We start from the raw sequence: 72,089 nt of genomic DNA, 5'->3' as shown, positions 1-72,089 counted from the left end.
AAATGGAAGACGTTTTGCACAAACAGGACAGTTCCGAGAGCTGGTCACCTGGCCAAACTGAGCAATCCAGGGAGAAGGGCCTCAGTAAGAGAGGTGACCAAGAACCCAAGGGTCACTATGAGATATCCTCTGTGGAGATGGGACAAAGTTCCAGAAGGACAACCATCACTGCAGCTCTCTGCCGATTTAAGCTTTATTGTGGAGTGGCTAGACGGAAGCCTCTACTCAGTCCAAACACATGAAATCTGGCTTAGACTTTGCAAAAAAGCACCTGAAGGACTCTCAGAGTGTGGGGAACAAGATTTTCTGGTCTAACAAAACCAAGATTGAACTGTTTGGCCTCAATTCTAGATGTTATGTCTTAGAAAACCAGGCAGCCCGCTCATCACCTGTTAATTACCATCCCTACAATGAAACATGGTATTGGCAGTTTCATGCTGTAGGGGTTTATTTCAGCAGCGGGGATGGGGAAACTGGTTGAGGGAAAGCATAATGGAGTACAGAGATATCCTCAATCAAAACCTGTTCCCCAGCAATCAAGACCACAGACTGGGCTGAAGGTTCACCATCCAACATGGCACAATGCTAATCACACAGCCAAGACAACACAGGAGTTGCTTAGAGACAATTCTGTACACATTGTTTATTTGAGTTGTTCTGTGTTTTTTCACTTATTCTATAGTGAAGGTGAGTAACTTTTGGTGTGTTTTTGTATATATATTTGGGGCATATCACAGTGGCTCTTCTGTAAATAAAATACTCAATTTCATGACCAGATAAAGCTTCTTGAGTCTACCTCTTACTCATGAACTTGCCCCTTTGGTAAACAGTACTATAGCATTTAGTGGCAGTGGTGGTTCCCAGACCAGTAGGAGGCTGTGAAGAAAATGCCAACCCAGCAAATGAAAAATCCAGCAACTAAAAGTGTTTAACTGAAAAGATTGAAGATTTTTGTCAGCAGCAGGAGGAAGAAAGTGTTGCTGAACTGTCAAATCTTCTTGTCTGTCATAGACTGTTGCAAGAGCAGGTGGACTCTTTACCTATCTCTATTGCTTACCTTTAAAGCCCATTCATATGTTTGTATGGACACTGATGATACAATGGACTATTTAAAAGTTAAGTTGGCTGTTTTGCAAATATTTTAAATCAGTGCAGACATGTATTGTGTGAGGTTACATGCAACTGTGCTGGGCTGAAGAGGAAACCAAAGATACCTGCAGTACTGCCTCAAGGATCTGTATGACAAGTGGATTGTGCCCAAGGAAAAAACAAGAGCAAATTGGTGCAGTTCATGGAGCAAAGTCATGAACGCTGAGCCTCGCACCTGGATCAAAGACGGAACCCCAAGCAGTAGATCTGGCTGAAGTATTCCTGTCTGCCGGCTGCCCATCAAAATGGCACTTTCCAGCTAACCCGCACCCAACCATAAATCCTGGTAAGCAAGCATATGGAAATGAGCTTAGACCCAGGAAGACAAAACAAAATTTCTCAACTTTAAATTGAACTAAACCTGAGCATATAAACAAAACTCTCTTAGCATGTCGTTTACTGTATGTGGCCAGACAGGTCATGGTAAAGCAGCACAGGTTAGCAGCACAGGTTAGCAAGATCTATACGTATTTTGCTCCCCAGTTACCTGCCATTGACCTAGAAAAGAATGAAGCCTCAGAGCAACAATGTAAGGAACACATGTGTTTATTGAAGACAGACCCTGTGTCACCCCCCTGGACTCAAGAAAGTATCTCAAGTCTCTCAAAGAATGTTACTTTTTTGTGGAGGAACATAGTGTGTGTGCCAATGATGCTCATATCCCATAGTTGAGGTAGCTATTCAGGTTGAAGGTAAATTACTTTCAGTAGATATTTGGGCAGCTACCCTATAAGGTTGTGCTAAGCAGTCATCAGTAGTCATTGTAGGTGAGCTTATAGCCAAGCAGACTTCTGAGTTTAAGGTTAGCTGCACCAGTGAGATCCTGTTAGCTATCACTAGGTCCCATAACAAATAGAGACAGGATAGTAGCCAGTAGCCAGATGGATGATCAGTTAATCATTCCCCAGAGTTTGAGAACCATACTCCTTAACCTGTGTCCATCTATCCCTTGCGGAGGACACTCAGGTAAAGCAAAAGAATTTGCTAGAATGGTTCCTGCAGACCACTATATCTTCTCCAGCGAATCCCCTTCCACCATTTCCAACCTACTCATCAAACCTCATCATCCTCGCCTCGTCTAAGGATCTACCTCTGCCGCCAGGACCATACTCCAATCTTCCCTATTAACCCCTGCCTCTCCTCCAGACTCCGATCTCAGGAGCCGAGCAAGTAGGGTGTCTGGAGCTGGACGTGTTCTAGTCATCTCCGGGGCAGAGCCAGAGGCAAGCCCTGGAGGGTTGTTGTCAGTCTTGGTTCAGAGACTGGAATGGGAAATGGACAGGTGCCAGCCAACTCAAGTGTCGGAACAAGTTTCAAAGTTGGCGAGATATCAGTTGACCCCGAGGCAGGCAAGAAACCAGCCCTGATGCCATCCAACTCTGAATAAGGTGCAGGACCTGAATGGGACCGGTGCAACAATACAAGCAAAGACTAAGAGAATCTCACTCCAATGAGGAGGAAAACAAATTGGCAAGACGTAAAAGGCTAGGACACAAGTCAGGGGAAAGAATTTAACAAACTAAGGGACTAAACATGGGTGCAGCTGGGACCCTAAAGAATCTAATTTGAAAACAAACATGAACCATAATGGTGAAACAAAGACAATGGATCTTCTTTCTTCTTTTCCTTTCGGCTGTTCCCGTTTAGGGGTCACTACAGTGAATCACGTGCCTCCCTCAAACCCTGTCCTCTGCATCCTCCTCTCTCAAACCAACTAACTTCATGTTCTCTCTCACTACATCCATAAATCTCCTGTTTGGTCTTCCTCTAGACCTCCTGTCTTGCAACTCCAACCTCAGCATCCTTCTACTGATATATTTACAGTCTCTCCTCTGAACATGTCCAAACCACCTCAATCTGGCCTCTCTGACTTTATCTCCAAAACATCTAACATGAGCTGTCCCTCTGATGTCCTCATTCCTGATCCTGTCCATCCTCGTCCCTCCCAAAGAGAAACCTCAACATCTTAAGCTCTGCTACCTCCAGCTCTGCCTCCTATCTTTTCTTCAGTGCCACTGTCTCTAAGCCAAACAACATTGCTTGTCTCACCACCGTCTTGAACACCTTTCCTTTCATTCTCGCTGATACTCTATCACACAACACACCTGACACTTTTCTCCACCCGTTCCAACCTGCTTGCACTCGCCTCTTCACCTCTTTTCCACACTCTCCGTTGCTCTGAACCGTTGACCCTAAGTACGTAAAGTCCTGCATCTTCTTCACCTCTGCTCCCTGTAACCTCACCATTCCACCTGGGTTCCTCTCATTCACACACATGTATTCTGTCTTGCTGTGGCTAAGCTTCATTCCTCTGTTTTCCAGAGCAGACCTCCACCTCTCTAGATTTTCCTCCACCTGCTCCCTGCTCTCACTACAAATCACAATGTCATCTGCAAACATGATAGTCCATGGAGATTCCTGTCTAACCTCATCTGTCAGCCTGTGAATATACAATAGACATGAATATACAAGGGGAATCGGGAAACAAAATACACCCCCCAAGAAGCAACTAAGGCTAGACACAATCTATAAACCTAAAGATGCATGCAAGAAAGAAAGTGTACATAAAAAACAGGCCAAACCTCAGGCCAAAGTAATCAGGTAACCAAGTCCTCAAAAAACAATCAGGCAGAATCAAGAACTGGGCATAGGAGCAAGGAGAAACAATGATGATCTAACAGGGAACTGAGGAGAGAGCTGAGGTCAGCTATATGGTTGACTGCCCACATGAAGTCATCTCGAGGTTGCACCAAATTCCTATGTGCTTAACGTATGTTGTAAAAGTTACCATAAAAGGGGTAAGTTGGAGATAACAGCCTTGGGGGGTAAAGAGTATTCTGCCCAGCAACAGGAGGATATAAATTCATGTTAGACATGTTAAGAATTTAGAACTGCATGGACGGAGACTTGAGAGTCTGTTGATGCACTTCTCTCTTGCAAGAAAATAAAACCCCAAAGACATCTTGGATGTGGACGCATCTTTAGGGATTACACTTGACGTGTCTGTTACCAGTAATTGTCGAATTTTGCCAAACACAGGATGTGGGGAAAAGGGCTACAAAATAAAAGTCCAGAACAGGAAGTGGAGCTAAGGGATCGGATCATAACATTGATATGTGATAAATTACTGGCTAATCAATGATTAATTGGTTTTAACAGAATCATCATCCCTTATAAATGATCTGGTGCCCTATGATGAGGATCAGTAAATTATTACTAATATGCAAGTTTATTATATGAGCAGCACAGTGGTGGAGTGGTTAGCAGTGTCACCTCACAGCTAGAAGATCCCAAGCTGAATCCACCTGCCAGCTAAGGACTTTGCGTGTTCTTTTCATGTGTCACAGCATGCTCTTTGGTCAGCATTTGAACAAGCATACTCAGTGCATAGCCTGACACTCTGGACCTGCTGCTTTGGTGATGTCAGTGTTCTTCATGACAGAAGACTTAAATGCGAACAAACTAAAGACATTTTAGCCATATCATTAATCTTAATCCACCTTTCATGGTTTAAAGCTACAGTGTATTTAGAAATCCCTCTTTTTGTCTATAAAATAATAAAACTACTTATTAACTACTTAATTACAAAAAAAGAAAATGTATGGTCAGACATTTATAAGATAGAAAAATTGTTGTGTGCAGCAGAGTAAATGACAGGCAACAGTGTCTGCACTTTTAGGGCAGACCATATTGATTATGTAATATACAACCAGTGGTGCTCCTTCTTAATTCTCTTAGAGCTATTTGCCATTATGCTGAGACAGACACTGTAATGGAGAGACTGGGGTGGGGTGGGCAGCAAAGAAGATAGGTGGACAGAATGAGATTAATTCTATTGGAGAGAAGAAACTCATATGTGTGTTCATACAAGTGCACAATATCAGATCTTTCTGCTGTTTGCTCAGAGAATTTAAGCACAATTATTAACAAAAAATACTAAGCACACTGGATGAAAGCCAAAAGTTATCAAAATGATGCACTTTTAATAGTTTGTAGTGCATTTTAGTGTGGTCTGATTAACATAAACTTACAGTATTTGCTCCTTTGCTCCTCTAAAAGTAGAGGAGAAAAATCTCACAACAAGCTTTAAGCAATCAGGTGAGGTCAATCATGTGTGTCCATTGCTGGCAATATTTGTGCACTGATGACATCATGGTATTAAAAATCAGTTGTGTTAGAAAGGTGTTAGAAGTTAGGATTTTATTTACGGTATATACCATCATTATGAGGACATTTTCGCCCAAACTAAGACCAAGATGATGTCACAAGCACTAGTAAACTGGTGAAACTGCATTTATTTTGCTCTGTGCCTGCACTCCTGCCAAAGACAGCATTATTGAATCTAGTGAAAAAGGAGTTGGGGTTAGGCATTTGCAGAAGTTATGATGGTTATGGTTAGTGTAAGGAGCAAGGGAATGCATTATGTCAATAAGTGACCACACAACTAAATAAAGTGTGAGTGTCTGTGTGTTACTGAGGAGAGGAAAGAGGTGAATGAGTCAGATTCAAGGCACTTAAGTTGATTAAAATCTCTAGCTATTGCAGTAGCTCCTTTATGCCTTCTCTCTCCCTCACTTGCACTTTCCTCCCCTTTTCTTCAGGGAATGCAGCAATGCATCACCTATGTTAAAAAAATGCAGGAGAATAGAAGAAAACTAAGCACAGCACAATAGAGTAAACAATGCAGACAATATAGTGAAAATAAATATAACAGACAAAAAAATAACAATAGCACAGGTTTCAACAGCTAACACGAGGGTGGAAGCAATAATGAGGGAGGCAGTATTGGTAGAGGTCTTTTTTAGTCTGGTTTGGAAGGATATTATGCTACAAGATGTTTCAAAGCCTCACTTCACCATGTCAAAAATCACTAAATTAAGCTTCATTACATCACACTTGAATCAGGAGTGTCACACATATTTTGAACATCAGATATACTTCTGGTTCTGCTTATTCAAAGTTGCAGAGTCTGTTTTGAAGTCACCAGATTTCAGAATACATAATAATAATTTGCAGTTTTTCTAAGCTTGCATTACAAAGTGCTTCATCCAAGCATAGAATAAAATTTCTATGTTCAAGAGTCAAAAGAACACTGAAAAGTCAAAAAGAGTTGGAAATAAAAGCTATAACATAACAATAAGATACAGAAAAAGATAATTAAAAACAAGTGAAGTGAAGGACAGCAAAAGGCAGACTGAAATAGAACTAATTAAAAACCTAATCAATGACATTTTAATAAAATATAGCAACATAACTAAATCAAATAAAGTCAGTAAAGGCTCTTTAACAAAAGTATGTTTTGAGAAAGGATTTAAAAGAGCCCTTTATGATAGTTAATTCCTGAGCTTTGAGGCTCCAATGCGGCCAGGATCCATACCCTGGACTCTGGTTTCTCACCCATTTTTTATGTGAGCAAAAGTATTGGAACAGATAGACTTAGATTGATTGAAGTGAATTAGACTTGAGATTTAGTTGCAAATCCTTTGTTTGGAATAACTGCATCAAGTGACCCACTGACATCACCAAACTTTTGCATTCTTGTTTTTGATGCGTTTCCAGGCTTTCACTGCAGCTTGTTTCAGTTATTTGTTTTAGGGGGTTATTTCCTTCACTCTCCTCTTTATCAGGTCAAATGCATGCTTTATAGCATTTAAGTTGGGAGATTGACTCGGCCAGTCTAAAACCTTCCACTTCTTGCCCCTGATGAACTCCTTTGATGTTTTGGCAGTGTGTTTTTGGTCATTATCTTGCTGCATGAGTAAGTAATGTTCATTTCTGTCCACAATTGTGGTTCAAGTCTTATTATTATCCTGCTTGAATTTATGTGCCAAGTTAGGCCCTGTGTTGATAAGATAATGATTACCTTTTTCAGCTATATTGATTATTTATAGCATTACTTGTGGTTTCTTGGTCAATCGTAAAATAATGTTGTTAACCTTTATGGCCTTGTTTCCTTATAATGTCCCTCACCCTCCATACAGCCTCCATCATCATCTTCTCTTCGTTTCCCACCCCCATAAATCCCTCCATAACTGATCCAAAACTTAGCTACTTGCATCATCACCAAAACATCCTCATTTTTTCCCATCACCCCATCCCAAAGCAACTCCAATGACTCCCAGTTAAAAACCTCCTGTACACCTTCAAGGCTGGGGGCCTGGCGGCTCAGTGGTAGAGCATAGAGCTGGGATGCAGAGGGCAGAAGGCTCGAATCGCACCCCCCCAGGTGTGGCCCCATCCAGCCAGCAAGGGCAACCCTGGCTCTGGCCCTGAGCCCAGATAAAAAATGGGATCGTTTCTAGCTAATGGCCAACAAAGCAAGCAAGGATTCTATATCATGGTGTGTTGAGGAATTCTGCCTATAAGTCCTTTATTCCTGCTATTGTTTGACTTTGGTGTCAATCACTCCCAGCAAACTCAAATGATCTGAATAACTGCAGAATGAGCTACCTAATTGCACACATGTGGCACATGTCTGCAACTTTTTTGGTTTCATTTCCAGCTCCTCTTATCACATATCAAAGTGTCCTTGAGTAAACGGCCAATCTATTATTTACTTTGTTTATGTTACTTTATTTTAGGGTAAATTATTATTTACCTCATCTAGCTTATTTTGTGTCTAGTTGTATTTCATTAGTTTGTATTTGTTATAGTCAATGTGGTCTATATGGCAGTAATGCTGAAAAACGATTCCATTCATTTGTTAATTCTAGATTGGATTACTGTAATTCACTATTGTTGCAATGCTCCAGTAACTCTCTAAATATCAATATAATATTTTTATATTAATATAATATAAAATATATTAATATTAATTTAATAATTTTATATTAATACAATTAACAATGTAGACTGCTGCAACAAGAGTACTGACTACAATTTGCATGAGAGATCATATTTCACCTTCACTAGCTTCTCTACATTAGCTTCCCATAAAATCTAGAATAAATTTTAAAAACCTGCTTCTTAAATATAAAGCTCTAAATGGTCAAGCTCTATCATATATAAAAAGACCTCAAAGTACCATATCAACCCAATAGACCACTTCAATCTCAGAATGCAGGCGTGATCCAGGTTTCTGTAAGTGCAAGCAGCTGAACAGCTGACTCGGTAGCAAAAGCTGGAATAAAGTCAGCCTTTTAGATAGATAGATTTTGTCATCCACATGTCTTTTAGACCCTCTCGTCCCTCAGCTTCTAATCCATGGCTCACCGACTGGATCCGCACAAATCCAAAACTCCATCTGCTCTTGCAGAGTATCAGGGTCTGCTTGTATCTTTTTCTCACAGTGTCACCAGGGCAAAAACTGAAAACTTCAAGGAGAAGCTCAGCAACACCATAGACACACAAGAAAGCTTTCCTCCACTTTCAAATCACTCATCTACCCACATCCACGTCCTCCATCCACCTCTCTCACTGCTGACAACTTTGCTGGCTTCTCACTAATAAGTTGGAGCGATCAGCTAAGAGATCTTTTCTCCAGATGATGACATCCTGCTAACTTCGTCCAACACTGCATCGCTCTCCTTATTTTCAACTCTGACTGAGGACATTGTATCCAACCTCCTTCTTTCTAACCATCCGGCCTCCTCTGGATCTGATCCCTTCCACAGCTCTTCCTGTGCTTTCCACCGAACGACTCTACTGTCTCAGCACGCATTTCTGCCTGTCTCTCCGACATTGACATCTACCCTCAACTTCTCAAAGACCAACATTGAATCTACAGTGATTGTCCGCCAGAAGTCGGCCAGAAATCTGGGGGTCACGATTGACAACCAATTGAGCTTTAAGGAGCACATCTCCTCAGTCTCTAGACCTTGCAGATTTTCACTCTTGCAGATCAGAAAGATCACACTCTGACAGATCCTACCTCACAGAATATACAACCCAACACATTGTACAGATGCTGGTCATATCTCGTCTAGATTACTTCACAACCCTGTTAATGGGGTTACCGGTATGCAGAATCAAAAATGCGGCAGCATGCCTTATTTTTTATTAGTCAAAAAGGATTCATGTCACAACACTCTTCAGATCTCTACACTGGCTTCCTGTAGCTGCCCACATCAGGTTCAAAGCTCTGTCTCTTGCCTACACGGTGATCAACTCAACAGCTCCTGCTTACCTCAACTCCCTCATTCAGGTCTACAATCCCTCCCGTCTGCTGTGCTCTGATAATAAAGGATCTCTGGTGGTCCCAGAACAGAACTCATCCTACCAATCTGCCCGATGTTTTGTTGTTGCTTTTTGTTGCTCTTTTCTTTTCTCTCTCTACTTTCCACTCACCCCAACCGGTCGAGGCAGATGGCCGTCCACCCGGAGCCTGGTTCTGCTGGAGGTTTCTTCCGTTAAAGGGAGTTTTTCCTCTCCACTGTTGCCTATGGCTTGCTCCAGGGGGAATTGTTGAGTTCTCTTTATACATCTTTATAATCTTGACTTTATTCTGTAAAGTGGCCTGAGATGACTTTGTTGTGAATTGGCGCTATATAAATAAAGTTGAATTGAATTGAATTGAATTACGCATTATCCAATGCACTTAAATCTATTTTTGTTTTTTAAACTTCCTTTCAGCTCTTTCTTGCACTTGCATCTCATGAAATGTAAACACTTTTCTGATAGGACTTTGCTTTGATGTTTTTTCCTTGACTTAGAATTATGCTTGCTTTGTACCTCACTTGTAACTTGCTTTGGATCAAGGCGTCTGCTAAATGACTAACTGTAAATGTAAATACATATGAAACACAAGTAAATAAAATTTGTTTCAAACTACAAGCATATTGGCATTGTGTTAAACTTTAGGCTTAAATGGCACCTGTGGACTGACATTATTAGCACCATGTCACAATAAAGCCTGTTCTTTATAAAGAAACTGCTATTCTTTAATGTCCACAACTAATAGTTAAAAGAATTAGTTTGGTAATGTCACTGAAGAGTAGAGAAAATGGTAACCACCACTAAGCTGTTTGTAACAATTTAGTTTTTAGGTCTCACATGCATAGACCCAAGGAGACGTAGGCTCAGCACAATACTAGATATTACTCCAAGAAAGCAACAAGATAATACAGCACTGCTCAGGTAGTGAGAAAAAGTAAAAAAAAAAAACAGGAAATCCAGATAAGTAGCCTTAGGTTGGGGCCAGACTATAGCATAATGAGATCAATTTTGGTCTTGGTTTATTCCTTCTGAGAACTAGAGACAATTCTAGACAACTGTTCCTGACAAGGCTATCGGCCTCAAATTATCCTGTAGTGTGAGTGGATTTCTGACATGACCTTAGTAAATCCCACAGGGTCAGCCTGTCCCCAGTTGTAAAAATGTAAACATATTTGATACTAACAGAGCCCTAAACTCCTTCACACTGTGGGAATAGATAGATAGATTTTGTCATATGGTAAGATTATTAACAAATAGACAAACAAGTTGGGCTTTTCAAAGAAGCCACAGAAAAGAAAAGAAGTCAAAGGCACTTTGTTGTTATAAGGCCAAGAAGAATGTAGTATATTGTGGGCTCGGTACAAATGGTCTACAGGAAGGTACAATAAAATTATTTTATGAACAGATAACCTAAAAGAGAAAAAGAATGATGACTGCACTTGCTTTTTTCATTCAAGTTTTGTGAGGGTGGTTTCTTTGTTGAGTTTAAGTGTAAATAAAAGGGGTTTGAGAGATATAAGTCAGAAGATGCTGACATGCTGTAGTGTTCTTCTCCAAGCCGGCATGAATTATAGTGAGATGGTTAATCATGAGTCCTGTCTTCGATTCTTGAAAGATCTTCCAACACTTGACTAAGGAAGAGGGAAAATCTGCTTCGGAGCAGCAAGAAGTGCAAGGTGACAAAAGGTAGAATAGTAGGACATTGTTCTCAAACACCTTCCCCTGAAAGGTGAAACGTGCACCAAATGTGGAGCTGTTGGGTATAGCCCAAGATCCCCGCAGGTGTTTAATAAAGTTCATGTATATCTGCAGAGGGGACTGCCTCTTGCTTTCGGCATCCCCATCCAATGCCTAAGCTTTTAATCTTTTAATCTTTTAATTTATTCTTACTTCTTCATATTTTTAATGTAGTACATTAGTATAGTAAAGTATCCAGTTCGTTCGCGGGACTTTTTCGGCTTTAAGACAGATCCTGTCTCCCAGTGTCCATTAAACTGTTCAAATCATCCACCGGTTTCATTTCATTTATTATTTTTATGTAATTTATGTTTACTCCTCTAGCTGGGTTTTTTCTTACATATTAATCAGTAGTTTGTATTTGTTTATTGTCTGGTTTGGTGGATGTTCTTTTCCTTTCTTTCATCCTTCACGGAGAGAGCAGCTGTAACAAGGCAAATCAAATAAAATTTTATAATTTTCATTAAGAACATTGAATAATCTTATTTTGACCTATTTCTGAGCCTTAGTATTCAGTTAGAATGAATGCAAACTAAGAAATTTCATCCTCCTGATTGGACTCATGTCATACCCTATCCTCTACATACTTTGCTGGGGTTTTTTCTTTGCCCCTGTATGTTTTCCACTTGCCAGGGTGTGTCCTATACAATGAGCAGCAGGATCTTAGTTGAGTGTGTTGGACAGACAACTGTAGTGTTGATTAAGTAGGTTAATCTCCATTACAGGATCTTATACTGTGACAGTACAACTCAGGGAAATGACTTATGCGAATAGAATTGTGAAACTTGTCATGGATAAACTCAGACTAGAACAAGTCCATATATTAAGAAAATAAGTTTATTGTACAATAATACATAGAGGTTCCAATTTGTTTTAGACAGTATCAAAACATCTGTCAGAAAGGCTGCTCTGATCTGCCTGTGTACCAAACCTGCTGTAATTAATAGCAATAGGATGCCCTAGTGTAACAAATGGAAGAAAACTGTTTCCTAGCTGTATAGGCATTAAGGCCTAAGTCATTTATTATCGTATTACATAAGCATCCATACAGACATATTGTTTATCTGACCATAAAATATGTTTATATAGCTACATCCTAAAGCTAATTATTTAGCTTTTTAGCCCCATTTCATATATATATATATATATATATATATATATATATATATATATATATATATATATATATATATTCTACTTGCCATAGAACAATACATTCATACGTATTGGCAAGTTGTCAATTCTCCATATATATATATATATATATATATATATATATATATATATATATATATATATATATATATATATATATGCACTATATACTTGTACAATGTCCTTTACCACCGCTTTTAGCCAGATAGTATATTTAATTAAGGTCTTACTTTATGGTGACACATCTTTTTTCACTATCAGTGAATTACAGTGGAAGCATAGGTTACAAAATCTCTGGCTCAAGGAAAATTGGCACCATAAGCTCTTTCATTACGTCTGACTGCAGCATCTAATATAGGTCCTCTCGCGAGAGGAAATGTCTATACTATGTTTACAAGCCGTATTTATTAGAAGCAGTCCCTCCCCTACCAGTCACTGGTCCGTCAAAGGTCGGGCCGTGCAAGTGTTTAGTAAACACGCCGCTTCTAGGAGGAGACATCCCTGACATTTCGTCTTTGACAGACAGCTTGTTTCAGGAAACATTCGCTCGCCAGCACATCCAGGAAAGGAAGACATTAATGCAGTAAGTCGTCGGTTAGCGTCGAAGGGATCATGCAAAGAGAGAAACCGGTTCCGACCCCGAATTGATAGCGAATGTTAGTCGATAATACCCTTTGTAGCTGATATGAAATTTTTTTAGCCTTTTACATGATAAAATGAAAATGAACTTTGGCAGTCGGTATGTATTTGCTTTAATGGACTGTAGGCTAAACCCGTGTAGCTCGTATAGTAATGCACTATGTTCTATCTGTATTATTTCGATGTATTTTTAAAATCATTGTCACATCAACGGTAGCCATGGTTACCGACCATTTCTCCTGCTCCACAAAACCAGTAATGGGTCAGCCTACCAGCTACTTGTATACGCGGTTCTTCAAAAACGGCAGAGTCAGGCCAAACTCCATTTAATGTACAGTCACTTTCTGGTTCCCTTCCTTATCCGCAAATCTACATAGCTCATTGAATATGGTTGGATAACAGCTCAAAATCGACAAGAGTAATGTGTATTTTGTGCTTACCGATAACCCCCGAACAATTCTTAGTTTGATGGACTGATGATTTATTGATGGGTTGTATGTGGATTGAAGCTGCCCTTAATACACCCTGCTGGCCTGTAGAAATAGCAAATACATGTTTCCTTAATTTGCATTCCATTAGACACATAGCTAAGCTTTTAAAAAGACCCATATTTTCTAACTTCGAGTCATTAAGTTTTTAATTGTGTAGTAGTTAATTGTGTTCCTTGTCGTCGACTGATCACGGTAAGATAAAGATGGATGAGACCGTGAGGGGAAATCTATGTGTGGAGCAGTCCAATAACTATACACCCTTTTCTCTTTTGCTGGTACCTTATTTTCTTCCACACGTTCACTTTGTGTGAATATCTAATTTCACACAAACATACACACAGTAGTAGATTTTTACATTTTAGTTTGCACGAAACTAAATGTAGTGACTGGTAGTAATAGTAGTAGTTATAATAATAATAATAATAAAAATAATAATAATAATAATAATAATGTTAATAATAATATTTTTTATAGAGCTGTTCGAAATACCCAAACATTCTAAAAAAGGATTGTATAAAACATAAATTTACAGTAAAGGTTGGACGCCCTTCAAGTATAATGAGTGGCAATGGAACATCAGATCAGTCATTAAAAGATGTTCTAAAAACAGTAGGTTTCCAGTAATTTTTTCTGAACAAGTTAGTGCAGTCATAATTGTATTATGGGAGAGGGTTCCAGAGGGTCAAGCAATAGAGACAGTTACGTCACCCCAGCGCTTGTGCTTGCTATGTCCATACTATGCAGAATCATCACCTAAACAGTGACTACATGAGTGAGCAGATGAGTAGCAGTGTTCTGGATGTAGTGGACTTAATTGAGTATTTTGGAGGAAGTAGCAAAAGGAATGCGGTTGCAGTAGCTAGATCTTAATGTGACCAATACATGTAAAAAGGTTTTGGCAGCTGAAAAGGAGAAAGATGCAGAAAAACTATTTTGCTGATGAGATTCATATGGGAGTCAAATGAAGAGCTGATGTCTAGAATTACACCAGCGTTGCAGATGAATGCGGAGGGAGACTGAGAGGAGTTGTTAATGTTGATGCAGAAATTCTGTGTAGATTAACACCAATCCTTATAACATCTAATTTCACAATGTGGGTATTTATTTGTGACTCAAATTCAGTTAAATGTAATAGATTGAGTTTTGTTTTATTGTGATCTAGAGCTGAATGTTGTCAGTGAAGCAGTGGAAGCTGAGGCCTTCAGTATAAATGAAGTTTCCTAGAGGAAGGATTACAGATAACACTAATATATGATAACACTAAGACATTTCTACTATATTTCTAACAATAGTATTGTGTGTTACCATGCAATCATCACAGTAAACTAAAGAGAAGTCAGTTGATTATTAACTATGTGTTTGTGTGGATTAAACTGTGATTTTTCTCTACTCATTACGTACTGCTGCAGATCCATGTGGCCTAAATTTATTACTTCTGTCAGCCATAACAGTAAATGCAGTTTTGGCAGCTGGCAGTGCACATTGCTTATCTGCACTTTCAGTGCAATAATTGCCAAGGTCCTACTGAAATGTAAGCAAATTCTGACTTTGCAGCCACTTCATAGTTGGTTATGCAGGTGTTATCTTGCTTTTCTAGGACTTATGACTTATGACTTAACGACTTATGAAGTATGAAACCATCTCTCAGTACATGATTGGGTCAAATCTAGTTTTAAAGAGTTAATAATTTTCTAAATAGCTTGCCATTTGCTTGTTGTAATATTTCTTATATTTGTAGAAAGGGTCTTTAAAAAGTTCTATTCAGCTCAATATATCCTTCAAATTCATAGCCTATGAAATTTTCCCATTGTGGTTTCAACACAGGAACTGTTGGACTTCAGTAGGAAAGTAGAATTTTTATTTGTCAGTCAGCTAATTGAGACAATTTCAGTTTAGTCTAGGGAATGCGTAATGTCTGTTGGAGAAGAAAGCACTCATATTGACACTTTCCAGCAATTTAGAGTCACCAATTAACATAACATGCAGGTCTTTGGACTGTGGGAGGAAACAGTAGTACTCAGAGAAAACCCATGCAAGCATGGGGAGAACAAACTCCACAGAGAAAGGCTGCAGGCAGTTGGTATATTCAAATCGAAGAGCTTTTAGCTCTGAGACAGGTGCGGTCCACCATCCACCATGCTGTCCCAGATATGACAAAAAAATTGTCATATCATATTGACTATAAATGTAGCCAGGTATGTGCAAATACTTTACATAAAAAGATGGCTTTATTTCCATATATTTTTGAAGGACACAAAAGCCACCTAACTGGACACTAGTAGGCAAAATAAATATATATATATATATATATATATATATATATATATATATATATATATATATATACTCATCAGTCACAACATTAATACCACATGGTGGTTTAATTATAATATAATATGTGTTTTTTTGGAAAATATTATAAACTAATAATTTCTGATTTTCCTTATGTGTTAACCCCATCTGAACACTTAAAGTGGATAAAATAAGCTTCAGAATTACCAACAGTGAAGTCAGTGAAGATTCTCAGTCATCCAGGTTTGGTTATCCGAAGATTGAATCATTGACGGGACTTTCTTATTATTTAGAAACATTTCGCTACTTACCGAAGCTGCTTCTTCAGTCTCAATAAAAGTGGCTAAGAAACCCAGTTATATCCTCCCGAGTAGGTCTTTGTTCCACCCTGGCCTGAATAGGCTTATTATGGTGGGAAAAGGATGGAGTCATCAAGTTGTAATGATTACAACCCTAACCTTTTAAAACCCCTAAGATGGGTGTTGTTAGGTGTGGCCCTCTTGGAGGATGTGTAAAGTGGTCTTAAGCTTCCTGCGGATGAATGAAGGGGCAGCATGAAAAATGTGAGACAGGTTATGCCTGAGGCCTTCTCCTCTGTTGAGAGAAGGATTCTTCATGTGAACATAATTGGCCTCATGTACTCCTCTCTCATACAATCTGTCTTCTCTGTTCAAAATGTGTACATCTGTACATTTGTCATCCTCAAATGAATGTCCTTTGTCCTTCAGGTGTAGGTATACTGCTGATTCTGGTCCTGAGGCTTTGCTTCTTCTATGCTGGGCCATCCTCTTGTGTAGAGGCTGTTAAGTTTCTCCAATTTAGAGCTTGGAACACTATTTACTGCACTGGACTGCATGCACTACGTTGTTCTTCTTTTGTTTAGGTGTTTGGTCTTTCAGATGGGTACGTCTTTGTCTCAGTGTGTTGGTGAGTTTGAAGTGAACAGGTATGTATTGTTTTCTTAAGATCCTTTTTAGCTTCTCTGACAATCCAGCCATCTAAGGAATTACCAGGTTTTTCCTTTGACTTTGAGTTTCTGTCATCCCTCTGTCGGATCTGGATGCCATCTTGTTTAGGGCCCACTTAGGACAACCACAGGCCATGAGAGCCATCCTTAGATGTCTATACTCTTTCTTTTGTTGTATGTTTTCTGCCCTGTGATGGAGGGTCCTGATTACTCCTAGTATGGTTTGCAGTAGGCCGTGGGAGTCAAACCGTAGGTATTGGTCAGTGCACAGTCCAAGAAGGCCAGTCTGTCATTGGAGTCCTCCCTGGTTAACTTGATGTCTATGTCAACTGCATATATGGTCTGTGAAAACCTGTACCTCCTGCATCTTGATCTTCACCCAGGTGTCATCTACGTATCAGTACCAGTGGGTTGGCGCTGTCCATGGGAAGGAGTTGAGTGAGTTATTCTCAACTTCTGCCATGTATAGGTTGGCAACAACAGGGGACACTGGAGAACCCATGGCACAGCCATGTTACTGTCTGTAGAAGTTACTCTGTATCTGAAGTATGTAGTGACAGATAAGTCTAGGAGGTAGCAGATTTGATATGGTGATCTTTGGCTCAAATATTTATTAATTACTGTACTTTTTTTTTTAAGTACTCCTGTCCTTAAAACTTTTACTTGAATATCAATCCTGAACTCACAGGATAAGCCGAAAGGACAAAAAATAAAATAAAATTTGAAGTGGCAAATGAACGTTTTTAGGCCAATACATTTATTTCTGTATTGGTTTGGGTACTTTTGCCACCTCTGCACACAATGTTTTATATTTGGTGGTGTGTAGCTGCACACTGCTCTGAGTGGACATGCTAAACGTTGTCTTCCATAACATTAAGACCAACAGTGTAATTGTTATGTAATTTTTATGGCTGATCAGGGTAAACTACCGCCAAGTTTTTCATATCTAACCCTGCTTGAGTGTGCCATAGGTGTAAACCTCCAGCTGGAAAAAGCTGACTTGATTATCACACACTTATCGGAGATATAAATAGAATGTAAACAATCAAAATGGGTTCACCAGCAGTTTGTAAAAATGTTACTTGATGTTACTGTGCAGTGTTAAAGAGCATATATGCTAACTTTAGTTATATAAAAGTCAAATAAAGCCTGGTAATTGTAATTGTGTTACTCAGTTCTAGAGCTTCATGTGTAAACAACAAAACTTACTAATAAAAAAAACGTCCAGCTAAAACAATATGATCACCCAACTAATATTGAGTATTTTGTCACACTAAAAACCTTGATTTGTTGAGGCATGGACTCTACTACACCTCTGAAGTATAAAGGTATGCTGTGGTATTTGGCACCAGGCCTTCAAGCTTTAGGCTAATTTAAAGACAAATAACTTACTACTTACAGGTCACCCATTGATTAAAATGTACTGTTTTTCACCTTGAATTCACTCTTTCAATCCTTGCAATCCTTGCTATGTTTACAGTTTGCTAACACATTAGCAGGAAGTGTGTGTTCGCTTTAATTCCCATGCAGCACAAGTGGTCGACATTTACTCAATGTTCACAGGATATAAAGATGTTGAATCTGGGAGGTTTACTTCATAAAATTAGTGCTACTGCAGTTATTACATGAAAGAAAGAGTAGAAGCCCAGACAGTTTAACACAACAACTATCTACCTGTCTATCTATCCATCTAATGTTGTATTATCTGTTTCTATGGTAACCCCAATTACTAGTTGTATTTACTATCAGCTGCTGTTAGTGTGTAGGCTACACTATCCTAATTGTGTACTGCATGACCACCATTATGTTTAAAACCAGCAGTTGCTCGTTGCTTGCCCCGCTTTTCTGAACCATCCAGTCTTTCCTCTATCCTTGTAGTAAAGTAGACTACAGTGCCTGATAATAATTATCCACCTGAGCTTTTCAATGCTTAAATTTGGTTGTTGACATTTCATCTTGGGGCTTGTTTTATATGTTCTTTCTGATAACATGTGACAACATGCACAGTAATGAAAATACACATGATTTACAGCCAGGCCTAACTACATTTCATTGATATTTAAGTAGATGTATAATCTACTGAACTTTAAATTATGATAAATACAGTATATAATGTTCATCACAGTCTACCATGATTTCGACTTATCTGTCCAGTGTCATGAGAGACACAAGGTTTGCACCTGCCCCAAGTGAAATCAATCCTCCTGTGAACTTCATACACAAATTCCTCAGTCTAATTTGAGAAGTGAGGCACTCTCTCCCCCACCCAGTCCCTTCATGTAGTGTCTTACTCCACTCGCCTCCTTTTCTGCAGCTGTTTGAAATCCCTCTCTGTACACTATATACTGGCATCTGGCATTTTACTTGAGTGGCACTAAAGCCCCTTTCAAAAATGGGATACATGCTTTCATCAGTCTGCTAAAGCAATGGCTTTCTGTAATTCAGACACTGGTCGCTTTTACGTTACAGTTCCTCACTGATCCATTCAGGCATTCTTAAAACTGACTAGGAGTGAAAAGGTTGACAATGTGGCTCTGGGGTCATATATTTCGGTTTGGGTTGGTATGTTTTTGGTAAAGCAAGTACCATACAATCAATATTGCTATGTTTTACATTTTAATATTTATCCTAATCGTCTTAGGAAAACTATTTGATAAAGTCAGATTAAATAAGAATATTCACTGTGATGTCTTGCTATAATATTGAAAACCCTGCTGCCATGCGCTGCTTATTATCTTTTTGGTGAAATAAAAATGTTATTGCAAGGTAACACAGCCATGGAAAATTAACAACCTTGCGGTGCTGTCTTGCTTTACAGTCTCTTTTGCTGTTCCCCTTAAGCACATGAGAGATTTAACAGACTGATTTAACAGACTGAGCTCCCCAAGGGGAGCAAAACAAGTTTCTATAGAAAGCACTGTTTGGATCCCAGGTTCTTAAGCTTGCAAAACAGCTTAACAACTGAGGGAGGAAGGCTAAAGCTGAAAGCATGGCAGAAACAGGTAAAAAGGAAGTCCATTGTAGGCCTCACAGATAAAACAAAACAAAAACAATGCTGATTTATTATTTAATAAAGTACCTTTTTTTCAGTATAAAAAAATATTTTATTCATTTAATATTTTATTGTGGACTTTTTATAACGCATATTTTTCATTCATCAGTGTTTTTCTTACTAAGCATTTGTCTTCTTCTAGCACTTTTCAGTAAGTAAGCGAGTTTCTAGTTCGAGTATGGCTACTAAGGCTATATCATTTGTGTAGGGTTCTACTATCCTGTGTTTGCATATCAATATTTGGCAGTACAGCTGTTTACACCTGTTGTGTTTGAGGTTGCTGTTTATGTTTTACAATGTATGGTAGTCATAACGACTGGATTAGCTTGGAGGAGCTGTAAGGGGTGGGGGTAGCTGTGTGTATGTGTGTGTGTGTGTGTGTGTGTCTTGATACTATTTTTGAACAGACTCGCCCTCAGTTGTATCATAGAGAATCTATTTTGGTGAAGGATCTCTTTGTCCCTCGCATATATAGTACATTCATATAAAAAAAGGATGGACTGTCAATACTGCTTCTTGTTTGCCAGTATGACTAATGAATAAAAGAGATTGATTCTCTAAAAGAAGTTTGTTATTATTATTATTATTATTGTTATTTTATTTTTGCTTTATAACAGTCACAGGTGATCTACTGATATGACATTGCTCATTTTAACCAGTGTTTTAAGCAGGTCTTGTAAAACATTTTAATAATAGACACAAAAGGTTAAATAAAAGATCTGTTTGCACTGGAGCTTTACAAATTTGGGTAATTTGCCAGCTGGGAGGCTGATCCAAAGTAGAATCAACTTTTGCAAAACAGTTAAAACTTAAAATCTAAATAAATGGCCAAGTTTATGTATTAGTGATGTTGGTAGATTGGGCTTGGACACAGAATTCTTGAAAGACAATGATAAAAGCATCCTCATATATTCAAGTCTTCTACTGTGTCCTCAAGTAGAAAAGCAACATTTATTGTCATCAAGCACATATAAATATTGCACATACCTATTACAATGTAAGTCTTTCTCTGCGTTTAACCCATCCCCTTTGGGGAGCGGTGGGCAGCCACAGGGGGGCACCCAGGGAGCTAGCACTGAGTGTCTTGCTCAGGAACACACCTGGTGGGTAGGCTGTGATTTGATCCCTATGACTTCTGGATGTCATCTTGCTGCTGTACCCATTGAGCTACCAAGCTGCCATAATTAATAGATTTAGTGAGGAAATATACAAAGTAACCGAGGCACAGAAGGTAGAGTGGTCGTTCATCAATCCTGCAGTTGTTTGTTTGATCCCCGGCTCCTCCAGTCACACTTGACACTTCGGTTGTTGAGCAAGACACTGAACCCCAACTTAGTTGCTTGCGGTGAGTATTGGCCAGCTGTGTGCGTGTGTGTGAGAATGGGTGAATGATAAGCAGTGTAACACACTTTGAGTACCAATAGGTAGAAAAGCGCTATATAAGTGCAGACCATTTACCATTTACTAATCCGGTTTCAATTTCAGTCTATAGTTGTTTAAAATATAGCTGTTTTCTAACTCTTTAAAAACAGGTCATATTAGGTGCAAGTGCAGCAGATTACTGCAGTTGCCTGGTTTCAACAGCCTACTGACTGAAATCTACAGTGATTTGTCCTTGTCTTGGAAGTTTCTGAAAAAACTGGTTGATTAAAGAGTAACCCTTAAACCTTCAAATATATTTACCTGATATTCTGATAAAATGTGCTTGATCTTCATTTCAAACATTTCCTTAATTTTCTGATTTTTAATGACTAAAGTAATGCTGTATCATAGTTGGAGCACAACATATATCATATCATTACAATCTATGAAAATATACATTAGTACCAGCCCTGCTTGAGTGCAAGATTTAATGCAATATATTTACATCCTACAATTCCAATTTGAACAGTCAATTTGGGAATCATACAAATAATAAAATTATATTATACAAATTATATTTGAGATGCCTGCCTGTCTGAAGAAATGTTTGAAATTACCTTAAGGACACTTACTTCCTCTGCCATCTCATTCTATTCTACATCTGATTTCTCCCTCCCTCTCTCATTCTGCTCTCCATCACTTCCTTTCTGTAATCACATTACTCTTTCTTTTTATATGTCTGTTTGTAGATCTGAGGAAAAGCAGAGCCAACCCTGCCCGGCCTGACTGGAGAAGAAATCACAACCCCGGCTTCAGGCACACAAAACATCTTTGCCTCCATCATGCATACCTCTGTTCTTCTCCTTCTCTCTCCAATTTTCTTTTTGTCTTTCCTTATCACTACCTCCTCCTCGCAGAGTGAGGGAGACCTCATTGTTCAGACACGTACCGGTCGAGTCCGTGGCACTCGCCTGCCAGTGCCAGAACGAAATTATGTTACTGCTTTTCTCGGTATTCCCTTTGCCGAGCCACCAGTAGGAAAAAGGCGATTCCGTCATGCTGAGCCCAAGCGTCCCTGGACGGGGGTGTATGAGGCCAATGTCTACCCCAATGCCTGCTACCAGTTTGTGGACACATCTTTCCCTGGCTTCCAGGGCACTGAGATGTGGAATCCCAACAGGGAGATGAGTGAAGACTGCCTGTACCTAAATGTCTGGGTGCCCTCCTCACCTAGACCACACAATCTCACTGTCATGGTGTGGATTTATGGCGGAGGTACTCGCTTACTCTGTTTAATATATATATGCTGTATTCTCCTCTGAAATATCAGATTTTGGTGTAGAATTGTTTTTTTTTAAATGAGATATATGCAGTGTGGAAGTAGACAAGGTGCCGTCTCTGTTTTGTTTTTTCCGTTATGGCACTGCCCATGGCAATTAGCTGCACGCAACATATGAAAGATTAGTGATAGGTGTTATGCAAAACAAGGTTTCATTTTATGCAATAGCATTTTTCTTTATACTATGTATTTAGACTTATTTGTTACAAAATTGGAAAATTCGAAATTTTTCATTAACAAATGAGGTTGTTTATAATAAGTAATTAGAATCTTCACTGTAACTCTGTGTATTGATGACAAAATTGTGTTTCCAACACAATGGGAGTAAAAACAAACATGACCAGTGGTTCTATATAGGATGTAATTAATCTTAATTCGTGTACCTCTGTAAATAGCGGTAGATGTTTCTCTAACTCTGTTAGAACCATGACTTATATACTTCTAGCTCTATCATTACTTAGGCTGTCAATTAAAATATGATCAGATGTCCATAATGCAAATGAAGACTGTCTTTTAAAACTTGAATGGCTTGTCTGGACCATCCACAAATTAATTTGTACCCAAGATAAATTTCTAAGTATGAGAAAACTGGTAAAAGCAAGAGACAGAATGTCTCTTAATGTGATATTTTTAGAAGGCAATGCTGTGTGTTGTTGAGAATTGTGATATAATGTACAGTAATTCGGTACTGTGGTTTTGAACATTTTCAGGGTTCTATAGTGGCTCTTCTTCTCTGGATGTGTATGATGGCCGTTACCTAGCTCACAGTGAGACAGTTATTGTGGTTTCTATGAACTACCGGATTGGTGCCTTTGGCTTCCTTGCTCTTCATGGCTCCTCTGAGGCTCCTGGCAATATGGGTCTGCTGGATCAAAGAATGGCACTCCAGTGGGTACAAGACAACATCCATTTCTTTGGTGGAAACCCCAAACAGGTTAGTTTATTTTAGTTACATCACTTTCTAAATGTTTTTGCACAAGTAATAAAGTTTGAGCAATTTTTTTTTTGTTTGTTATTTTTGTACCTGTTAAACAGGTGACTATCTTTGGTGAGAGTGCTGGCGCGGCTTCAGTAGGATTCCATCTCTTGTCTCCAGACAGCCGGCCTACTTTCACCAGAGCCATTCTTCAGAGTGGCGTACCTAACTGCCCCTGGGCCTCCGTCAGCCCTGCTGAAGCCCGTAGGCGGGCCACAGTGCTAGGGAAACTGGTTGGTTGTAATGGAGGCAATGAAACAGAGTTAGTGAACTGTCTGCGAACTAAATCTCCACAGGAGCTCATCGATCAGGAGTGGCAGGTAATGCAGAATCATTCAGCAACCAGTAAGTTGAGTTCACCTCTTTTTTAGGCTGTAACACATTGACAGCTTTAGAAGATAATGCCAGTTGGTCAGGTTTGCACTTTTCTTTCACACATTCTACAAAAAGTCGTAGTAAAGTAGCGGTATTATACAAGCAAACTAGAGTACGCAAAGGAAACCCACACAAACATGGAGAAACTCCACACAGAAAGGCTGCAGATGGTTTTGAGATTCAAACTGGGGACTAGCTCTGGATTTTGACAGAAAGAATATATTCACAAATACAAGTAGCTGAAATAGGCTTCTTTGTAGGACGGCCGGCTTCAGCCTTATTAGGTGCTCACACGTACAACCCCAATACAAAAAAAGTTGAGACGATGTGTAAAACATACCTAAAAACAGAATGCAATGATTTCAACCCATATTTTAATTACAATAGAAAATAAACAGCAAATCAGTTGGTAAAACTGAGACTTTTTGCCATTTCATGTAAAGTATTAGCTAATTCACAAATTAACCTCTGTTGGAACAGGGTCATGTTTACCTTTGTGTAGCATCTCCTCTTCTCTTAAAAACGGTCTGTAAACATCTAGTAAGTGAGGAGGCCGGCCTTTGTTGCCGGATTTTTTTCTTTTATGATAGGGCAAATGTTTTCTGTTGGTGAAAGATCTGGACTGCAGGCAGGCTAGATCAGCACTGGAACTCCTCTCCTGCAAAGCCATGCTTTTGTGATGGAAGTATTATGTGGTTTTGCTTTGTCTTGTTGACATTTGCAAGGCCTTCCTTAAAAGAGACGTCTGGATGAGAGCATAATATGTTGCTCTAAAACCTCTATGCAAGTCAAAATGCTTTTGCATTGAAGGTGACTTTCCAGATGTGTAAGCTGTCCACACCATAGACAGAAATGCTGTGTGGTAAAGGGACCATCTTTTGCCTATTGTTGACAGAGTGCAGTGGGAGAAACGGTAGGATGGAGGTGATGAGTTGACCACTCTGTAGGTGGGAGTCAGAGCTTTGGACCTGATGTGGGCAGTTACTGGATGTCAGTGTAGAGATATGAACAGTGGTGTGATGTGCATTTTTGACTGATTAAAAACAAAAATAATGCCCCATTTTGGATCATCTGAAGAGACTTATAATACTGCTGGAAGCCCATTCAATAGAGTGTATCAGTAGTCAGATGACATAAGGCCAGTGTCTGCGTAGAGAGTTGAGTAGCATACTCAGAATGGTAGGGTCTGATCTTTCTAATGCTGAAGTGGGCAAATTTGCATGTCTGAGAGATCGGGGAGATACCAAGATACCTTGAAGGTTTGTCCAAGTAGATAAGACCTCGGTGAAACTTGACCTGTACTAGAGATGTCCAAGTCAGAGAGTACAAACAGGAGGAGCTGTTAGCTGTAAGGATTCCACAACATTCTTACAGGTCCCTGTAGAATGACCACTCTTGGATTTGATAAACTCTGATGGCTAGGACCTCATATTCGCTATATATATTTATTAAATTCATGCATAGAGCAAGGACTGTAGATTTTGACTCCCATCATTCCAACTGAAAAGGCTTTAGTGTTCATAATGACACCTTACTATTGTTTTAGATAGACTTGAAAAATTGTGAATCTATCCTTTAATCTAATTATGTTGTATTTCTGTATCATATTGTAGCAGTATTAAAAATCAAAGGAGATGTCAGCATTCAGTGCTGAGGTGCAACATTTGACTAGATTATACACTGATAAGCCACAACATCAACATTAAAGAGAGATAGACTGGCAACCCTGCGTCTTGCATGATGACAGCGAGAATAGGCTCCAGCCTATTATGAATTATTAATTCATTCATTAATTCTAACCCTAACCCTTAAATAGAAAATACAGTATTTTTATTTTAAAACCACCAGCTGGCATTAATGCTAACCCGTGTAAAAAATAAATATTGGAGTCTTCTTGGTATTATTTCACTGTATACCTTGTGCTAAATGCATTGGGTTACATTGACAACTGGTCTGTATTGTTTTTCCATGTCATTGCACAGTGACACAGAACAACTAAATGGTACATTTGGGTTTGTCAACCTGTTCTGAGCAGGTTCTACCATGGTCAGCCCTCTTCCGGTTTTCATTTGTCCCTGTGGTGGATGGCGAGGTTCTGCCCGACACTCCTGAGGCCATGCTCAACTCGGGCAACTTTAAAGATACTCAGATCCTCCTTGGTGTCAACCAGGATGAGGGCTCTTACTTCCTGCTATATGGAGCACCAGGCTTCAGCAAGGATAATGACAGCCTTATCTCCAGAGAGGACTTCCTAGAAGGTGAAGCTTGTTTATAGCTTGTTTACCTGGAAATAATAGCACAGAAGGATTACTATAATACCTTGTCAAGAGAAGGCCCTTGTATAAAAGTAATGCAAAGCTATTTCAAAATTAAAACACTGATTGATCATGCAGTCATTAGACCAGTTGCTTCCTTGTTTTTAGTGTCCAGTTCTTGTTTATTCAGTTATGCAGTGCAATTTGTACTACTAAAAAAACCAACAAAACGAAAACACACTTTTGTCACATAAACAAGTTGTTACAATGGATACAGTATGTTTATAGAAAATATTTTTGCATGTTCTTTTTTGCAAACTGTAACTGGAAACATTAGTGATGGGACTCTTTGCTTTCCTTTCAGTGAGGATGTGTTGACAAATGTGAGCTTACACTATTCCCCCTCATCCTGTCTGCCAATATTTCACAGGGCTGATTAGAATGGAAAGTTCAGCCATCTGTTGTCAGGGAATCTAGCTATATTCCACAACATGTTTTAATGTGTGGAGACTTGGTATTACATTTCCCTGTCCAGGATTAATTCGGGCAAGTCCCACAGAAAGGCATGTGGGAGCAGCTGTGCCCTTTATTTTAACAAATTAGATGCATGTATGTAAAACCAATCATCTAAAAACCAATCTTCACTGTAAAAGTAGACAAGAGTGTTTGTAAATATGTCTAATAGAGCAAAGTCTCCATTTTGCGAGCTTGTTCAAGTGTGTTTTCCAACTGTCCATATGCGTACTGAGCAACCTTCATAGGAGTGAATGGGCACACAATAGGTTTTTGACTGGGGTGCTGTGAAAAGCACTGCGAAGAAAAGTTTATTATTGCAGTCTTTCCAGGGGCAGCACAGTCTGCCAGACAATAAAAATTAGAATCATGGTGCCACTTGCTTGGTTGGTTTTCTGTCTCTCACATCTTGTCAATGAAATCATGTTATCTATTGGGCAATTTTAACATGACTGAATGGGTGCCCTGATTTTAGTTTGTGAGCTAGGCAGGCCACTGCCTGGGGAGGTCTCTTAATGTAGTGCTTTTTACAGTGGTCTCCAACCACAGTTGACCTCAGTCTCTGGATATTCAAAATTTAAATCTTCTGTATCTTTGGCACAGTAAAATATGCAATTTGCAGTGAATTATCAGACCAGTTACCAATTATCCTATTAGTCCAGCACCATTAAAGCTGTTCCTAGATTTTTATTTCCAACAAAAGTCCAAACATAATTTCTTCTAAAGAAACACTTTTCTGCTATTTCAAGATGATTATCACAGCGAGTTTTCAGTTTTGTTCTTTTATTGTAGTTTTCCATTGAGGTGAACAAATTAAAATACATTTTTAAAATTTGACATTTCCTAAAGTAACCTATGTTATAGCATTTCCTTTATTTTTATATGGCATATAACGTAATATATTGTGCAGAAACTTTGTTGCAACCTTTAAATTTTTCTCTGCCAGGTGTCAAGCTGAGTGTACCACATGCTAATGATATTGGCCTGGAGGCAGTGGTGCTGCAGTATACTGACTGGATGGATGAGAATAATGGGGTGAAGAACCGTGATGCTATGGATGACATTGTGGGTGACCACAATGTCATTTGTCCTCTGGCCCACTTTGCTCGTTCCTATGCCCAGCACCATGCCCTTAAGGCTAACATGGGAGGAGCTACCTCTGGTTTGATGAACAGTGGAGGAAACTCACAAGGTAAGATACTGTATCAGGGCTGTTTCTAGCTGTGTGGGGGTGCTATGCAATCAGAATAAGAAAAAAATCTATTAACCCCCGAGGGGAAATCGGTCTTGCCCCAGGTGCTCCATGCAAGAAATGCATAGGAACTCGACATATTAACATAAAATGAGAATAAAATATAAAGCTAAAAATTAACACATTTACACATAAATAACAAGTATGGTTATGAGTCAGAGTATCTGATCTCAGAGGGAGGACTTAGAAAGATTGATTGCCACAAGAAGGAATGACTTCCTGTGTCGCTCCATAATGCACTTCAGCAGTATGAGTTTTGCACTGAAAGTGCTCCTATGCTTCACCAGCATGCCGTTCAGAAAATGAGAACTATTCTTCATTATTACCCACAGCTTAGACTGCATATGTCTGCTTGAAACTGCTGTTAAAGTGTCCAGCTCCACCACCCAATGTTACCGGCCCATCTGATCAGTTTATTGGGTCTGTTAATGTCTGCAGCTCTCAGTCCACTGCCCCAGCAAACACCAGCAAACAGAATAACACTGGCAACCACAGACTCATAAAACATCCTCAGCAAAGTTCAGCAGGTGTTAAATGATCTGAGCCTCCTCAAAAAATAGAAGTGGCTCTGGCCCTTCTTGTGGAGGGCTTTAGTGGTCTTTCCACAGTCCAATTTATTGTCAATATAAATTCCCAGGTATTTATAAAGCTCCACTAGTGCTCCACCAGTGCCTTGGCCCTCGTCAAGGCACATATACAGACAACGTTTCTTTGTCTTTGCCACATTGAGATGCAGATGGTTCTGTCTGAATGCCCTGTATTCAGACTTGTCAACCTTACTGATACATCCAACTATGGCAGAGTCATCAGAAAACTTCTGAAGGTGGCATAAGTCTGTGGATGAAGAAGAAGGGAGAGACGACTGTCCCTTGTGGGGCCACAGTGTTACACAGCACCCTGTCTGACACACAGTGCTGCAAACATACATACTGTGGTCAACAATCCAGGACACAATGTGAGGATCTATTTGCATTGCTGTCAATTTCCCACCCAGAAAAGCTGGCCTCATGGCATTGAAAATGCTGAAGAAGTCAAAACACTGTGATTGCAGGCTTGTCCAGATGGTTATATGCACAATTCAGCAGGTAGATGGTGGGGGCACATAGCAGCGGGTAAGAAACACAAAGTTGTGATCAGAACCTCAGCAGACGGTGGAGGTGGATAGAGTTGTATGCTCCCTCCACATTAGCATACAGTAAGTCCAAGGCCCTATTCTCTCTGGTCTGTAAAACCAGGTTTGGGGAGTGTTTTGTCAATGGAGACATGATTAAAGTCACCCGAGATTATAATGAGGCCACCCGGGTGTTTTGTGTGTAGTCTAGCTATTGTAGTGTTGATGACGACACATGCACGTCGGGTTAAATGGTAAATGCTCTGCACTTATACAGCGCTTTTGTACCTATTGGCACTCAAAGTGCTTTACACTGCTTCTTATTCAACCATTCACACTCACAATCACACACACACTCATATACCAATTGGGGAGCTGCTATGCAGCTGGCCAAGGCTCACCGGGAGCAACTAAGTTGGGGTTCAGTGTCTTGGTCAAGGACACTTCGACATGTGACTGGAGGAGGTGGGGATTGAACCAACAATTGTGAGATTGGTGGATAACTGCTCTAACTTCCTGCGCCACAGTGTTAGCAGCCGGGGGAAAGTGAACAGCAGCTACAATAGCATGTGAGAATTCACAAAGTAGACCAAGGCCCAGGTGGTCAGTGGTAAAGCATTGGGTTGGGATGCAGAGGGCAGCGGGTTCCAATCCCACCCTACCAGGTGTGGCCCCACCCAGCCACCAGGGGCAACCTTGGTGCCGGTCCCAAGCCCGGACTAAGAAATGGGAGGGTTGTGGCAGGAAGGACATCCGGCATAAAAATACATGCCAAATCAACGTACACAGCTGTGGTGACCCCTGAAGGGACAAGCTGAAAGCCGTTGATCATTGACCAACACTTCAACGTCCGAGCTACAGATATGGTCCTTGGTTGTAATGTAAGCAGAGTTGCTCCTTCTGTTGTTAACAAAAACAGCCGCCCCCTAGTTTCTTTGCGTTTCCACTTATCATGCAGTGTTTATCAGCCCGAACAGTCAGAAATCCCCCAATGGAGACATTGTGATCAGGAATAGCTGTATGCATCCATAAGTCTGACAAAATCATCAAACTACACTCCTCGCATTGCCTCTGACATCAGGCTAATGCAGTTAGCTCATCCATCTTGATTTCACATTGCCACGATAACAAAAGGGGAGACTGCTTCCTCTCTAAAAGTCTCTGTTTTTTTTTTCTCTACCATAGCGATCCTTGCGATCTGCATCCCTGGTGTGTTTTTCCCCAGATTTAAGCTGGAATATCCATAGCTTCTACTCTAAACAGCTTATCCATGGAGTAAATGATTTGATGTTGTTGAGCGATGACTGGGTGGCAGAATAAAAACAGCAATTCTGCCATGAAAAACTGTTTTAAATTCTCCAATTCTCCAAGCAAGCATGTTGCAAGGCCGTTACTTAAAAAGTATGAAAATATAAGAAAAAGATTATGTTTAGGGGCCCCTAGTTTGCCCAACTATGATAGAGAGATTCCTAACCTTTTAGATGATGCCACACAACATTACACTTCACAAGCAAAACAGGATAACCTCAAATTAAAATTAAGAGATGGAAAGGATATGCAGCAGGTTAGGGTGATTAAAGATAAGGATGGGAATGTATTGACAGGTGCCAGGAGTATGATGGATAATGTAAGGAGAACTTTGAAGAGCTGATGAAAGGAAAATGAATGATAACTTTGTGGACTGGGAATGAGCGAAGATTAGTAAGAGTAAAGTGAGGAGGGCATTGAAGGGGAAGAGTGGAAAGGCAGTTGGCCCTGATGACGAGAAATGGGTTGAGGAATGAAGAAGTGTACTGGTGGCGATTTTTAAGAACAAGTGAGATGTGCAGAGCTGTGGCAACTAAAGAGGGACACAGCAGATGAGCTGTTGTGGGAAAGAATGGAAGCTAAGCTAGGGGCCAAGGTGAGCATTTGTTAGCAGCAAAATGGTTTCATGCCTAGAAAGAGTACAACAGTTGTAGTATAGGCTTTGAGGATGCAAATGGAGAAGTACACTGATGGTCATAGGGAGTTGCATTGTGTCTTCGTAAGTTTAGAGCAAGCGTGTGACAGGGTAATGAGAGAGGAGCTGTGGTATTGTATGAGGACGTCTCGAGTGGCAGAAGTATGTTACAGTGGTGCTGGACATGTATGAGAGCTGTAAGACAGCGGTGAGGTGCTGTAGGTGTGACAGAGGAGTTCAAACTGGAGGTGGGCCTGCATCAAGGATCAGCTCTGAGCCCCTTCTTGTTTGCTCTGGTGATGGACAGGCTGACAGATGGGGTTAGACAGGAATCTCTTTGGACTATGATGTTTGCAGATGACATTGTGATTTGTAGTGAGAGCAGGGAGCAGGTGGAGGAAAATCTAGAGAGGTGGACGCCTGCTCAGGAACAAGTACATCAGAGGGACAGCTCATGTTAGATGTTTCAGAGCCCAGATCGAGGTGGTTTGGACATGTTCAGAGGAGAAACTGTAATTATATCGGTAGAAAGATGCTGAGATTGGAACTGCTAGATAGGAGGTCTAGAGGAAGACCAAAGAGGAGATTTATGGATGTAGTGAGAGAGGACATGAAGTTAGTTGTTTGAGAGAAGAGAATGCAAAGAATAGGGTTAGATGGAGGCAGATGATTCACTGTGGCCACCCCTAAAAGGGCATAGGCGAAAGGAAAATAAGATTTCTTTTTAAGCATATAAGGGATTTAATAAACACATGAGAGAGCTGCAGGTAAAGACAGGTTATTTTAATTCTCTTTAGATTAAGCTGAACATGCCGCTTGGGAGCCCTGGTGGCTGAGTAAATCATAATTTTTCTATCAATATTGACAATTAAAAAACAAATTTCAAATTGCAAGAGCTGCAATAATTTTAGCATTAATTAACACCACATGAGAGAGAGAACCTGAAATTAATCTGTGGCTGAAGTATGCGGGAGCATCACTTCAAATTAAGTTTAAACAAAACTATTAAAAAGTTAATTTATTATAGTTTCAAAGATCACTGTCTGTATTCTAGAGAACATTAACTGCAGTTGAACTTTTTGTGTTTTAAACTTTCTCCAACCGCTCTCATTCCCATTGCAAGTTGGGAAGGACAGATGTCTGCATGTGAAGGCTGCATGAAGAGTTCTCTTACTGTTGTCATGATTAAAAAAATAAATAACTCCAACTCTAATCAGAACTCTTGCTTTTTGAAAATTGCATTGTGTTAAATTGTGGCATTGATAAATAAAAAGAATCATTCAGTCCTACTTTTAATGCCACTTTTTTATGCTGTTCATGCAGGTTTTGTTGGGATTATCTTTTTGATGGAGGGAGAAAGAAATGCGATTGATTTAGAGTAGATTCCCTGGAGTCAGTAAACAAAAACACAGCCTTACTTCAATACTTTTGAATGGAAAACTGATCTACACCAAAAGGCTGAAGATTTATCCATCAAGAATATAATTTTGTCAAACATTGCAAACTATGATAACAACCAGTGAGTATTACAAGGTGACTCAAAACTGACTTATAAGCAAAATCATGCTGAGGTGATGATAGGTTGATTATTTTAGCAAAATGTTAGAACTAAAGAGAGTGAACACAATAAAGAAAGGGGAGGGAGTGAAATACTTTGTGAGGAATCCATAAGATGGAGATTTTTTTCACAGTAATAAACTGTTTCTCCAGCTCAGTCAGAAAGACTGAGCAAAATTAAACAGAGTTGAAGTTTTTTGAGAAAGATTTTGGGCTTTTGAGAAACCTTCTGGGCCTTAAACCTCAGAATCCCCCACCCGGTCTGCCTGTACTTGTCTGGTTTTTAACAACATTGCCGTAACCTGGAGCTTTCTTTACCAATGTGTAACATTTTTACAGTAAAGTAAATGCCTCACAATTAGGTAAAGAGCATCTCTGTCACTGCAGCTGAATCCAGATTCCTTTAACCTGATTTAGTGCTACCTCCTGAGGGATACTGAAATTTCTTAAAAGACAGGCAGAACCTTAACCAATTCAGTAAAGTTTAGTTTCAGTGAGTTCCAGGAGTTAAAAATGCCTATTAGTAAGGTGAGTAAACCGTTTTACATGAGAGGAAGCAGTTGAAATAAATATTTTATAAAAGTCTGTTTGCTTGTTTTAAATTCTTTTCACTTTTATCACTTTTTAAAACTCAACATGTTTATTGGTATGCAAATGTATACATTATAAAACTCACTCTTTATATTTAATGTATCACAGCATCTGCAGAAAGTGGTGATTTTGGACTATAATTAAAGACTTTTTCTTTTGCTCCTCAAGGAGGCGTCTACCTCTACCTGTTTGACCACCGAGCATCTAACCTGGCCTGGCCAGAGTGGATGGGTGTCATCCATGGCTATGAGATTGAGTTTGTGTTTGGGTTGCCACTGGAGAAGAGACTCAACTACACTTTAGAGGAGGAAAAATTGAGCCGACGGATGATGAGATACTGGGCCAACTTTGCCCGAACTGGGTAAGAATCCCAATTTAAATAATTAATCTGCTATTTACTCAATTTTTTGTAATGATTAGCAGAGATTTTACCTGAGAAGACAAAATATTTCATCTTTATTAATTCAAGGCTCTTAAATTTATAAAGGTGAACTTTACTTTTACAGGGTTATAATTTCCCAGTTTTTAAGTTAAAATTGTCTAATAGATACTACATATTTATTATAAAGGTCATAGTGGGTTTATGTTTATGTCCCCTTATTCTTTTCAAATAGGGTGGCCAAAACATTAACAGCACCTCTTAATATAATAAATTGCAGTTTAGATCTTCTTACCTCTTACCTACCTAGGTGTCACATGACAAGATCACATGTAAAACATCTAACTCATGTTCAGTAAGGCTCAGGCTTATACACTGATGTAGGTAAATATGGTTGCTGTCCAGTGTTTGATCTGAGTAACACAACATCCTGTCTGGAGGGAAGATAGTCTTTCTGCCAAAAAACAACAATTGTTGTTTTAGCAGACAGGCCATCAATAGGAGTTCAGCCAGTTTCTGTGCCAAGATTGTGCCATATACATTTTACCATGTAAAACAACCACAGACAACACTCTTCATACATGTCTGTCACCCACTATCTACAGATCAAAAGCACATTTGAAATGAATTTGAAATGTATGAATAATATGGATAAGACAGGCAAATGTGTGGGTCAGTGACATCGGCCAGGGGGAACTTTGAGAAGTGTTGTGACCAAAAGCCCCCACAGGGCTCAGTTCTCGGTGTATACTGGGATAAATAATGATGAATTACATGAATATTAATTTATTGGGGAAAGAAAATATTTTGTTCCTCGGGAGAGGAGTTTGATAGCTCAAGGCTCTGCCTCCCACTCTACTTTTGGAAACTCTGGGAACCATCCTGGGTTTGAAGTGATCTAATTGGATGATATGGTACTATGAGGTTTTTCAGATATGATAGAGCTTGACCATTAAGGTCTTTGTATGTAAGGAAAAGGGTTTCAAATTATAATCTAGATTGCAATGGAAAGAATCCAAGAAGGAGAAATATGATGTCTTGCTAATTCCGGAGGAGCTGGGGATTCAACTGCGAGATTGGTAGACAACCATTGATCACTGGTGGAACAAGTGGACAGACAGGGCTGCGGAAGGTGTACGACTGTGGTGACTGGTGGAGCAGATGCTGGGGAGGAGTATCTGAGGAGGAGAGAGTGAGCAATGGCAACCCAACCAAACAAAGTACCAACCAAAAGTGTGCGAGAAAACAATCCAGAATAAAGCAGTAATCCCCAGTCTTGTTGATGATCTTGTAAAAGAAGTTCCAAATTGACATAGTCCATAGAAACACGGAATCACCCTAGTCACTTACAAAGGTTTACAGGCAGGTGAACCAGGGCAGAACAGAGAATCACCTAGGTGACGTAGAAGCCGGCAAAAAACACCCGGACATCAATTAAGGCAAAGATACTCTGGAATCGGGAGTAACAGAGAAAACAGGCTCTTTCACTTAGGAACAGGAAGACAATCTGGCAGAGAGAGACAGGTAACCAGGGCTTATAAAGGGGAGGTAGGTGTAGAGGATAGAGACTGATTAGGTGGCACAGCAGGGAGGAGAGAGCAGAGTGTAGGGGAGAGATGATGATGCTCACCAGGACAACACGGAGCGGAGTCACAGTCATGACATATATAGATAAACTGCACTACGTTTAAACCGACGTAGTTCAGTTCCTGTAGTACCTTTTTTTTTTAATCTTACCCGTCCTCCTCTTTTTAGCAATTTTCTTGGGAGAGGTGAAGACGTCATTATTGATCCCCCAGTTGTTTAAGCAGATCTGCTGGTTAGTTTAAAAGTTAGCGATAAATTCTCTCTGACTCTTGATCTTTCTTGCTTCACGTCTTTAGATTTTCTCTGCCTTCTTTTCCAATAATACAAATGTTGTCACTGTAAATTCTTTGAGGTTGTGCTCCGATCATCAATATCATCCACAGTTAGTTGTTAGCTAGAATTGCTAAATCATGACTACATAAACCTCGTTCTTCTATTTTTCTTCTTCTTTTCCTCTTCATCCTCCAGTTTTATGATAGTTGCCAAAAAATGAAAGATGCATTACTGCAACCTTCTTAAAAAGAGTTTCAGAAGGTTCATATCATGAAACCAAACTTTGTCTGCTTTTAACTGTGTGCTATCTGAAATCCCTGAAGTTTTATTAACATTTATTATTTGGCCTTATCCTTTGTGTACTAATATTTCGTTGGAGTGTTTACATATTATGTATCACAATTATGTATCACAAATGATAAACTCCCCAAATTATTTAGCAGTTTAGCACTAAAAAATGTTTTCTCAAGGCATTAAACCTTTGCTGTCCTCCTCCTTGTTAGAAATCCTAATGTCAACCACGATGGGTTGGTGGATACCAGGAAGCGTTGGCCTTTGTTTACTGTCAGTGAGCAGAAACATGTTGGCCTCAACACTGAACCAATGAAGATCCACAAAGGTCTCAGGAACCAGATGTGTGCTTTCTGGAACCGCTTCCTGCCACGCCTTCTCAATATCACTGGTAAACATTCTTCTACACACTGCGCATAAACCTGCACAGTCACACGTTTTAAGGGCATCTATTTATCTTAATGATAGCTAAGTCTGAAATAAAGATGTTTTGGTTGGCATAAATAAATGAAGGCAACACTAGATCCCACGCTGATGAATATTTCAAGATAGCTAAGCCCTTGAGCATATTGTAAAATGTCTACCATTGCCTTTTTAATAGGGCTTTTAAACTGATCAGAGATTTTCACCTAACAATCAGGGGTCTTTTACTTTTTAATTTGAAACACCTACAGCGGTATCTTAACCCAAAACAAAATAACAGTAAAATAGAAATATTTGGAATTAATAAGCAAATGAACAACATACTTATGTTATGTTTTAGTCTTTCTTCAGAGTAGTTTATATTAAGTAAGAACCACCGTCTTGAAAATGTAACCAGCCAAAACAAATAACACACTTCACCTGCTGCATTTTTGCAAAAAAAAATCTAAGAATTGGTGTAAAGCCCTACAGTGTAGAAATAATATAGTTAAGGTGCAACTGTCAACTACTCTACCCTCTGTATTCCCTTTGTCAGACAACATAGATGAGGCAGAACGTCAGTGGAAAGTGGAGTTCCACCGCTGGTCCTCCTACATGATGCACTGGAAGAGCCAGTTTGACCACTACAGCAAGCAGGAGCGCTGCACTGACCTCTAAGGGTTGAGAATAACAGGGAGAAGGGAAGCAGAAAGATGAGATTATGGCCATTTTCCTCCTTAGCTCCTCAATGAAATCTAACTGTATAAAATTTTTATGTTTAGTCTTTACCTATACAGTAACACAGGCAAAGCTGTGTTCTTTATTTATATTATTTATACTATTTATTTATTCATTGTTTTTCCTGAATGTGTGTGTGTGCGTGCAGGTGTGTGTATTTGTGTGTGTTGAAATAATTTAGGCTTATGAAGGGAACTTTGTGCCATAATGGAGAATAATTTGGAATATTTGTCAAAATTGTGTCATTACCTCGGGTATGTGTGTAATATGTGTGTGGATTTAGAGTCTCTAACTTGGATCTTTACACTGCAACCCTACCGGTTCACTCTTGACTCACTTGTCTTTGTGTTAATGTTACAAACACTACTTTCTTCCCAGTTCATTGTTTCCTAGCATATCAGGGTTTTATTTTTTGGACCCTTTAGGCTTGTTCTTGTATATTACCACCGTTTCAATTATTCCCTTACCTGTCATGTTCTGCTTCACTGTGATTTTTCATTTGGTAAAGCCATAACCTGTGTTATATGCAAGACATGAATTCTCTAAAATTTCATCTGGAAAAGCTATATGCTGGGTAATGTGATGTATAGGTTTATAGGTTAGATCCTATCAGTTATGCTGTGGACAGTATGATATTCAGCCCAACCAATCAGTACATAATTATTATTATCACCAACTATCAAGTTTTGGCATGGATGCTTAAAAAAAAGACAAAACAGTTTATCAGGTATCAAAGTAGTTGTCTAAAGTTTATTCAGTATTGATTATTAAACAAACTATTATCAGTCTCAAATTACTTATAACACTTTTTTTATTAGGTTTTATTGGTTCACGTGAATAACATCTATCTATAAATAACATTCTATTATTAGAATGTTCAGATTTTGGCACCATTTTGTGATAGCAATAATAAGATTATTGTTCTCCAACCTCAAATAAAAAAATCTATTACATTTGAATGCACCATTATAATGGAACAATACCCACCTGTAATAATATTTCTATTGCTACAATAAATGTAAATTATTTATTTTTTTTAGTTGCTCCGTGGAGAGATGAGAATCTTTCAGGCCTTGGGTAACACTTTGGTCATGACATCTGTATTTTTTCTTTTTTGTGCGCTTGCATGTGTATATGTCAGCCACTTAATGTCGCCTACATCTGTGACATATTAACATTTGTGTGTGTGTGTGTATGTATGTGTGTGTGAGAGAGGCACTCATGCTTCTGTTTATTCATCTCCATCCAGTAATTTATTTTTGCAGTCTCTCTTTCCCTCTATTCTGGCTTTTTTCCTACTAATATCTACATTTTTCTTACCTTTTTATGTTTTGTTTTCTTGCTGTCCACAACTCTCTTCTCCTCCCCATCAGTTAATCCATCCTCTGATTCCTCCACATTCTCCTCTGTCGGCTTGAATCTGTTTCACTGCCCATTTTTTCCAGTCCTTCACCCTTTGTTTTGTTCTTACGTTAATATCTTCTCTTCTCCTAATCTTCTCTACACTCCATCTGTATGCAACCTCCACTCACTATCCTGAATGTCATAGTCACTTCCTTTAATCTTTTACTGCCTCTTCTTACTGTTGTGCCATGCATGTACCTCTATTCACCCCTTTTAATCCCCCTTTTTATTCCACATCTCTTGCCATCTCATCTAACTTTCTCCTGTCTCATCTTCCTGTTGTCCTCATGCATCATTATTCCCTAACACCCCCCCTCCCCCCTCCCCCCTCCCTCCTCCCTCCCTCCCTCCTCAATCCTGCTGGTTTCTCATTAGTCTAATGGAGACTGAGTAATTTGCTCAGGAGGATAATATGACAGAGTGCTGGCTCAGCTTCTGGCCAGCCAACAGAACATGATAGATGGATAGAAAATGCAGGCGAAATGCAGAGAGATGGGGCAAGGATAAGAAACAGAATAGGAGGAGAGAGAAGGGAGATGGATGAGGCACAAGGAGAGGTGGTGATGTGATGGAAAGATGAAAGGACAGTCAGAGAAATACATAATTTCCTACCCTTTGTCCTTTAGAAAATTGTGTCCATGTGTGTTGCAGTATTACACTACATTACATTACTTACATTAACTGGCACAGATAATACCAAAAATAAAAACAAGGTTTAAAACTACTCAAAATGTCACTACAATTTATTGTCAGTTAAAACTCTAAAACGTTTTATATTAAGTTTCATTACATTACAACAAAGGTTTTACTCGCTTCATGCAAGAATTATATTTATATTACATTGGTTGACCTGAAAATGTTTAATTTCATACTCATATTTGCAATTAGAGGACTGTAGAAAAATGCAGGAAGTACTTTAATTGCACAAATGACATTCAATGTGACATTCACGGTTTCTGGCGGTTTAATCTATGGAATCTATGTCCTCTCCAAAATCTTTGAGAGCACACAAAAAAAAAATTTGTGGACTCTCTGACTTTGAAAGAGAGTAGAGTGTGTCTCCTGCTGCAACTTTTGCCAGTCAAAACTAGTAATTAGATCTAGTTCTAGTTTTTGTGTTCTGAAGCTACTAAAACACTTAGGAAATGGGTAGAGCAGACATAGAAACAAGCAAATACCTGGTCAGAAGTGCAAATCTGACCATGCTCTGACAACTCAAGTTTGTGCTCTGTCAAATGCTGATTTATGAAATTTGAAAACCAGTTGGTTACTCAAAACGTTTGGCTTGGACACACTTCCATATTATGCAGCCACTTGCTTTACTGATGCCTTGGGCTCATCCATATAGAGTGCACACAAGTAATCGTTTGGGAACAAGGTATTTTACTTAACGAGTAATTATATTGTTCAATCTAGTTAACACACAAGTTATTACCTAGCGGACTCAATATATTTTAGTTAACAGGTTATTTTGCACACAAGATAATACCTGTTAATACATGTTAAGTTATGTTGTTTACACAAGTTAAGGTCTTTGAAAAAAGATAATTGACTTCATAAGTTAAATTGTTTACACAAGATCCATAAGTTGTATGGACACATTTCCTGGTGGGAACAAGATAGTTCATGGTCTTGTGATCCTGTGTTCACAACATTCATAAATTCTGCATACTCATTAAGAAATAATACACAGGATCATTTGATGTGTTATAGGTGTTATGTAGAGCAGATAACTCACTTCAAGCTCTGATTTTTGGGATCAAGATCTATTTTGTCTTTAAAAGTTATTAACTAAAAATGTTCTTTCAAGACTCTGGGTACTTTCTAGGAGGCATTCACATTTTCATTTACTCAATATGACTGTAACTGCGTTCTGTGGAACGCCAAGGAGGTTGCAAGCTTCTCTTCTTCACACCATTCACAACAGTTTTATAACTTTTTAAATCTTGGTTCATATTATCAGCAGGTGATATCAAACTAATAGGTGCCATTGCAAACAGCATTTTGCATTTGTCAACACAGCTTCATGAGCCAGTGCACGAGTTCAACAAAATTGCAGTGAAATCAAATAATTGTAGCACTTTGGTCACTGTACTGGATGCCATTCATTTAGACATGCAAGCCAAAGGCAGTAAGCAGCACAGCTCCCAGTGCACTCTGTGCTAGCACATGGAGCTGCATTCACAAACCTCACCTTCATCGAGAATAATGTGAAAAAACAATTATAAACACCTGCTAGTGTAATAGTTATATAGTTACAGGTATGTAACGAGTATTAAACACAGAATGGCATGCAAAAAGAAACTAATTGTGACTCACTTCAGTGAGTTCCACAGGACTCCCTTCTCCATTCCCCTGGGTATGTTCTTTTCAGTGATTTGTCTTTTCTGTTGGTGTGTTTGATATGATCACTGTACCTGTCCTAACGTCTGCCATTTTTATTTCAAGACTGGTAAGGAATTAAATTAGCTCTGTGATTGGCTGATGACTGTCCCAGTAAAGCATATGTGTTGGCATGAAAAGCTCCTATTTATGGTTTGGAGCAGTGTAGTCTAGCTTTAAAAATGATCAAAATATTATTAACTATAGGATTGAACCTGTTGTTGAAAACACTGTACTAGTGAAGAATGCATGTATGACTGGCTGCATAAGTGACAGCTCCTCCAGCTTCTCTCATGCCTTGTGACCCTGCTTCAGCCCCACCTCCCTTCTTTGTCCTCCCATCAAATCCTTGTGCATGTCATGAAATCGACTAAGCAGTTTATCCTACTTAACTTAGACTGTTATTTTCTGTAAAATTTGTACTTTTAAACAAATTATTAAAATTATATATCTCTGTTAGGTACCTTTGATGTTAGCAATAACATAAATATAACAATAAAGGAATATATTTGATATTTAAATGCAGTGAAAATATTATGTGATGTGAAAGAACAATGAAAACGGATATGTTATATATAAGGTATGTTTTAAGAGCAATATTATTTTGAGTATAAACAAAAATGAGTGCCATAAATAATTTTTCTTGTATTTATCCTTTTGATTTGTATCAGTCCTCTGGCTCATTGTTGTTTGTTCCAGTCACTTGTACTGCAAATGTTGAAGGCTTCTGTAGCTTTCCAGTATGTCTCTGTGTATCACAAATGCTGACTTGGTTAAGCTATAGCAACATAAAATAAACACATCCTGCTGCTTCTCTCCACCTTGGCATTTTATTGAATCCTAACATGCACTGTCATCTGTTCCATCTAGAGCAGGATACAATCATTCAAATGTTTGTGATTTAGGATTTTACCCTATGGATTGAGGCTAAAAAGAATTACAAGGTACTAAGAGATAAAGTAACAGGATATCCCGAATTAAGTATACACTTAAGTAAACAATTTAGTTCAATTTTCATATACAGTAGTCTCTAAAAGCTCTAAATGTACAACATACTACATTATGGAAGAGCATGAAATGAGCAACAGTATGCAACTGACTTAGAATCACACTGGTAAAAAACTATTTTAAAAAATTAAAAAAGATAAACCCTTTAGGTCATTAACTAAAATTAAGTGTCTGATTTCTTTAAAAGGCTGTTAACACTTGATGGTTGATGAGTTGAGCAAATTGGGCTTGCACTAAAGTGTGTAGATCTTGAGAGCTACATAACCAATAGGATGGGGACCTTGTCTTAGAGGCAACTGTAATAAAAGTCCACAGTCACATAAATTATTATTACCTATTGGCACTCAAAGTGCTTTGCACTGCATCTTACTCAATCGCACTCACCATCACACAAAAACACTCACACACCGATGGGGGAGCTGTTATGCAGCTGGCCAACACTCACCGGTAGCAACTAAGTTGGTGTTCAGTGTCTTGCTCAAGGACACTATGACTTGCTCTACCTTCCTGCACCACAGTCACCTTTGGAGCTTCAGGGTCTTGCGCAGTATCTTAGCTGTTCCTAGGACTGCACACTTCTGGTCAGAGATCTCAGATGTTGTTCCTGGAATCTGCTTGAACCACTCTCCCAGTTTGGGGGTCACAGCCCCCAATTTTCTTATTTCCACAGGTAGCACTTGTGCCTTCACCTTCCACATCTTTTTCTAACTCGTCTTTCAGCCCTTGGCATTCCTCGAGCTTCTCGGGTTCTTTCTTCCTGATGTTGCTATCGGTTAGGATTGGTACATCTACCACCACAGCCTTGTTCTTCTGTTTGTCCATAACTGATGTCAGGTTGGTTGGCCATTATCAGTCTGTATCTGGAAGTCCCACAGGATCTTGGCGCTGTCATTCCCCACTAACTTTGGCGCCGCCACAGGAACAGGAACTAGACAAGCTGTCGCAGTCCTCGGCGACCGCTTGGGACAGAGGAGGCGGGGACGGGACCGCGGGACAGAGGAGGCGGCGTCGACCCGCCCCAAGGCCAGAGGAGGCTCAGAAGTGGTATTGGTTGACAGGAAGACCGTGGCTTCAAGAGCAGGAGTTGGAGCAGGAGCAGGTGGAGCGATGGCTGACCCTGACCTCTGGACCGGTCCTGGGCAAATAGAGACAGGACAAACAGGGACAGGACAAACAAGGACGGAACAAACAGGGACAGGTGAGGAGTTGACCGGGCCAGAGGCAAGAGCTCAGCTCCTGCCTGGACATAGAACAGATTGCATAACCACCACCATCTGTAACTTCACATCTACTTATCTCACTCAAAGTCTTCAAGTACATACACATTTAGTAGGTTTGTTGGGTCCCTGTTTACTACATCACTTTCTTCTGACCATCTGATTTGTGGCTTTATTTAGAAAATTGCACCAAAAACATGTGTGTTTGAAGGTGTGCTTTATTCATTTAAAATATTATTCTCTGGGATGGGGACAAAATAAAAAGAGATCAATACAGAAAGATGGTGAGTATGGGAGAGAGAGAGAGAAGGGAGCAGGTAAAGGGGCAGGTGTTTGTAAGGAGAGCAAAGTGAGAAAGGAAGGAAAGCAGCATGGTAACATGTTTGCAATGTCACACTAGCAGCAACATGAGATTGAGATTTCATTGGGAGATTTATTCTTTGTTAGGTTAGAAATTGATCCATCTTCATTATCTCTGAGAAACATCTCTGCTTCAGTGGGAGCAACTATGCCACTGTGGATACACAAAATGACAAAACAGCAGTAAAGGGTTAAGTCCGTTTTGACATTTCCATGTTAGTAGGTTATACCACCATCTTGTGTATGAATTGAGTAACTGTTTTAAGGATTTCTATTGACTGTATGGGCTTTATCATATCCTTAAATATTAGCTGCCATGTGAGTCACTTATTAAAGATTGCAAGCCGTCTTTTGTGAAAATGCAAAGTCATGCATTTTCATGCATATCATGCACTGATACAGTGCAAATACTGCTATAATGCTGTTACTGTCACTATTACTGTCAATGTTATACTACAACATGTGTACTGTAGAAATAAAACTAATTGGCACAGAATCATTAAGCCTAAACACTTTCAATGTATTATTTATATCTAACAGAACAAAAGTTCATTAGCCTGAAATCACTGGAACCATGTTCACATACTGATTCTGTTGATTTCCCCAGCAATTAAATGGAGTGACATTCAGAGCAGTTCATCTCAGGTGATATACCTGGGTTTAGCTTAAGGGGAAAGATAAGCCAATAGGAACCAAACTTGACACAACAGCACATTGCAATCCATTTCAAAAAGACAAGAACATGAAATTTGTTTATAAATGTAAATCCCATCATTTCCGTCAAGGTCGACATCAGAAAATGCACCTACTTTGTCCTCAGTCTAAAATCATAGTCTAGTAACTATATCTAACCTGAAGCATTTCAAAGCTGTAAAGAAAATTCAACAGACCTTTCTGTCAACATTTCAATGCTTCTTCCTATGTTGGTCTTGACTGTGGTGTAGGAGGTAGAACAGTTGGCCATCATTCCCAGGCTTGTTTGTTCGATCCCCGGCTATTCTGGTCACGTGTCGAAGTGTTCTTGAGCAAGACACTGAATCCCAATTTAGTTGCTCCCGGTGAGTGTTGGCCAACTGCATAGCAGCTCCACCATTGGTTTGTGAATGTTAATAAGATGCAGTCTAAAGTGCTTTGAGTACAAAAGCGTTATATGAGTGCAGACACTCTTAGATTAACAATCTGCATACTGTACTCAACTAAAAGTACAAATACACAAACCTTTGTACCCACTGACTACTTAAGTAAAAGTAAGTACAAAATTTATATTTTACTTAAAGTATTAAAAGTAAAAGTACTTGACTTACTTACTTTTTTTTCTTCCTGTCTCTTTTTGTGTACCAGTGCTGCTGTGTGTTTTGGAAATAAGTTCAAAATGCAAAGAACAAAGAGCCACAGAAATCTATTAACAATAACATAATATAAGAGTATGTGGTTAGTATGTATATAATGTGGTTAATCCAAGTAAACACAGTGTATGATTGCATGTAATCCCACTGCACAGGAGAACATCATAACAACAAAACCGCTTTGGTCAATCAATGAACGTATGAATCAGCAGGGACCAGCTCTGTCCCAGTTCTCAGTGCAGTAACACCAAGAACTCTCATATCTCTGGTTTATACCTGCCCCTTTCTGCGCACATGGCACCAAGCTGGAGTGGGAGGCAACGGCAAGTTCAGTTAAGAAAACGTTTGGAACACTGGTCGTTTTATTGTTTGACTTTGACACAGCGTTGAATGATTCCATTTGAAGGCGCATTTTAAAATTAATTCAGTAGTTTATGTCTATAAGGGTAAAATTGGTCCGGGGGTTTTCACTTTGTATGCGCTTCTGCACAGTGAATGCAGGACTTAGTAGACTGGCAAACCGCCGCACAACAGGCCAAAGAATAAAATTGCTGCATTGCTGAGTGAAAAATTAGTTCAGCAGTTTGTGGCAGCGATATAAAAATCAAAAGCAGTTTCAATCCAGTACCTTTTCTATATAGTGCAGTGGTATGTGCTATGAAAGGAGGGCTTCATTGATTTAGCTTCTTTTGTTTCTAGTTTACATGTAAATACTATTAAGCTTCCCTTTGACTTCCATATATTAAAATATCTTTTCACGTCAAGCTGAAAATACCTCCAGATGACATAATTTTGGAGGAACCTTCCATCAGTGTTACTATAAGGATTATTTTGGATGCAGGAAAACGCAGCACAGCAAAGGAGTAGGAAGGCAAAACTGGGTTTATTGAATATTAATGATATGATGGAACAGGCAGGGGAGGCACGATGGAGAGATACATATCTCCCCCTTGTTAGTTCTGAAGAAACTTGTTAGTTGGACTCTGATTGATCTGAGGTTTGGTCTTATGTTTGTTTTTCTGTTTAAATGTGTTATGTAGTTTCTGCTTATCCTAATTTGTTAGCTTCTTTCTTAGTATTGAGATTTGGTTCTCTGTCACTATTATTGTCTGTTTTTGTTTAAACACTTGTTTGTCTCTTCTTCAGCACCCTGTATGTTCCTCTTCTCCCAGTCTGTTAATCAATGTAAGTTTGTTTAGTTATATGGTTTACTATCTATCACCTAGTTGATTTGTACATGCTCACCCCCCCTTTGGTTTATCCTTCAGTCTTTACCACTGTCTCACTCTGATTCCTGGATAAGACAGACCTTGGTTATGGGTCTATCGAACTCGCCAATCCTTTATTGTGTGGATGATCCTGCCAATCACCCAGTAGCTACGAGGCGCTGACTCATCAATCAACCCACACAATTTTCCCAGGAACAAAATAGCGGTTTGCATGTGTCCGTTTTTGCTGCCTTTGGAGCTCTGGTAGATATTCTTTAGCCCAACGTTTCCAAAAGAGATCTGCAATATACTGGACCTGTCTTCATCTACGGAAGGCGTAGGCGTGATGCTGCCACCTCTATGTGAACGGCTCCGGTAGCCATACATGTGAATATGACACCATGCCTTTTTGCAGTTGTTCTTCCCCGTTTATTACTAAAGGAACCAAAACAATCAACACCTGCTCTAGTAAACAGTGGTTCATCAGGTAAGACTCTACTATGTGGGAGCTCTGCCATTTGTTGCTGCCCGGTGGCTCCATGTAATCTTCAACAGGTGGGACACCTGGATAGAATGTTTCCAATTGCTGAGATTGCATTTGGTATCCAGTATCTTTGACGCAACATGGACAAGACATAGTTGCAACCACCATGGCCTAACAGTTCATGGAGGTCCTGCAGTATAAGCTGAGATACCTGATGATCTTTAGCCAAAATAGCAGGGTGCTTGGATTCCTCTGGCATTGGCAGCTCAGCTGAGCCGTCTGGCTACATGAAGAATTCCATCCTGAATCCCTGGATTAAGTCTATGTATCTGGCTGCTCCGTTTCACTGGTTCCTTTTTTAGAAGAGCTGAGATTTCATCCGGAAAGCTCTTCTGCTTGAAATGACAAATTATCTCAACCTCTGCTTCCTGGAGCTCATCCACAACAGCTAGGTTCTTTTTTCTTGTTTTATAGTTCAGCATTTTCCCTTGAAGCTGAATATCTTGAACGACATTTCCTAACAGCTCCATCCTCATTCTGGACGATGTTAGAAGCATTTCCTTCAACCACAAAAGCCACACTACAACCCGCTTTAAGCAGGACCATGATAAGTAGTACTCTATCGACCTTTGCATTATATCAGTGCTTTCTTCAACTGCGAGAACATTCACTGTGACCCTTCTTTTCAACCTCAGCATCGGCTATTTCAATCTCTTGCAAGTCTGGATTTCTTGCCCACTTCTCGACCGCTTGTATAAGGAAGTCAGGTCCAGAAACCCACAGCTTATTTCGTAGAAAGGCTTTCACGTTCTGTCCCCTTGATGCACCATCTACCGGATTAAGCTGAGAGCTCACGTAGTGCCACTGTGAAACTGCTGGGGTCTGCTGAATCACCGACACCCTATTAGCCACAAACGAGCGAAACCCTGATGTCTCGTTATTGATGTATTTTAGCACCGCTGTACTGTCAGTCCAATACAAAGAGTCCTCCAGTGGAAACTCCAACTCCTTCCTTAGCAGTTTGTCCATACGCACTGCTAAATGCCAACACAAAGGCACTGTGAGCTTGGTTGCTGATGTTTCGCTGGACTAAGTATGTTACTGTCCCATAGCCATCCTCGCTAGCGTCTGCAAAGTGATGCAGTTGAGCAGACACGTTCTGAAACATCTCAATTCCAAAGTCATTTAGCTGCTCTAGACTTTGCACCCAATTGGACCACATTTGGGCAAAGTGTTCAGGCACCGTCTCATCCCATCTCAACTTCATTTTACAAAGCTCCTGCATTATTTTCCTATAAATTCACAGGTGCAAACATTCCCAGTGGATCATACACTGAGCTCAACATGGATAAAATCCCTCTTCTGGTGTGGGGCTTACTTTGTTTAAAGACCCTGAACTGGAATTGATCTGACTGAATGCAACATTTCACGCTCAATACCCTTTCCATTGGAAGTGCATTTTGATCCAAATCCAGATCCATTATTTCTGACGCCTTCTCTCCTCCGGAATGGCTGCTAACACCATCCAATCGTTGCTCATCCACTTGTTTAACTTAAAGTCACCCATCTGACATACAATCTTCAAACTGTGGTAAAGAGACCATAGGAATCTGAGTAGGTCAGCATTGGGTGAAGAGACCTTTACCTGGTGGATCATAGCCTCCACATCTGCCGCTAATGCCACAGGCTCTTGATAAAACATAGTCAGAACTCCAATTATTGTACTGGTAAGGTTTGGTCCTTGAAGGAGCTGCTCATTCAATGAGGTTCCCTGATAAGACGCGCCACAATCAAACACCACACAAAGCTTAAGCTTTTTAGGATGGTATAACCCATGATGTGGAATATACCAAACGTTTCCATCACTGCAGCCAAGGTCCTTATCCGGAACCCTTACTGCATATTTTTTGGTGATCATATCATTCATGAAGGTACTATAATCCATCTTAAATGAGGGATTCCTGAGAAACTTTCTCTTCAGAGTTGTAGCACGTTGTTCTGCTACGGCACGGTTGTTTGGCATTTTAATGTCCTATTCCTTTAATGGGAGATTAAAACAGTAGTGTCCATCTACCAATTTAGCAGACTGTGACACTCTTTCCATGAACAGACGATCTGCCTTAGACATCTCATTCTCCTCATCTTGACCACCCTCAGGTAAGTCATACTGAAACTGTTGATTCCACAGGTCTTCCAGCTTGGCAACGGATATATGATTTGACACAACTTGCATTATTTCATTCCTGGCTCCGTTGCAACCACCCTCTTTCAGTGGCCCATTGACTGCCCAACCTATTAAGTTCTGACGGCATAAGGCCCATTGTTGACGCAAGGAATAACTTCCGCTGGTTCCATCGCCCTGGCGACATTAGTTCCAATCAACAACCCTATATCAGCATTAATGAGAGGTATCTGCACTCCTTAAGATGTGGCCACTTATCCACACCTGAACCTTTTTCTTCTACCTTGTTGTGGTCCACACCATCTTGTAGTTAGGTCCCATCAGTAGCTGAGCACTGTTTCTCTCTTGCCACAAACCATTTGCGCTGCATTGTTCACTTGACAACCGCACAACAAACTTAAAAGGTAAACTACAAAGACAACCATCAAAGGCAAACTATCAGTAACATAACACAACACACATTACAGTACAGTTCACAATACACACTACATAAAACAAAAAACTAAACTGAGGAAACCCTTCGTTGGCTCATACAATAATATTACATGGGTGAGGCTCATCTCAGTGTGGAATAAGTTAGCTTATAAGTTAGCTAAGTTAGCTTAGCTAGGAGGAGATAAAGCAACTGCTGAAGTGGTGCTGAGGAGTAGCAAAACAATGATTGAACCCTTAAAAAAAAAATCCCACCATACCTAAAGAGTAAAAAAAAGCATTTGGCAGAAATACTACAAATGTCTTTTTTGGGCTGTAAACTTTGACGCATATTGACCTACTGCATGTGTATGTGGTTTGCCAGTTACACAGTGGTGGAGAAGAAAGTCATAAATACATTCCACTAAATAACTGATTACCTTACCTATAAGAATTGTAAAGCTCATGTGTCCTAAAAGATTATTCAAACCAAGGAAAAGATCTCTTTGAACTGTTGCCTTTGGTCAAGCAGTACAGAATATTCGAGGCTCGACCAAATATGGCTTACAAGCCTGTTTTTATCTAGGACAATACCTGCTCGGCCTGCAAACTGCTATCTATCTGACTATGGAGATTTTCCACAAGATGGTGTCACTTTCATTTATGTTGGTATGAGAGTGTGTGTAGTTTTTTTTTTTTTTTTTTCATCTTTTTGATATATAATTTAGTATGTATGACTGGAGATCTTGTTCAGCGTGTCCGCCTGGACAAGGGCTCCAGCAGTCACTGTCTGAGGGCCAATACAGAGACACAGACAACCATTCACACCCACAAGCAGTTTAGAGTCACCTTTTAATTTTACGTGCATTTCCTTGGACTGGAGGAAAACGAGAGGAAACCCACACAAGCACAGATGCAAACTCCACACAGAAAGGCCACCGGGGACCTTCTAGCTCTAATAAGCGCTCCTCCACCCTGCTACCCAGACAGTACAGTCAGCGGAAATCACATTCTACCAATTAGTCAGGAGCAAGAAGACATTTATTTTGAAGGCAGCTACAGGAAGTCCCAGAGTTGAATCTTCAGTAGGAAACACATAACTGACGTTTGAGTTCTTTGTTTGGACTTTCAAATACCAGTGGATGAACATCTAATTATTCAGTTTTTAAATACTACGCGCCACCAACATACACTTTAAGTAACAGTGGAGGTCGAGGTGAAGGACCCAAACGGGTGATCTCATTTGCTCCAATCGGAACATTTTCCACTTTTGGCTGGTTGAGTAAGAGGCCAGCGCGGGCGAGACTCCCGATTGGAAAAGAAAAAGGAGGAAGATCGAAGAGGAGTTGAGGAAGAATCCGATCTTTATGGCAAACTCTCGACAATACTGCTATCGTCGGAAAAGTTGTTAACAAGGAGAACGTGTTAGAAAATATTGCCAAATAATGTTAGTATGATGTGATAAATTGTATATGGATAAACATTACCGACAAATGTTCACACCTTTAAGAGTTTGAATAGGTGTCTGCTCGACGACGGAAAACCATATTAATGCAATTTGACGTTAGACACTAAGACTCGGAAGGACATTCTGGGGTAAGTAAAATCTCCTTACAGAGTAAATATGTTTCTTCCTACCTTAATCTGAACCTATACATAATTGTGAAGTCATCTACTGTGTTGAAAGTTAATAAAATGCCCACCAGGTGTAACTTTTAATGTGCCATATGAAGACGCCACAATGGGTCCTGTAGCTTCTGTACGTCAACGTCCGCACCATATTGGACAGGCAAGACTGTCCTCTTGACTAATAGAATGAATAGAGAATTTCGATTTGTCTAATCATTACAAAGAATTACTTAATGATCTCAGTGTGGTACAAAAACCGTTTTGTCTACAGTTACTGAGAATATTGATAGTTAGGCTGCTAGACACACAACAGAGGTGTAAGTGTCAACGTTGCATTGCAAGAAGTGAGTGCGTTACTTGGTGATAAAGTCATTGTCATAAGGAATCTTAAATGCACATTTATCAAGCATGGATTTAAATTATTCTCTCTTGCACATACTTGTGGATACCATATATAATTTAATATATCTTAATATATTTTAATATACGTACATGGAATGTTCAGAACTTTTTTTAAAAAAATCAATACAAATACTAATAATTGACTATCACTGAGGAAAAAAAATTAAACCAGCAAAGACGAAAACTTCACCACTTTTCAATGGGGGTTGAAAACAAGTCAGCTAGTGTATGTGAATGAGGAGACACTCAGCTCTCTCCACGTTTTCAAGACAGAAAACTCCCCATTCAATCTATCTGCCAGGACAGCGGAAAAGTCTGTCCTGGAGGTTTGCCGAGGGCTCACAGACTACAACTAGTCCTTCCTGGTTTTCGCTGTCCCTGCCCCCAGCAATAAGTAAGGCTGAGAGAGAAGCGGAGCCAACCCGCCCGCTGCTTAAACCGCTCTCTTCGCTGCAGTTTCCTTAAACACTTGAGGATTATGGCTTAAGATCAAACTACTGAGCATTTGGAAGACAGTGAGTTCCACAGTGTGTTAGCAAATTGGGATATTCGGGGCTAATTATACAAGCCGCAGAAAAACGCCGAAAAGTTTCTTATGCACAGAGGAGGTAGAGGCTACTGATGCCCAGACACAGTAGGTATAAATGAACGGTCGCATGTGGGGGGCAGCTACTGGTGTCTGTGGTCATTACACCAATGAATACAGAAGCGGAATCCCTTTGCTGCCGTTGCCTCTCCTTTTGCTCTTTTTTTTTTTTGCGGGGGGTGGGCATAAAAGATTTACATATTGAAGGGAATCCTGGAAACGGACTTCAGCACACTGAGAAACCTATTAGGATACTAAAGCCTGCAGACGAGCATCATGTAAGTACAATTTACTATTATGGCTTTGTTGTTTTAGCTTGTTGCATTTAGTATAGTTACCATATCAGCCCTTTCAAGCTTTGTGCTGCTTTGAGTAACTAAAGTTACATTCAATTTAGTTTGTCCTTAAATTTACCATCTGAGGGGGAAGCTGTTAGCTTTGCTTTAGCAAATATCTGCAATTCAATTCTAACATTATTTATATTTTTAGGCAATACATCATGATTCTGCTAAGAGGACTCTTTGGAAGTACAGCGGCAGTATTTTACCTTCCTGTGAAAACAATTACATCAATCTCCATCTCCTGATGGGGTTGGACATTACCTGGGAGTCACAGAGACATTTGATGCACAGAGGACAGACCAGTGGTTTTATTGGCTCTCAAAATCAATGCAAAAAGTGTGCATGGCAATGTGACTTATTTTAAGAACGCTCATATGTTTGCCTTTTGTTGAATGTTATTTATTAACCGTAGATTTCAGTGAGTTCTTTTTTTTTACTTGCATAAGCTGTTAAGTTACTGTAACTTGGTTACATGTATCAAGTTGGTTACATGTAACCAACATGGATTGTGTACACAGTATAAATTAGGATGATGTGTTTCATATTTCCTCATTCAAATGTTCGTTTTTCACTACACCATGTCTGGTATCAATGTGCAATCTTGTACAGGCCAAATGTCACAGGACCTGCCAGCTATTTATATAGCTTCTGCAGGGGGTTTGGAACAGATAAATGGTAACTTGCAGAGTGAAGTGGAGGGTGGGCAAGTGCTGATGTTGGTGCACTATATGGTTGTGTGGAATCCACCATATTTCAGTCACAGTTGGGATAAGTGTGTGGGTGAGAGCTGTGTGAGAGGCTGGAACAGATTCTTCCTCAGTTACTGAAGTTTTGATGAAGTTCTCCTGAAAACAAAACAAACATTTTGCCTTTTATATTGCCTGGAAAACTCTTTATATAAAAACATAATCCCCTCTCAAGTTAAAACTGATAACATCCCCTACTTTGCTAAGGAGTAATATTCCTTTTCATTCATATCTGAATTTTTTTAATGTAAAGCCTTCAAAATGTGTCCCTGTTGTCCACTCAGCTGCCAGCTTACCAGGAACACAGACCTGCTGTTAGTCCTTCACGAACCTGACGTGTTCTCTTTGTGGGAACTGAGGTCATTGTGAATCTGTTGAATTTTATTACATTATACTGACAAGTTTTATTAGGGGTGGCTGTAGCTCAGTTAGTAAGGCAGTCTTCCACGGACCATAGGGTCAATGGTTCAATCAATATGTCAAAGTGTCTCTGGGCAAGACACTGAACCCCTAACAGCCCATTCCCATCCCCAGCAGTGCCTGTCCAAGCCCAGTAGACTTTGGGGAGGGTTGTGTCAGGAAGGGCATCCAGTGTAAGAAATGTGCCAAATCAACCGACCCTGAACTCACGGGATAAGCTGAAATGACAACAAAATAAAAAAATACTGACATGTTTTATTACTGAACCCAGCACATATATCAGTGAGGTTAAATAATGGAAAGCTGTCTGTGATATTGTGTAAATAAATGGCAACATGAAATGATGCATTAAGCACGCTTGTAATAAATCTAAATGTAACAACATTGAAGTGTAAGATAAGTTCATGTGGCCGGGAACTTTACCTTGGTTTACTTTAAGACTAGCTGAGAGCAAGTAGCTGCAAAACTATAGCTGCAGCATGGTTCTGGTGAGAAACGATGAGGATGTTGCAACCGAATCTTGAAACAATAGCGGCATTGTGTGAAGTAATACGACTCTGTTATTCAGCAGAAATCTGACCTGAATGCGGCTGCGTTTTGCTGTGGGAGCTGAGCAGAGGTTGTTCCTTGTCCCCGTCTTTGTCTAAGTGTACCAAAACTCCTACTTTCGTCGTTTGACCGAATAACCTGCATTAAAGCCACCGGGTTTGAAGTGGACGATAAAAAACAGCTTTCAAACATTACTGCATACCGTATTCTTTTCGGTCTTCTAGCACCGGCACAATGCAGGTTGACACCCCAGCGGCTAAAAGTACTTCTGAACAAGCGAGAGCCAAGTGAAAAAAAAAAACCTCTGTTTTAATACTAAAATCGACTGTTAAAACGTAAAAACAAACTTAACAACCAGCACGTGGTCTACTACCTGTTACAAACACATGTTGCGTACAGTAGTCCTGTCCTCTGACTAGAGGCCTAACCAACCACAGTGGGGCTGCAGCCTTGGTAATGTCAGAGTGCAATGCCTTTGGGGTGTTGGGATTTTTACCCTTCTTCTTCTTCCTCTTCTTTGGTTTTTTTTTTTGGCAGCAGGCATCCATTTGTTGCATTGCTGTCAGCTTTAACCACTCCCTCCAGATTCTATACCTTTTTATATTTTACTTTCCACCTTTGGATGTTTAATATTGAGCTCTATATTTAACTGTTTAATAGCTTTCTTTGCCAACCTATCCACTCTCTCATTCCCTACAATGCATATGTGGGTTACAGATGAATTTAACATCTGTTCCCTGTCTTACTACTGCAGAGTGTGTCCTCAATGCTTCCATCAATAAGTCTTTCCAGCACTTTAACCCACCTGATCCAATACTGGACAAAACAAAGACAGAGTCAGTGCATATCATAACTAGGTTAGGTCTTGTTTGCTGTACCCAGTGGGCTACCACAGTGGCGTAAAGCTGAACGGTGTACACATTCAGAGAGTTTGATGTCCTTCTGGCAATATCTACTCCTTGAGATGAGAATGTTACTGCAGCACTATTTACACCTGTTACTGGATCTTTTGACCGTTCTCTAAAAATCTGAATGTATCCCGGATATCTAGTTTCTCTGTAGCTATAAAAATCACCTACCAAATCACGTGTGTCAAAATTAAATTTTTCAATTCAATTCAACACTTTTAAGTCTCTTGCTGCTGCCTTCCCTATCCATCCAAAACTGCGTTTTAATATTTTTCCCTTCTCCCAACAAAGCTTCCAAAACTTTTTTTAGTGGCATGATTGTCTTCATGACCTCTCAGTTTTACCCAGTAATTCATTAGAAGGTGCTTCGGAGGCAGCGCTAATGGCATCTCACCTATCTCTACTTGTAATGCACATATATGTCCTAACTGCTCCTAAAACGTATGATGGATATTGTAAATATATTGTGGTATGCGCCAGGTTTTTCCATTTTCGCTGAAAATTGTTGTAAAAAATGTGTGATTTGTGCTACTAATAATGTTGGCATGACTACAGAAATGTCCATGTCAGCACATCCAAAACATGAAGGCCCTTCCGAACATTTAATCATGGACTTTAGTGAATTAAACCCATGTTCTGATTATACATATTGTTTTCATTGCATTACTTTGCGACTGTGGTGCAGGAAGGTAGAGCGGTTGTCCACCAATCTCACAGTTGTTGGTTCAATCCCCACGTCCTCCAGTTACATGTTGAAGTGTCCTTGAGCAAGACACTGAAACCCAACTTAGTTGCTCTCGTTGAGTGTTGGCCAGCTGCATAGCAGCTCCCCCACCGGTGTATGAGTGTGTGTGTGATTGTGAGTGTGAATGGGTGAATAAGAAGCAGTGTAAAGTGCTTTGAGAGGCAATTGGTGGAAAAGCGCTATATAAGTGCAGAACATTTACCATTACTTTACTCCTTCAAAACTAAGTAGTGATAATGGTTCACATTTTGTCAATAATAATAATAATTTTGTTAAAAATAATATACAGTCTTTCAGAAAGTCTTTAGATAAATCTAAAAACACACTGTGCCTACCATCCAGCCAGTGGAGGTGCAGTGGAAAGATCAAATCAAATACTGAGAACAAAACTCATGTCACTAATATCGCCCTTTCTATAAAATAGGGTTGAGCCTAATAGGAGTGGATGATGAGATGTTAAGATATTCTTGTGCACTAAACATACTTTAAAGCTTATTTTCCCTGAGGTAAAAGCTGCCCTTCCTGAGCCTGTAGTTGGGCAACTCCACACCATCCAGCCAGAAGACTGGATTTTAGTAAAAGACCTCAGAAGGAAGCACTGGTACCAGCCGTGTTGGACAGGACCATATGTGTGTCTGACCACTCCACCCGCAGTCCAGGTTGTTCTACCAGTGTAGATCTTTGTAGAAATTATGGCTCCAATAAAGCGAAAGGGAGCTTAAAGAAGCTTTGCTGGAGGTTCCTAAAAGCAGCTTTCATCAGAATGATAAAAATGGTTGGCAGCAAAAGAGAAGGAAGAGCCATACACTTTCTACCAACAGGAAAAGACTTAGGAGTCAAATGAAAAAAGTGATAGTGACTTGTAGGGTCAAAGACTCCTGAAAAAGATGACATCACGATGCCCGATAGAAGGATGCAGAGGACAATTGTTTGAAATATCTGAATGGAAACCTTGGGGATTTGACACGGATATAGTTTCATCACAAAAATTCTGCTTATGCTAATAGTTGGTATTCTTACTTCAGTGGAACAAAACCAGGTCGTATGGACCACAGTCTAACATTCTGGTTATCCAGGGTCCACTGTCGCATTGGCATTCATTATTTAAACTAGAAACAAAACATTGTCTATGCTTACAGATGTAAATGATATAGGCAATATTGTAACTTTTCTGATATGTGCTATGTGCTACATTTATGCATGCTTTTATTTATAAATGGTTAGGGAGAATCATTGGTGGTGAACAGGTGTCAATGTGTGTTAGAATACACACAAATGAACTAACATTGGATCCCATGTCTGATTGGGCCTCAGGAAACCCTTACACTGATAGTGATTTAGATGACGGAACAACATAATTCCTAAAATACGATAAGAATGATGACTGTCAATAGAATGGGTTTGAGAGATACAAGTCAGAAGACACCAACATCCATGTGTTATCTCAGTGGGTTCATCACGCTGAGTTCTGTCAAGATTTAGTAACACTTGACTAAGGAAGAGAGACAAATTTCTATCACAAGCTGCACGGCCTGGGCCTGAATCATATCTAGCACTTTTAGTTTGGATTCTGATGCAGAGCCATGTGCTACACACCCATAATCTACTTTGGATCTGATAAGAGCAACATACTCAATATGTAGCTCAAAGATAGAATGCTCTGCTCCCCAGTCCAACGCTGACAGGCATCTCATGACATTCAATATTTATTTGCACTTATCGGTAATATGGCTAATATGCTCCATGATTACCACAAATCGAAGTGTATTCCTAGAAACGGAAATTAATTTACTTGCTCTAAATTGCTTCCATACATCTTTAATTGATATTTCTCTGTCACCCTCTTTTGCTGTAATCACCATTACTAGACTTTACACGCGCAAAGTCTAGTGTGGCTACAACAATTGTTGTTACCTACACGATGCTGCTTTTTAACACGTAAAATTTGCGGTGAGGAACAACGACGGTGGTGAAATGGCAGGAGGAGAAGAGGAGAGCAAGAACAAGATGGACATCATCATTAGATGATAATGGAGTGGAAGAGGACGCTGGCGTTGACTTTTCGCTGCTTCTCCGCGTTATATCAGTCTGTTTGAAAGTTCTTTGATTGTGTATGGTGTCCTCTAATGCTCGTCTCTCTGAACATTATTTTGAGCTTTAATGTTTTGCGGCTGTCAACTTGCTTTCGTTTTGATATGGTTTATTTATTTATTTATTTATTTATTTATTTTGACCTCGGCATATGCTGCGGCTCACCAGTCGCCTGCACATGGACATGGACTTTACTGGATATCTTTTGTCCTAGTTTAACTTGAATAGTTCTCTTATCCAGAAAGTCCCTTTTCCAGTTAAACATTTTCCCTCGAACTCCTAACAGATGCAGCTTTATCATCAATCCCTCCTTTCACAGCATATCATATGCTTTTTCTACTTCAAATAACACTGCCGCTACAAAATCTTTTTTTGACCCACGCTTTCCTTTTTTCATGTTCTAAATATAATACTGAGTCCATTGTGCGCCTCCTTTTCCTAAAGCCACTTTGACAGCTGCTCAATGTATGTCGTTTTTCTAAGTAGTACATTAATCTTTCATTTACCAGTCTTTCCATGAGTTTACATATGTTTGAGGATAGTGCAAATGGTCTATAGTGTGTAGGTTTGCTCATATCGTTACCTGGTTTCTTTATTGGTACAATAATTGCCTTCTTCAACCCTGCTGGTATTTTCCCTTTCTCCCATACTCTGTTATAAAATGAAAATAATTTACTTAGTCCCTCCTCGCTTAGATGTTTAATCCTCTTTCATCCTTTCCTGGTGCTGTTTTACTCACTTCAGCTAATGCTCTCTTTACCTCTGCTATGGTGAGAGGAATGCTTGTCTCATCATTAAAGTTCTCCTTCCGGTTTAAGGCCTCTTGGTTTTCAGATTTTGTTTTTCCTCCTCAGACAGGTATCAGAACTATGAAAAGATTTGTTTTAACTAGCAATTCCGGTTTTTCCCTATTCATTATTGCTAGTTACTTGCCATTTGTTAGTACAGGATATGCCCACTCCCTTCCATCTCCTCCCATGTTTCTAATAATTCCCCACATCTCCCCTACCTGGGTCGTGTATTCTTAATGAATCACAAAACTGCCTCCAAAATGCCCTTTTGATTCCCTTATTGTATGCCTCACTATAGCTCGCGCTTTTTTGTAATAAATCATATGTTGAAAGTTATGAGCTCTTTTCACTAGTCTCTTACTGCTTCTTTGCATTTATCATCCCACTAGGATACAGTCTTCCTTTTCATTCTCCCATTGCTCTAAGGGAATAGAGGCTGCTGCTTTCCTAATACCCTCTCTTATTTTCCTATCATACACTTCTATTTCCTCCTTCCCTTTAATTTGTTTTATCCATCTGTCACTTTCCTGCTCAAACTTATTCCAGTCTGCTTTCCCAAATGCCCACTTTCACCCTCTGGCCACTTCTACCACTAACATTTGTATGTGCATTTTACACAACACTAGATGGTGGTTACTACAATGGTTCCCTGCTAATAGTCTTACCCTTGACATTTCGAAGCAATACTACTTGGTACCAACGTAAGATCCAACACCATCTCCCTGTATTAATCAATCCTGTTTGCATCGCCATTGTTTAAACTAAAATTCTTTCCATCAAGCACTTCCTCTATAATTTGTCCATTACTGTCAGTTTTAATACTCTCCTGAAGTGTGTTATGTGCATTAAAAAACCCACACCACATGATGCTCCCCCGGCTTTGCAATTATGTATTTTCCAGCATACTCAATTCTAGATTTTTACACGGGTTATGAGGCTCCTATTTTCTACCCACACCTCCACCACTACATTCTTCAATTCAGCTCCTGTACCTACCATTCTATATGGTATATCTTCTTTAACAAAAGAAACACACCCACCCCCTGGTCCATTTTACCTGCAGTGTATTCATTAAAAACGAAGTCTAAATGGGGCTTTAACCATGTTTCCTCGCACATATTACATCTGGCTTTTCCTTTCTTGTCTATTCCGTATTAAACTTTCCATTCCACTGGAATATAAGAATTGTTATTAGGATTATCAAGCCACTGCGCTTCCTGACTGGCCTGCATACTGACCCATCTCAGCCCTCATATCCAAGTGATGAATTGCTGCTTTTACTATAATCTGGATTCTATTATTTTTCGATTTAACGTCTGCTGTTGCATTCACAAATTTTCTTATATTTTCCTCCATCTCTCATAACCCTCTCTTGTCATACCCTTTGTCGTGTATTTGTGCTTCCACTTGCTTCTCTTCCTTTGTCCTCTTAACGGCTCCTACATATGAAACTTTTCCCTTCACTCTTATTTGTCGCCTCCCACTTCATCATTTCACACCCCCAAAATGCTGCAATTGTGTTCTCCTCTACCATTGCAACATCCCGGCTTAGTCCCTGCCTCACATTTTCCATATTCCACCCCCACCATCTTGCACACTGTCTAATCTTTTTACACACTTTTGCAACATGTCCAAATTCTTGGCACTTACATCTCGTCGGCTTCGGGATGTACTCTCTCACACAATATTAATATGTAAACTTCCTACCTTTGAATTCTATTAAGATAGTCTCAATTTCCTTTTTGTCTTTTCCTCTTGTCATTCATCTTACATCTCTTACACTACTGTTTCTGAGCTAAGATTTCCAACCAGCTTCTGTATGTTTATACTTATGGGGACTCCATAAACCACTCCTTTACTACCAATGTCACTCCTTTCACTAACTTTAACTGTTTTAGTAACCTGAGTCTTTCCAATGCTAGCTAGCTTCCCGACTTTTTTCCACCTGTGATTGAATCCAACAGGTAGGTTCCCATCCCCCAGCACTCTTTCATATTTACCCTCCCCAATGTAGTTTTGTCAGTTTTAACGGATCCATCTTCTTTACCCCTTCCTCTCCCTCAAATCTGACTACCATGTTTAATAGGTTTGCCCTAGACCCCTTATCCTCCTCATCTCTCTCCTTCACTCTTAGTTCCTCCCAAACTCCCCACATCCTGCTTTTTTCTCTTGAGTCTGTTTTTCTTTATCACATTTTCCCATTGGTTTCCTTCTCCCCCAACACTATCATAAGCTGTCTCACCACTGAACTCCCTACTATTAAAGCTATCTTCCCCTACCTCCTCTGCATTTTGAGCTAAGTGGGCTTTAGAGATAGTATCACCAACGGACCTATACAGGCCATACACGTATAACCATACACGTCCCCCCACTAATAACTCCTACCAATGACTCTCATCTTCTCTCTTCCCTTAATCTTATTTTCGTTAGATCTACTTTTTGATAGATTTTTACCCTTCTGAGTGACAAGGCATAATAGACCTTAATAGACCTTAATAGACAAAAACTGGAAGTACTTAGAGAATGGGTAACCCTATTTCCGCTTTACAATGTGCAAAGCAGTGACACAGTAACAAAGGATTGCAGTACAGTTTTCAACTTTATTGCTACAGTGACAAGCATAAACATTCATAAACAGGACATTTAGCCAGGTATTTCAGCATTATGCCAGAATATATGTGACATGCTTGAAAAACATGATTATTCCCAATTTAATGACTCGGTGTACAGATTATCACCACTTTTATCCCTTATATCTCTCTCTTCTGTACACAGACAAGGATATTTAACATGTCATGTGGTGATAACATGTAAACAGTTACTGTTGTAAGCAAAAGCTTTAAGTATGTGACACTTACTAGCTTTACTTTAAAGGCTAAGTTGGTTACATTTGAGCCAATAAAACAGACTGAAAACAAAAATGGCGTAAAATTCCACGATAGAAACCATTTTTATTACATCACAGCTAATGTTATTCATAATTTCTTACATGAGGGTGGGTAGGAAACATTATCGTGATCCAGCAGAGGAGCATAGGTGGCAGCTTCCACACTTACATAAAACAAAGAGGTTTCATCTGCAGCTAAATGTTAACTCTCCCTTGTGAAGACATTCTCCCTTTTATATATATTATATTATATAATATTCAAGTAAACTGCAAAAGCTCAGATTTTTAGATTATGCCATTGTCCGTATGTAATAACTTACACGGGAAGTTAAGCAGCCCGATTTTAGCAACTTCGAATTGAGAAATGCGTTAAAAAGTCTATACGCCCTTTTTTTTTGATTTTTCCTGACCCAGAACACCAATTTCAAATCTAATTTCAACAACAGTTTTTCGTAGTTTAGTAGTTTTTCAGCCATGAAATATCACTTTAAATAGTGAGGCACCGACTGAAACTGTGATCTGTAGCAACAGCAGGGAGCAAGTGGAGGAAAGTCTAGAGAGGTGGAGGTCTGCTCTGAAAAACAGAGGAATGAAGCTTAGCTGCAGCAAGACAGAATACATGTGTGTGAATGAGAGGGACCCAGGTGGAACAGTGAGGTTACAGGGAGCAGAGGTGAAGAAGGTGCAGGAATTTAAGTACTTGGGGTCAACATTTCAGAGCAACGGTGAGTGTGGAAAAGAGGTGAAGAGGCGAGTGCAGGCAGGTTGGAACAGGTGGAGAAAAGTGTCAGGTGTGTTGTGTGATAAAAGAGTATCAGCGAGAATGAAAGGAAAGATGTTCAAGACGGTGGTGAGACCAGCAATGTTGTTCGGCTTAGAGACAGTTGCACTGAAGAAAAGACAGGAGGCAGAGCTGGAGGTAGCAGAGCTTAAGATGTTGAGGTTTCTCTTTGGGAGGGACGAGGATGGACAGGATCAGGAATGAGGACATCAGAGGGACAGCTCATGTTAGATGTTTTGGAGATAAAGTCAGAGAGGCCAGATTGAGGTGGTTTGGACATGTTCAGAGGAGAAACTGTGAATATATCGGTAGAGGGATGCTGAGGTTGGAGCTGCCAGGCAGGAGGTCTAGAGGAAGAACAAAGAGGAGATTTATGGATGTAGTGTAGAGGACATGAAGTTAGTTGGTGTGAGAGAAGAGGAAGCAGAGGACAGAGTTAGATGGAGTCACATGATTCGCTGTGGCGACACATGAAAGGGAACAACCCAAAGGAAAAGAATAAGAAGAGCTCACTATAATATACAATATAACAATACAATATACAATATAAAAATGCAATACAATATAAAAAATATACACTACAGTGTAAATAGTATTGAATGACATGTTATATAAAGAGCTTAACGTCCCAGACTTGAGTAATTGATTTGCTGCTTCTTCCACAACTGTAGAGATGGAGAAAGAGAGACAGAGGCAGCAGTGGGAGGAGAAAGAGAGTAATGAGGAAGAAGGAGACAACAACCATAATCACGATGCTGACGATGAAGAAGAGGAAGATTGCGAGGATGCAGCACTGGTGTGGCAGACGGATTACAGCGAGGACAATCTGGGCCTTCCTATCATGCACTGGGAGGCGCTGAGCCTGCGGATTGCTGAGCTAGAGAAGCAAGAAGAGGAGAAGAAGGCAAAGGTCAGAGGTCATAATCTGGGAGAGGGAAGCGGTGCAGAGACATGAGCCCTTTTCAAATATGAACTCTAAACAATGTCCTGATAATTAGGTTCAGGCGTTTGTCAGAGTTGTACTGTCACACACATAACACACAGTGGGAGACTTAGCAGAAGCAATCTCACAGAGAGAAACTCTGATATCAGTGAGGGGTGGTAGCATGCAGGAGGCACAGCATGATAGAAAAAGTATGATGCCAAAAACACAGTGTTGTGTTCACAGAAACTAAAAGCAGTGCAAGTTTTCTGCAGTGTGTTCTATCCACTCACAGGCTCACGCACATTACTTGGACTTTATACTAGGGAGTATGCAGGATAGATCAGAGTATTACTTGCTTAGAGAACTTTAGTTTGAATGTTTGAAATCTTAATTATCTTAATTATCTACTAATATCTATTAATATCTATATCTGTTACAGTATTGAATTATTAGTTATGGATCTGATAAGAGAGGACAATAACCACGGGCAAAGTATAAACACCAATGAGCCTCAACATGTTGTGCATAAAAGCATAAAAGTGTTTTTGAAAGTCATAACTTTCAAAACAAGTTTTATAGTTAAGGAGATAAAACAGACATACAACTGAATGATTTAACTCCTGAATGAAGCTCACAAAATGACATATTTTGACATGGTTATTGTTTTTTTCTTAGCCCCAGACGTCTCTGCAACGTCTTCCCAATGAGCACCCACTGTTTAAAGGATGTCGCACCACTCTTTTTACAAAGTCACTACATCAACACCAAGTTGCTATGCTGTTGGGAAAGGATATAACTAGCAACCTGCTGATTTACATTCTTAACCAGCCTTTATATATAACTTGAATTGATGCACATTCCATCTTTACCTTCAACTTCCGTAAAGCTGATTTAGATTAAAGCAGTGGTTCTCAAACCATTCCACACTTTTTCGGGGGGTTGGTGGGTTCAAGCCCCACCTGTCCATTAAAATGGTAATGAAAGAAGCTGTGTTTAAATTTTTAACATTTTTAAATCAATAACATCAAATACCACGAAGTTCAAAATATAGAAAAAGTGCAATTGTGTTAAGACTTCAGTGTTTCCTTGATTGAGGCCGCTGCCCCACATCTCGAGCTTTCAGGTGAATGCAGTGATGTTGTCTGCCAGGTGAGGTAGGTTCTGGTCTCTGCCTTGAAGCTGAATATTTAATTCATTTAGCTTTCCAAAAACATCACTGAAATAGGCCAGTTTGACCTGCTTGCAGCCTCATCCTTGCGATCTTCCTCCAAAAAGATGCAAATTTCCGCTCTGAGCTCAAAAACTTGAGACAACACTTTGCCTCTAGAAAGCCACCTTGACTCGCTGTGAAGCAGCACAGCTGAATGGTCAGCTCCCGTCTCCTCACAAAGTGCGGAGAACTGTTGTGCTTTGAGGGGTCGAGTTTTGATGAAATTGACCACGTTCACAATCTCTCAAAACCTCATATAAATTAAGGGCTGATGTGCTTCGACTATAGCGCTTTCCTGTAAATGACAGTGTGTCCATTGAGCATTTGGTGCGACCCTATTCATTAGTCCCTGCAGCCCTTTATTTTTCCCTGCCATTGTTTGTGCACCATCCGAGCAAAAGCTGACACACTTTTCTAATATCAGCTTGTGTTCTGTGAGGTAGCTGTGGTTCGGGTTTGGACGGATTTGCTGATTTGCAAGTACGTTTTTTCTATGAGTCGTTCTACAAGGTCCCCTGAAATGCCGCAGCTTTCAATTTTGCAGCAGTTGCCTCATCCAGCATAACTGACACCATGTCTACAGCTGCGGGAAGAATGAGCTGCTCAGCAATTGTCTGTATGCAACTTTGAATGAGGCCATTTGTGCTTCGCTGTTCCCTGATGCAGATTTCACTAAGCAAGTTTCCTGCTAATGATACTCTGCCAGTTTTCTCTGAAAAGTCAAGTGGCTTATTGATATGACTGGGGTATGTGTCTTCTTAATTTGTTGGGTCTCATGCTGTCTCCTGCCAACAGTTTAAGACACAAAACACACATGGGTCTCTCCTCTGCCCTCACCATCCCTACGGTGAATCCAAGAGCAGGAAAGGCCTCATCACATTGTCTTTTAGGCTTTTTGCTTGATTAGGCCTAACGTCTGTCTCTTGCTTGTCTGCTGGCACTGAATCACCTTTTCTTTTCTTTTTTTGTGCGTGTTATGCCCGTTACATACGCTGCTGCCTCTGTGTGAAAATGTTCCCTTTGTTTTGTGTGGGGTAATTTTGTTTCGAGTGTATGAATTTTATTAATACAGCATGGCATTAATTAAGATGGGCACAAAACAAGTTTGAAGGAAACAAATTTCCTTCTGTTCTGCGCCCCACCTGTCATGTGTTTACTCCCCACGAGGGGGGCGTGCCCCACACTTTGAGAACCACTGCATTAAGGGAACCCATTAAAAACATCACATTAAAGATCAAATGTTCTCTTTTCTCATATTCATATTTTTACGTCGAAGCCAAATGTTTTCAGTCTCACTATTCCAATACTTTGGGAGGGGAGTGTATATTATTTATTTTCTGTGCAGGAAAAAAACATAAGTTGTTTATGCCCTACTTGTAGTCAATTATGATTTAAGGAGGTCTGGACACAGAAAATGTTCTCATGTTTAAGTTACATTATTATTTTGTTATACATTACCATTAATTTATATATATTGAAGTAGCCTTGTCATTGTATCCACATCTGAACTGTGTGAAGTCAACGACTCAAACAAAGAAATCTATAATTCAATGTAATTATAGATTTAGTTGTTGAAAATGACAGGAATGAACAGACTTATGGAGGGAGTGGTGGTAGTTCTCTTCAACGTGTAGGGAAAGAAGGCAGGGCCAGGGAAAGAACTATTGGCGGCTATAAATACAGTAATAACAGAAAAACTTTTTACACCTTATCTTCACGTATGGCCATTCTAGATTATTTCCTATTAAAAACTTAGTCTGTGAATTTAAGGGGCCCAGAACAAATGCGCAGCTCAGACTTGAGCCATTCTAAATGAAGACGCAGCTTGTAAATAAGACCTCAGTGGTTTCTCACTAGAAAGTAGGATGAGGCTTCCACAAGTGGCTTACATGTTAGGTTTTGGATGTCTTCTGTCTGTCCACATTCAAATGGATGCAGTGACTTGTCTCACACCCTTATGGTGATCTAGTTACCATGTTAGTATAGTAATAGTGACACACTATTGCTTTTGCAGAAAACTCCTCTAATCTCAGCAAGCCATAGTCAACAGCTTTTATTTTTTATTGTCTCAAAGATTGGAATATTCTAAGTATTCTAGTATTTTAAACAACTAAATATAAATATTTAAATATCACAATAGGTTGGGGTTAGCAATGCTGTCTCATTTCTCAAAAATATATATATAAACCCTTTTATTACCTATTGTTATACAGTAGGTGAAATAAATGGGGGCTGTAATTTAAAGTGGAGCCTTTTACCCCCTTTTTACCTGTAGTTACACCGTTAGTAAAACAAATGAGTGCTATAATTTAAAAAATGACCTCTTTACCCAGTTCTTATGTGTAGTTAGACAGTGGTTACAACATAAGTATTTACACCTATTATATCATTATTTAAGTTACCCTTAACTACAAAATACTTACATTGTAGGTATTTTTCTCATTCTCATCTTGTTACCCTGTTATTTCCAAAGTCTGCTTATTGTTATCAATTCACAACATATACAACTATACAGCATAGGGTAAAATGTCAGTTTAAACTTTAGTTGTTGTTGTTTTTTTTTTTTTTTTTTTGTCAGAGAGGAGTTTCACTGGAACAAAGCAGCCAACCAGTCAGCTGGACAGATGATAGAAAGAGACGAGGAGAGAAGTGGGAGGAAGGGGAAGGCAACAGCAACTTGATGGCACTCACCTCCTGGTACACACAGTAAATACAGTTTTTCTGGTTTATCTCTTTTCTCAATACTGTTTATGGGATTAGCAGTTGTAGATATGTAGTTATATAGTGCTTTTCTACCTATTGGCACTCAAAGCGCTTTACACTGCTTCTTATTCACCCATTCACACTCACAATCACACACACACTCACACACCAATGGGGGAGCTGCTATGCAGCTGGCCAACACTCACCGGGAGCAACTAAGTTGGGGTTCAGTGTCTTGCTCCTTCCTGCGCCACAGTCGCCCCAACATGCATTTTTATTCACTTTTTTAATGAAAAAACAAAAACGATCTGAAAAAGGTATAGAAAACCATAATACTACTTATTGATTGAAAGTATTGGAGTTAATGAGATAAGCAATGTTTATTGGGATATTTTGGTTTCTGACACTTTTCAATAATTAAATGTTGTGATTCTCAGGAACATCATTGCTGTCCCCGAGAAATGAACATAAGACAAACAATTACTGGCATTGAATGCATAATAGGCATAGAATTTTAAAAAGCAATCAAATTTATCAGTTTGATATCTTTAAAATAATTTTCATATTCTGCGTACATATTGCCTATCATCATCAGTCAGTGTATTTATATTACACTTTGGTAAAAATAAATTAAGAGGAAAACAATAAGAGTCTGTAGTAAATGGAGAGGTTAGGAAGTTAAGTTGAGGTGGGATGCTGTGAATATTATGTGTTTGGTAATTGTGATTAAATTCTTGTTAGTGTTCTCATTATGTGTATGTGGATGGTCAGAGATGTCTCTTCATTACCATGAGTACATGGGCTATATATGAATGTCTAAATGTTTCTCCAGCCTCCAGACACAGATGAATCTTCAGCTCTGCTTCATCAACAACAGTGAAAGTGAGGAGGAGGAGAAGGAAAAAGGCATCAAGAAAGAAAGTCCCAGCACCAAGGTAACTACCCATAACACAAATTCATGAAAATAGAATACAACAGTTTTTATTAGGTGAGTTTATACTGATTTCATCTCTCGTAATATTGTGAAAATTGTTGACTACTGAAGCAAACAGTCCCATGCTCCTCTTCACCTTATGATTCTCTCTTGTTAAAGAAGGGTGATGTTCAAGTTTATAAGAATCCTCAGCCTGATGCAAAGCCAGAGACACCAAAATCCAGAGGCTTTAGGACTCTGTGGAACTTACGAGACAGACTGAAAACAAACAACAAAGTAACAGTAAGGCTAATTTTTGAAGGTGGACCTACGCAAGTTATCATATTGCAGCTAAGCAGCCCTTTTTTTCCTATTACTTAAAATTGTCCTCTTTTTCTCTCTCATTTCCTTTATTTTAAGGCTACTGCCTATAGTGATCCTGTAGTCCAGAAGAAACATTTGGAGCGTAGTGATTTACAGAACTTTAGTATCAAGGAGCTAAATGGTCTTTGTAAATCTCTCAGCCAAACCATACAAGGTACTAACTATAAACACAGTAATTACACAGAATTTTAATGCCAATTTTAATGTTTAAAAATGTTCACTTATGTCTAGTTCTTACATGCCCCCCTGAAGTCCCACTATTCATTACAATTTGAAATGTTTTATTTTGTTTGTTTGTCTGGTCTGTTTTTAATCGTATTTAATAAATTGTTTTAATTTTATCTATTTGACAGAACTGAGCTCAGAGCTAGTTGGTCGCCTCCAGGTGAGGGACCAGCTGAGAACAGAACAGGATGCCATGCTGCTGGAGGTTCAGGATCTGACATCAGTAGGAACCTAGTGATCACTTTCAGCTGAAATTCACCTGTTTACTGCACAGAGGAGTTGTTACGTCATACTAACATTTCAGCAAGTGCCACAGTCTGTAAACATTGTTTATTAGATGGTATCACATTGACTTAGATAAACAGCCAATTGCTGTAAAGATTTTTAAGTTGCATGGTATATGTGTTTTAAACCCATTGGGCCTCCTGCAAGAACATTTCTGTATTTGTCTGTTTGTTTGTTTATGTATTGTTCACTGGTGTGTTTCACCTCAGATTCAACAAACATTCATAGGCTGAGGTTATACAACAGGATAATAAAGCAAATGATTTGCCCCTTCTGACAATCATTGGGGGGGTTCCCAACTGGATGAGGTTCAGAATCATTTATCGGCCCAAATGATCCTGTAGCATATGATCACATATGATCTTAATGCTCCTGAGACTTTCCCTGATCTTGAATTGTAAATTAAAATCCTGTAATGTTAAAAGACGATGGAAGCTGAACAGCAAGCATCACCAAACAGATGTTGTTTCCTCATAGCAGTAGCTTTACCCAAGCATTCTTTTTTTCTGCTTTTTTTTTAGCCTGCTACTAGCTGACATGCTAGTTGACCAACACAGGCTGACTGAAAATGTAGCCTAAGCATGTAGATTCAGTTCTTGAATTGAATCTTGCGTGTGCATTCTTAAGATTAAAATAATAAAAATCCGCTAAATCTGTCTTTATGTTTGTGGTAACCCCTTTTAAAACCCGAAAACATGCACAAACTTGTCCTAAATAACTAATTTCAGACTATGACAGTTGTTTATGAGGAGCTGCATGTCCATAGGATTTGATCATTAACATAATCTGGATGCCTATAGCTGCCATATGTCAATTCCACAATGTGATAACATTTAATTTCCAAAATTTCATGCAGCAGGGCTTGAGGTGTGCTGTCAGAAATTGTCAAACAAAAACAATACATTTAACAACCATCAATACAAGCCTTCTACAGCAATCAGTAGTAGGCTTAAAACAGCTAGAAATTTTTATTAGCAACATCTAGGTTATTATTTATTAGTAAATGTTAATAGTAGTAAGTAACGTGATCAGTAAATTGCTGCACTGACAGAAATACAGAGGAAAGAGTTACACTGCATGACGTTAGATGCTAAAACAAAGTCTTTCATGAGTTATATGTGAAGTTGTTCAACCCCCACAAGCAGCTTGGTAACTCAATGGATATAACAGCAGGGTGGGAGTAAGAAGTTGCAGGATAAAATCCCAACCTACACACCAGTGGTGTCCCTGAACGAGACACTCAGCGGTGGATTCTGTTGCCCACACTTTTTTTCTTTTACTCTCACAGGGTAGAAGATTAGTACCAGTTTCATTTTCAGTGTGTTGAAGGCACGATAGTTGAGGTCACTTTAGCTTAGCAAACTATTGTTCCCACCTAAAAACAGTTACAAAGCATTCCACACTGGGTCCAAACCAAAGTCTCACATCAGGTCTCGCACATTTAAGCCCAAATTGAAATTGTACACTGTGTGTACATGATATTTTTTTATTTTATTTTTGCACAATGTAAAGTCTGTAAGCTTCAACTGTAGTTATACCTTGTTTTTAATTCTTCTCCACAAAAGAAAAAGAAAAATTTAGATTGTGAAAGATTGCGCTGATTTTGGTGACTTGGGTTTGGATCGTGATGTTTGTTTCTTTACAGAGCTACGCTTACAGTATATGAGTTAAATTAAGAATTAATTTTCCTGTCACTCAGTGTCATCTTGGCAACTTTTTGGCAAGTGGCAAATTTTCCTTATATTGCTCATACTGTCCTCTGAAAATCAAAAAAACATTTACGTAAAACAATTTCAGTATTCTAAAATCAACATTTTATTTATTTTCCAGTTTGACATTTTTGACTACAAGTACCACTATGGAGCAGTGTTTTGATCAGCAGTTACCTGTTTTACCTGTCAATTTACTTGTATATTGTATATTTCCTTGTATATTGTGCAGCAAGATGCCTACTAAGCATACAAATGATTAACATTGTTATTATTATTATTATTTGGCTTTGTAAATGTGCAAAGGTACTGAACACAATAAATGTATTGGTTATGCCCTGAGTTGTGTTTTGGATTGTAAAACTGAAATGAAAGACAATTTGGTAAAAGAACATTATATAGGGCATCTTTGTCCATAATCACCATGCATATGTTAAAAGTCTGTAGGTCTATGATACCAGACTGAGACACAACAGGAAACACTTGTTACTCACAGACCACTTTGTTTGGACAGGTACAATATTTACGAAAGATCCTCATCACCTCACAATGACTAAAGCTGTAGGTGAGCGACGCTTCTCAATCAACAGAATTAATTTTCACCAGGACAGACTGAATCACCCATTTCAACCCTAAAGTCAGTGAGATATTTTCAGACAACAAGGAAGCGATTTGAAATATACAGTATGATTAATAAAAACTAGATTAAATGTGATGTAGGTTTACTGTAATTCTTTTGAACAAATACACTCCTTCACAATGAAAAATTATTACATGTTGAGCAAGACATTTTAATGTATAGTTTTACTTTTATCAGAAGTGAGGTACAAGGAAAGCAAAAATCAAGGAGTCAGGGAGAAAACATCAAAGAGCAAAGTCCCATTGGAAAAGTGTTTAGGAAGGAAGGTTTTTGTTTTCTTTAAGAGATTTAAGTGCACAGGAAGGTGCAGAAGAGGTCTGTATTCAGCAGTTTTTTTTAATATTGAGAGTTAGTTTGCTGAGCGTGCAGAATTGGAAGCTCGTTCCACCATCATGGGATCACTGAGCTGAAAACATAATAAAGTCAAGACAATACAGATGTGCAGAGAAAAGCCACCTTGAGCAAGAGTGGAAGAACCCGCCATCAGAACCAGGCTCAGAGTGGGAAAATGAAAAGAGCAACCACCTATTTTACCAGTGGAAATTCTGGAAACCACAAGTAGGCCTGCATTCTGAGATCAAAGAGGTCTATTGGGATATTTTAATTATGAGTTAAGAGAATTAAAAGTTTTGTATGTGAGGTAGAGGGTTTTAAACTCTGTTCTAGATTCTATGAGAAGCCAACAGACAAAATCTAAAGAAAGAAAAATGTGGACCTTCTTGACATATATAACACAGTCTAGAAAGGACAGCAGCTATGAAAAATATGTGTATCTACACAAAAAGCTTACAAATGATATTTACAATTCATTGTGAGAATACATATCACATAGAATACATATCTTTATTTAAAATATTCCTTACTGCTTTTGAATTGCCAGTAAGATATGTTAAGACATATACGACCAATATACGATAGTTTTAGGTCCAACACGAATAGTTTTAAAAAAGGCAAAATATAGTATAATATTAATGGCATTTCCGTGCACCCAAACAAATTTACACAGTACGGTAAAGCCATTCTGACATTGTTTCTGTTTATGGAGGTGGCTTGGTAAGAAAAACACCAGATGTAGCCTATTTTCATAATCTGTAAAGCCATAACCATCGAAATTCTAGTGTACATTAGAAGAAAGGACTTACATTGCTGAGAATGGACATTTAACCCTTGTGTGGTGTTCGTTGTGTTGCTCAGCCATTGTTCTGGGTTTAGTGGAGCCACCTCATTATTGGCTTTTTAAATCACGACAGCTGTAACAATTTCTGTGAAAATACTTGAAGATGTTTAAATTGGCCCAATTACAAACCCATATTGTATTGTATTATTACTTATATTGTGCTTTTCTACCTAATGGAACTCAAAGCACTTTACACTGCTACTTATTCACCCATTCACAGTCACAATCACACACACACTGATGGGGAAGCTGCTCTGCAACTAAGGTGGGGTTCCGTGTCTTGCTCAAGGACACTTCAACATGTGACTGAAGGAGCCAGGGATTGAACCAACAACTGCAAGATTGGTGGACAACTGCTGTACCTTCCTGTGCCACAGCTGCCCCTACATGAATGCTATGTCTTTCTGTCCAATTTAGGTTTAATTACATCACAGCCACTAATTATTTCTGTTGCTACTGGC

General features: G+C 39.4%; 2 protein-coding genes across 5 annotated transcripts; both read left to right on the top strand.

The window, feature by feature from the left end:
* The first annotated feature begins 12,590 nt into the window (after window positions 1–12,590).
* Window positions 12,591–41,185, top strand: ache (acetylcholinesterase (Yt blood group)). Its single transcript, XM_067523711.1, has 9 exons — window positions 12,591–12,778; window positions 21,748–22,273; window positions 23,048–23,271; window positions 23,373–23,633; window positions 25,724–25,946; window positions 27,403–27,648; window positions 33,078–33,270; window positions 35,652–35,830; window positions 36,398–41,185. Exons 2-9 carry the CDS (start codon window positions 21,841–21,843, stop codon window positions 36,517–36,519), a joined length of 1,881 nt encoding a protein of 626 aa, XP_067379812.1. The 5' UTR covers window positions 12,591–12,778; window positions 21,748–21,840; the 3' UTR covers window positions 36,520–41,185.
* An 8,461-nt stretch (window positions 41,186–49,646) lies between these two features.
* On the top strand, window positions 49,647–70,153 carry si:dkey-6n21.12 (schwannomin-interacting protein 1). 4 transcript variants are annotated; one of them, XM_067524307.1, is made up of 8 exons: window positions 50,184–51,476; window positions 51,688–53,324; window positions 62,129–62,367; window positions 66,171–66,298; window positions 67,128–67,230; window positions 67,389–67,511; window positions 67,629–67,746; window positions 67,946–70,153. In XM_067524307.1, exons 3-8 carry the CDS (start codon window positions 62,131–62,133, stop codon window positions 68,050–68,052), a joined length of 816 nt encoding a protein of 271 aa, XP_067380408.1. In that variant the 5' UTR covers window positions 50,184–51,476; window positions 51,688–53,324; window positions 62,129–62,130; the 3' UTR covers window positions 68,053–70,153. The 4 variants fall into 4 exon arrangements, with proteins under 4 accessions (XP_067380410.1, XP_067380407.1, XP_067380408.1 ...); XM_067524309.1 differs by lacking the exons at window positions 50,184–51,476; window positions 51,688–53,324 and adding an exon at window positions 49,647–50,177 and having other exon boundaries at window positions 66,171–66,289; XM_067524306.1 differs by lacking the exons at window positions 50,184–51,476; window positions 51,688–53,324 and adding an exon at window positions 49,647–50,177.
* Window positions 70,154–72,089: the final 1,936 nt, after the last annotated feature.

This window comes from Channa argus, chromosome 12 (genome assembly GCF_033026475.1).
Source record: "Channa argus isolate prfri chromosome 12, Channa argus male v1.0, whole genome shotgun sequence".
NCBI classification, from domain to species: Eukaryota; Metazoa; Chordata; class Actinopteri; order Anabantiformes; family Channidae; genus Channa; species Channa argus.
This window is presented reverse-complemented; position numbering and strand designations above follow the sequence as displayed.

Bases quoted from the DNA above. Each gene is read 5' to 3' on its own strand.
- si:dkey-6n21.12 (XM_067524306.1), top strand. From the start codon at position 62,131: ATGGAGAAAGAGAGACAGAGGCAGCAGTGGGAGGAGAAAGAGAGTAAT. The intron at 67,231-67,388 runs GTAACTACCCAT...CTCTTGTTAAAG, and splicing joins AAGAAAGTCCCAGCACCAAG to AAGGGTGATGTTCAAGTTTA. The intron at 67,747-67,945 runs GTACTAACTATA...TCTATTTGACAG, and splicing joins TCTCAGCCAAACCATACAAG to AACTGAGCTCAGAGCTAGTT.
- ache (XM_067523711.1), top strand. From the start codon at position 21,841: ATGCATACCTCTGTTCTTCTCCTTCTCTCTCCAATTTTCTTTTTGTCT. The intron at 22,274-23,047 runs GTACTCGCTTAC...GAACATTTTCAG, and splicing joins GGTGTGGATTTATGGCGGAG to GGTTCTATAGTGGCTCTTCT. The intron at 35,831-36,397 runs GTAAACATTCTT...TCCCTTTGTCAG, and splicing joins ACGCCTTCTCAATATCACTG to ACAACATAGATGAGGCAGAA.